At 41.9% G+C, this 72,089-nt stretch overlaps 1 protein-coding gene, 1 long non-coding RNA gene and 1 pseudogene across 2 annotated transcripts; 1 reads left to right on the forward strand and 2 right to left on the reverse strand.

Moving 5' to 3' along the window:
• Nucleotides 1-21,040: 21,040 nt before the first annotated feature.
• On the forward strand, nucleotides 21,041-27,211 carry LOC127292199 (triacylglycerol lipase SDP1-like; annotated as a pseudogene).
• A 370-nt stretch (nucleotides 27,212-27,581) lies between these two features.
• LOC127292200 (zerumbone synthase) lies at nucleotides 27,582-29,620 on the reverse strand. Its single transcript, XM_051321560.2, has 2 exons — nucleotides 29,457-29,620; nucleotides 27,582-28,559 (listed from the first exon to the last, which is right to left on the reverse strand). Exons 1-2 carry the CDS (start codon nucleotides 29,504-29,506, stop codon nucleotides 27,758-27,760), a joined length of 852 nt encoding a protein of 283 aa, XP_051177520.1. The 5' UTR covers nucleotides 29,507-29,620; the 3' UTR covers nucleotides 27,582-27,757.
• Nucleotides 29,621-51,681: 22,061 nt separating this feature from the next.
• LOC127292202 (uncharacterized) lies at nucleotides 51,682-56,088 on the reverse strand. Its single transcript, XR_007845011.1, has 2 exons — nucleotides 55,607-56,088; nucleotides 51,682-52,213 (listed from the first exon to the last, which is right to left on the reverse strand). It is a non-coding gene; the product is annotated as an uncharacterized lncRNA (long non-coding RNA).
• Between the last annotated feature and the right edge of the window lie 16,001 nt (nucleotides 56,089-72,089).

Here is a 72,089-nt window from a genome sequence, read left to right on the forward strand (position 1 = left end):
AGAGAAGGTAATGCTCATAAGTCATGTAAGATACAGTAATATACTCGAGAAACATGCTATAAGTCGGTACAAATCTAGACATGATAGATTGAAGCAAAAACTGCAGCGGCGATGAAGCTCCAGGCTGGATAATCCGGTGTCCCCTGGGGGCGGATAATCCGGCCTGGCCGGATAATCCGGCCTGCTCGGGGGGCGGATAATCCGGCCCTGCGAGATGTGCAGTTTTTCAATCAAAAACTTGTCTAAGACTAGATCGGCCTCATAGCATGCAAGAGGAGTACACTACACGTGATTTGGAACAACTAGACACCAATTCCACCAAGAAAATAGCACATATAAAACACAACATCTAGGGTTAGAGATTGTGAATCATACCCACATCCATTGTGGAAACCGCTTGGAGGAGAAGGTAGCTAGGGAGGAGATGCACCCGATCCACCCAAGAACTCCGAGAGGGGGCGGACGGAGCGTCTCCGGCGAGGAGGAGGAGATCCGGCGGTCTTGAGAGGAGAAAGAGGAGAGAGGCGCGTGGGGGGAAGGTGTGAACCGTTTGGTCCCCCGCGGCCTCGACCTCAACCCTTTCAAGACCTGCCCAGGCCAGATAATCCGGCCCTAGCTTAGGGCGGATAATCCGGCCGGGCCGGATTTTCCGGTTTCTCCTGGGGCCGGATTATCCGGGGTTCTGGAAAATTCTAGAATCACCGGGAATCCGGCCCATCTTTCGTTGGTTATTTGCATGACCCATATGTGATACAATAATGTATCACGTCACATATAAGGTGCAAATTTACCAATAAGATGGAGCAACCAAGATCATCCGACCGAAAACACCTCAAACTCCAAGTTTTTACCAAACATGACAAATGAGCAAGATGGAAATGGTTTATAGGAGAGAGTAGGCTTAGGTTTTAGAAGATACAAACTGTTAATGGTACATGGTCACTCAAGTTTGCAAGATATGAGCAAATAAGGCCAAACTAGAGTGATTTCCCATAAGAACATGGAGATGTCAATAAAATCCAATGAAAATCCAAACAACTCCAACTCTTCACGAAGAAGAGTGTGGTGGCCTAGGCCACCATATATGAGTGTTATGGTATGGCACCGCGAAGATATATCTTGGGTCCAAACCAATACTCATCATTTAAACTCACATATAAACATATGATATAACGAGAATGAAATCTTTAATGTTGGCATTATGGGGGGAGGGATAGCTCAATAATTTAAACCGCACTCCCCCTATTTCCATGCCCACATCTAAACCAAATAAAGTTTTGAGACGAAGGTGTGTTTGCAAGATGGTCAAGCTATACTCCTTGAATCGATGATATTTAGCTCATTCCTCAAATAAGTGAATCTTGCTTCATCAAGAGGCTTCATGAATATATCGGCAAGTTGATCTTTGGTAGGAACATAGATGAGCTCAATATCACCACGGGCAACATGATCCCTAATGAAATGATTCCGGATCTCAATATGCTTCGTTCTTGAATGTTGCACCGGATTATAGGCAATCTTGATAGCACTTTCATTGTCACATAATAGAGGCACTTTGTCACAAATGACACCGTATTCCTTTAAAGTTTGCCTCATCCATAACAATTGAGTGCATTCACTTGCGGCGGCAACATATTCGGCTTCGGCGGTGGAGAGAGATATACAATTTTGCTTCTTAGATGACCAACACACCAAGGACCTACCAAGAAATTGGCAAGCCCCGGAGGTTGATTTCCTATCATCCTTGTCTCCCGCCCAATCCGCATCGGTGTACCCATTGAGAATAAAACTTGAGCCTTTGGGGTACCAAATACCATATCTTGGGGTATCAACCAAATATCGAAAGATTCTCTTGAGAGCTATCATGTGGCTCTCCTTAGGAGAAGCTTGATACCTTGCACACACACCAACACTCAACACTATGTCCGGTCTAGATGCACAAAGGTAAAGCAAGGATCCAATCATGGAGCGATATACCTTTTGATCCACCTCTTTACCATTGGGATCAAGTGCAAGATGACATTTGGTAACCATAGGAGTGGCAACACCTTTCATCTCGGTCATCTTGAACCTCTTGAGCATGTCTTGGAGATATTTTGCTTGGTTGATGAAGGTTCTTCCTCTCAATTGCTTGATCTCAAAACCAAGGAAGAACTTCATCTCTCCCATCATAGACATCTCAAACCTATCGGTCATAAGCTTTGAGAATTCATCATTGAAAGCTTTGTTAGTAGAGCCAAAGATAATATCATCAACATATAATTGGCAAACGAAAAGCTCCCCATTGACCCTCTTAGTAAAAAGAGTGGGATCGATTAGCCCAACATCAAACCCACGGTCTACCAATAATTCCTTAAGGTGCTCATACCAAGCTCTAGGAGCTTGTTTGAGACCATAAAGAGCTTTATCGAGCTTGTAGACATGGTTAGGGAAGTTGAGATCCTCGAACCCCGGGGGTTGCTTAACATAAACCTCTTCATGAATAGGACCATTAAGAAATGCACTTTTCACATCCATTTGTTGTAACTTAAAGTTATGATGCGATGCATAAGCAAGAAGGATACGGATGGACTCAAGACGAGCCACGGGAGCATATGTTTCTCCAAAGTCAATTCCCTCAACTTGAGAGAACCCTTGAGCCACCAATCTTGCCTTGTTCCTCACAACATTCCCAAACTCATCTTGCTTGTTCTTGAATATCCATTTAGTGCCAATAACATCGCGGCACCCCTTTGGCTTCTCTACTAAAGTCCACACTTTGTTGCGCTTGAAGTTGTTGAGTTCTTCGTGCATAGCTTCCAACCAATCCGAATCTTCAAGGGCTTCAAATACTTTCTTGGGTTCCACTAAGGAGATATAAGCATGATGGTTGCTAAAATTAGCCAATTGCCTTCTTGTGGAAACCTTTGCCCTTACATCACCAAGAACCTTGTCGTGTGTGTGTTCAAGACGCTCAAGTTGCCTTTCTCTTCTTGCTAGACGACGGGCCTCGATCTCCTCCTTGGTTCTTCTTGGCCTTCGAGGTGTCACTTGATCAACTTGATCATTTGGGTCCCCGTCTTGACCTTCCACTTGAGCAACCACAATTTCTTGTGAGTGCTCAACATCATGTGCTTGATCTTGGACATCATTTGGTGCGGAGCAAATATCAAATGGATACTCGTCGGAACCATCATGAATTCTTGGTTGATCATGACCTTGATCTTGTCCTTGATCTTGCACACTAGAGAGAGGGTGTTGTTCTTGTTCTTGGGTTGGTGCATCATTTGCTTCACTTGATGGTGTTTGTTGATGTTGAGAAGATGAGGGATCCACCGTGGTAGAGCATAGTCCTTCCCGAGACGCCACACCGTGTCCCTCAATGGGGCGGAAAAATCCCACACCCATTCTTACTATGGCAGCTTGAGGTATTTCATCACCTGCACAAACGTCAACTTGCCCCACTTGGGAGCCATCATTTTCTTCGAACTTCACACTACAAGATTCAATGATAATCCCGGAGGATACATCAAAGATTCTATAAGTGTGAGATTCGGCACCGTAACCAACAAATATACCCTCCAAAGATTTAGGAGCAAATTTAGGCAAACGAACCCCTTTGATTTTGTAGAAACACTTACACCCGAACACCTTGAAGTATGAGATATTAGGCTTGTTTCCGGTGAGTATTTCATATGGAGTCTTGTTCAAGCCCTTGCGGAGATAGAGCCGGTTGGAGGAGTGACAAGCGGTGGAGATGGCTTCGGCCCAAAAGTTATAGCGGGATTTATACTCCGCCATCATAGACCTTGCCATATCCATAAGAGTCCGGTTCTTCCTCTCCGCAACACCATTTTGTTGAGGGGTGTAAGCAACGGAATATTGATGACGAATCCCCTCATCACTAAGAAAATCATTGAGTGTGTAGTTCTTGAACTCGGAGCCGTTGTCACTTCTTATTGCCATAATGAGGAGGTTGTGTTGGCGTTGCACCTCGGTAGCAAAGTCAATGAATATTTGTTGAGTCTCATCTTTCGTCTTGAGAAAGTAGACCCAAGTGTATCTTGAGTAGTCATCGACAATCACCAAGCAATGTTTCTTCGCACCAAGACTTGCATGAGTAACGGGACCAAAGAGATCCACATGAAGGAGCTCCAAGATCCTCTTGGAAGAGATGATGGTCTTGCTTGGATGCGGAGAGTCATGCATTTTGCCTTCAACACAAGCCCTACAAACACGATCTTTGGCAAAAGACACATTTTCCATTAGTCCCACAATATGGTTCCCCTTGTGAAGACTTTGCAAAGTTCTCATGTTGACATGGGCTAGGCGGCGATGCCACAACCAACCCACGTCCGCCTTTCCGAATAGGCACATCGCACTTGACGTGGTGGTCCCCGAAAAGTCCACCACATACAAGTTGTGTTCGCGATACCCAACGAATGCGACTTTTAGAGTCTTGCTCCACAAGAGGACCACAATATCATTATCAATAAAGACGGCGAAACCCATCTTGCCAAGGGCGGAAACGGAAAGCAAATTGTAACCAAGGGTTTTGACAAGCATGACATCCACAAGAGTAATGTTGTGTGCAACCACAACCTTGCCAAAACCCAATACCTCGGATGTAGAATTATCGCCAAAGGAGACGGTGATATCATTTATGTTAGGCCTCAACTCCTTGACGAGGTTCTTGCCGCCGGTCATATGACTTGTACATCCACTATCAAGTACCCATTTTGAACCTCCGGCGGCATAGTCCTACATGAGATCAATTCTTGGATTTAGGTACCCATTTTTGAATGGGTCCTCTTTTGTTAGCAACAAGGGTCTTTGGAACCCAAATAGACCAAGCAACATAACCATCATATGGACCAACATATTTAGCATAAACATCACCATAATAATCTTTAAAGAGAACATAGTGAGGGTTATCTATTCCCGCACCATCATCATTAATGGTGTTGCCCTTTCGGGGTTCACCATTAGCTTTCTCATGTGCGGGCTTGGTCTTTTTCTTGTTTGCCTTTTTAGCCTTGGCATTGAAACCAAGTCCCTCCTTCCCATTGTTTGACCTTTGCTTACTCAAAAGATCATCCAAGGAAAGTTTACTTTGGGGAGAGGAGGTCCTAGCAAGTTCATATTTCAACCTAGCATTTTCCTCAATTATATTTGCATGATCACATGAAGGAGTAGAGGTACTAGGTATGTCATATGAAGCAAGCCTAATTTGAAGTTGCTCATAAGACTTGGAGAGGAGAGTGTATTCACTCTTCAAGGCTTTGTGAGCCTTGTCTAGTTCATCTAGATCCTTCACAAGTTTCTCATGATCAACACCAAATTTGGCCTTTTCCTTTATAAGCACTTTAGTCTTAGCTCTAGCAAGATCTCTAGCTTTAGTGAGCTTGTTAATTTTATCTTGAGGCTCTTCAAGAGTTTCTAGCCTCTCCTCAAGAGAAGCTATAGTTTCTTGACTTTCCTCAAGAGCATTTTTAAGGGCATGGATTTCAAGAGAGTCTTCTCTCTCTATTTGACCCTTTTTCTCAGGCATCTTGAGAGCTTGCAACTCGTGCACGACTTGTTGAGAGGTGAGAGAGGAATAGCATTCCCTTCCCACAAGAGTCTTAACATCAATGGGTACAAATGGCATCATGCATTCAATGTACTTCTCCTTGATCCAAGAATCATTGATGTGGGTGGCACCAATAAGCCGGAAGGCATCGACAACGGTGAGAAGTCTTCCATACATGTCTTCATGATCTTCATCCGGTAGCCTCATGAACCCTTCGGCTTTATTCTTGAGAGCATTATACTTGTTCCTCCTTGTGCTCTCACTTCCAATGCAACTAGCGGTCAAACCATCCCAAGCTTCCTTGGCGGTGGTGTAGTTCCGGACACGATGCAATTCCTTTGTCCCCACACTAGTTTGAATCATGTGCAAGGCGGTGTTGTTGAGTTGACTATCAACCGCTTCTCTTCTAGTCAACTTGTCGGGGTTGTATGGCTTGAAGCCCTCCATGATGATTCTCCATAATTCATTGGAGGCACTACAAACATGAGAGCGGAACTCAAATCGCCAAGTATCGAAATTTTCAATAGAAAACTTAGGTGGGTCGCCCCGAATGTTCAAATGGGGATGGGGAACCGGTATATCGGGTGATTGGAAAGGTGGAGGTACTCGATTGTAGCTCTCACTTTCACTAGTTCCCTTGGGAGATCACCTTCCACGGGTTTGGTAGATGAGGGTAAGTACGAAGCCTCTCCCTCATCTAACGCACCCTTGTCTTTTACCTCTACACTAGGAGCCTTGGGAAGGGCCGGAGCCAAAAGCTCGGCAATCATCTTTTTCATGCTTTCCATTTGGGCTTCCATGGAGGACTTCAACGAATTGAAGTCTTCCACGGAGACCATCTTGGCGGCCCCTTCCGAGGACTCCTCGTCCGGCATACTCTTAGGCGGTTAAGCCCGAAATAAGAGCCGAGGCTCTGATACCAATTGAAAGGATCGTATGCCGCACCTAGAGGGGGGGGGGTGAATAGGTGCTAACCAATTTTTAGTTCTTTTTCAATTTAGGCTTGACACAAAAGGTAAATTCTCTAGATATGCAACTAAGTGAATTTACCTATATGACAAGGCTAACAACTAAGCAAGATATATCTAAGCAATATAGAGATAGAATAGGATAGAGGTAACCGAGAGTGGAGCACGCGATGACACGGAGATGATTCCCGTAGTTCCCTTCCTTTGCAAGAAGGTACGTCTACGTTTGGAGGAGTGTGGTTGGTACGAAAGCCAAACCAACAGCCACGAAGGCTTCACTCAGATCTCCGGTGAGCAACGCCACGAAGGCCTAGCCCACTTCCACTAAGGGATTTCCTCGAGGCGGAAACCGGGCCTTTACAAGGTTCTTGGGGCACACATCCACAACCAAATTGGAGGCTCCCAAATCTGTTATAACACAACAATCAACAACAATACATCAACACAAATCAACTAGGGAACCAAATAGGAACACTAGCATGAGATCCCTCAAACAAGAGAGGGGGAAATGAAGAACGCTTCGGTGAGGATGTAGATCGGTGTCTTCTCCTTCGAATCTCCAAAGATCAAGAGCTTTGGTTGGGGGAGGAAGGAGATCTTGCAAATCTTGACTTTCTTGAGGTGGCTCTAATGGAGGTGGCTTGGCAGATTTCTTGTGTAATGATTGAGCAAGCAACCAAGGTAGAAGAAGGGGGGTATTTATACCTCCCCTCAAAATTGAGCCGTTCTTTGCTTCCGGGGCCGGATATTCCGGCCTAAGTAAGGGCCGGATAATCCGCCCCCCCCGGATAATCCGGCCATTGGGACAAAAGTGTGACATTATCCGGCCAAATGTCCGGCCCTATGCCAGAGAAGCTTTTCTTCCAGTCCTTAGCCAAAAATGAGGGGGCCGAATATTTCCAAAATATTCGGCCCGGATAATCCGGCCCTGGTACAATACCGGGACATTATCCGGGCAAATGTCCGGCCCTATGCCAGAGAAGCTTTTCCTCGAAGACTTAGCCAAAAACAGGGGGGCCGGATATTTCAACAATATCCGGCCCGGATTATCCGGCCTGGCCAACTTTTTCTGATTTCTTTTGACAGACGATCAAATCCAACACACATGAATAAATAACTATGTAATCCCTGTACCACTTAAACAAACATTAGTGTATCACATACATTGACATCAAACACACAAAACATAATGTGAGAGATGTTCTTTCACCAGCCCCAATTAATAACTTTATTAATAATTCTCTTCACATGTTTTGCTCTGATTCATCAGTAAGCAACTTAATTTTGCAAATAGACACTCCTCCATGGTATGAGATTGATGGAAGGCACCCGAGGACTCGGTTAGACATGGCTTGTGTAAGCAAAGGTTGGGGGGAGTGTCACTCATAATAAAAACTAAAGTACATGTGTAAACAAAAGAGAAGAGGGATGATCTACCTTGCTGGTAGAAATAACGTCCTTCATGGGAGCCGCTCTTGAAAGTCTGGTTGGCGAGGTAGTTGGTGTACCCATTACCATTCGTTGACAACAACAAACACCTCCCAAAATAATTTTACTCCTGTTTTAAAAATGAAAAGCTCTAGCGCATGTTAATCCCTGCTTCCCTCTGCGAAGGGTCAATCTTTTACTTTTATGTTGTGTCTCCATCCTTTCTTTGAGCACTTTCTTGAGAGCATAACTTTCATTCTTAGTATAATATGCTTGTCCCGAAATATGATTGACTGTGGTATAACTTTGATGCTTTTATCTTTGACAATCTCTACTTCTAGTCTTTCTATGAACCTCAGAGGTGCCTGGGCATTTATGTTTTGCCGTTCAAATTCGGGCAAGCGAGATACTACTTTATCATACCCTTTTATGAACATTGCAATCCTGCTTATAGACATGATTCATGATGCTTATTATTAATTGTTGGTATCTTTCCATGATTAACATAGCTATTAGATGATTTTATTTGCATGTACCTTATTATGAACTGCCTAAGTGTTAGCCATATCATGAGAATATTTACATCATATGAGCAAATGTGTTCGTGAAAGTTCTTTTATCGCACTCAGTTGTTAATTGAATTGCTTGAGGACAAGCAATAAGCTAAGCTTGGGGGGAGTTGATACGTCCAAAACGTATCTACTTTCCCGAACACTTTTGCTATTGTTTTGCCCCTAATTTGTGTATTTTGGATACAACTAACACAGACTAACGCTGTTTTCAGCAGAATTGCTCTGGTGTCTTGTTTTTGTGCAGAAATTCAACTTTCGGGAAAATCCTCGGAATTTATACCAAAGGGCCTATTTTACCAGAAGACTCACGGAGCCAGAAGGCAAGCCAGGTGGAGGCCCAAGGGCCCCACACACCAGGCCGGCGCGGCCCAGGGGGGCGCGCCGCCCTAGTGTGTGACCCCCTCGGCTGGCCTCCGACGCCCTCCTCTGGACTACTTAAAGGGTTCGATCTAAAAAACGCGAGGAAGAAGTCGAAGTCGCCAGAAACCCTCCAGAACGCCGCCACATCGCGAAACTCCGTCTCGGGGACCAGAGACTCCGTTCTGGCACTCCGCCGGGACGGGGAATTGGAGGAGATCATCGCCATCATCACCACCGACGCCTCTCCATCGACCAGCAATGCTTCCCCCATCCATGTGTGAGTAATTCCCCCGCTGTAGGCTGAAGGGGATGGTAGGGATTGGATGAGATTGGTCATGTAATAGCATAAGATTGTTAGGGCATAGTGCCTAGTGTCCGTAATTTGTACTTTGATGATATTGTTGCAACTTGTTATGCTTAATGATTGTCACTAGGGCCCGAGTGCCATGATCTTAGATCTGAACATGTTATTGTTTCATCATAATATGCATTGTTTTATGATCTTACCTGCAAGTTGTATACACATGTCGCTGTCCGGAACCAAAGGCCCCGAAGTGACAGAAATCGGGACAACCGGAGGGGATGGCGGTGATGTGAGGATCACATGTGTTCACGGAGTGTTAATGCTTTGCTCCGGTACTCTATTAAAAGGAGTACCTTAATATTCAGTAGATTCCCTAGAGGCCCGGCTGCCACCGGCTGGTAGGACAAAAGATGTTGTGCAAGTTTCTCATTGCGAGCACGTACGACTATATACGGAACACATGCCTATGGATTGCTTTGTACTTGGACACCGCTTTATTATTATCTGCAAATGCCCTGCTTTGATTGTTACATGAGTTTCTCTCATCCATGCAACGCCCGTCATCCATCCCTGTGCCTACAGTATCTTAATCCTGCTGTTTACTATAATCACTACTGCTGCCTTTGTTACTCTGCTGCTGCTATCTCACCACTCTCGCTATAAATCACATTATCGATAAACTCTTGCGAGCAAGTCTGTTTCCAGGTGCAGCTGAATTGACAACTCCGCTGTTAAGGCTTTCAAGTATTCTTTGTCTCCCCTTGTGTCGAATCAATAAATTGGGTTTTACTTCCCGCGAAGACTGTTGCGATCCCCTATACTTGTGGGTCATCAGCATACAATGGGTGCAAGCCAGATTTGCACATGCGAATACTGAGGTTATACTTTACGAGCCTAGCATGTACAGACATGGTCTCGAAAAGTCGTCATGATATGATGGATAAAATTATGAGTGAAATTGTTCATCATATTAAAAAGTTACTAATAGTGAAATCCGGAACACTTGTCATATGATGATCAACTTGAAAGTAAGAACCTCAAGATTATTGGTATTTGACCAACAAACCTAGAAGTTATTGATGTTGAAGTGTTTTTCTGAATAATGAGGAAAGCTAAAAGAGAAACTACAAAAGATTATTGGCAGAAAGAAAGAAAAGACTAGAAAGTCTAGCTCAGGTGTATATAAATGATATACTTGTTATGGATGTATTCCTTGTTTGGTCACATAATGAAATTCTTGGGTATTTGTACCAGGTTGGTTGGTATGAGATGTCATACAATACAACACAATACAAGAATACGATGGCCTAAGTGACTAATAAGGAATATGGTAATAATGCACGTCTGGAACATAATAAAGTGTTATCATGTTTGTCGTTGGCATTCTACCTAGCCCTTAGAATTTATAATAAAGAACTTAATAATTGTTATTTTGCTCTGGTCAAATGAAAAACAATGAGTTGTTCAAATTATGACATTACTCCATGTACGATGGATAAGTTATTATAAATCTTAATGGTGAAACACACACACACACACATAATACTGATGCTAAAATGCCATAAGGCAAATAATTTGAATGTGGAACCGCCATTTAGGTCATGTTAGAAAGGAACGCATGAAGGAACTCCATGTAAATGGATTTTTGGAGTCATTTGATTTTTTGAATCGTTTGGCGCTTGCAAATCTTTTCTAAAGACAATGACTAAAATACCTTTCATAGGCCAAGAGTTGAACGGGCAACAAACTTAGTGAAAACATACATGATGATATATGTGGTTCACTGGGCATAGTTGTGTGCGGGAGATTCTTCTACTTCATGAAAACTTTCAACAATGAATTGAGTATATATATGTGGATATATTCGATAAGGAAGAAGTTTGAAACATTTGAATGGATTCAAATAAATTTCAGCATGAAGTGGAAATCATCGTAATAGAAAAGTCAAATATCTATGATTGGATCATGGTGAAAATATTTGAATTACGAGTTTTAGCGAACATCTAAGAGAGTTATGAAATTGTTCTACAACTCATGTTTCTTGGATTATCATAGTGATGATGAAGTATCCAAGAGATATATCCAAACCTTGTTGGGTCAATGATGAGATAATATATTAACGCCATTATATTTTCATGGATTATGCTTTAGAGACTACCGCTTTTACACTAAATAAAGCATCATCATGATTCGTTGAAATGACACCATACAAGTTATGGCATGGGTATAAACCCTAATAGTCCTTTCTTTAAATTTTGGTCTAAGAGTTTACAATCAAAATCGGATGAATGTCTTTGTTGGTTATCCCAAAGAATTGATTGGGAATTCTTTCCACTATGAAGTAAAAGACAAAAGTGTTTGTTAATGTTACTTGCTTATTTCCAAGAAATTGTTTTCTAGCGAAGTATTTGAGTGGGAGGACAATAGAACTTGATAAGGTTTATGAACCTGAGCATAATGATCAGAGTAGCGCAGCATCGGTAATTGGTTCCGGAAGCGGCCACGACGATCATGGCTCCCATGACTACAAAGTGTTTTAGCCATGGAGATCGAAGTACTTATTGAACCTTGTAGGTGTGGTTTACTTTGTGATCAAATAAATGATTTGTGGACAAAGGATTGATTTTGAACAATGATAAACCAATTACAAATAAAGAAGTTATGATGGGCCCTGACTCCGTTAAAATGGCTATACTCCATGAAATCCAAGATAGATGAATACTTTTTGAAAGTAAATGGATCTATAAAATTTATGGACTTGGAGGAAATATCCTTGAAAAAGCTCGACTTGTCGAAAAGTTGTTTACGACAAAGTTCAAAGAGTTGACTACGATAAGATTTGATCTTCCGTAGCAATGCTTATAGTCTATGTGGATTATTCTAGTAATCACTACATATTTCTTTTATGAGATATGCTAGTAGGATGGCAAAATACATTACTTATCAGAAGTGTGTATTAAAGGTGTATACAAGATACAACCAAGAGTTTTGCTGATCCGTGGAATACTAGATAGGTATACAAACTTCGATTGGATGAAGTGAGTATCGCGGAGTTGGAATCTTCACCGGATGAAATAGTCAAAAAGTTTTTGATTTCATCAGAAACGATGAAGATGCTTGCATTTGCAAGAAATTAAGTGGGAGCGCTGAGACATATTTATAATACTTATGTAGATGACATATAGTTGGTTATAAATAATATAATTATATACTTGATTAAAAGGTTTCATTGAGAAATTAACTTCAATGAAAGGATATGGACTGAAACAAATTTAGTGTCAAGATCTATGAAGATAGATTGAAACACATAATAAGTTTAAGTCAAAGTACATAGAATGGATATTGAAATAGTTCAATATAGAAATATTAAGAAAATGTTCTTGTCATGTGAAGGTTTAACAAGACTTGAGTGTATCTAACACTCAATGAGTACAAACACATGAGTGATTATAGATCACGAATAATATGTACACAATCAGATGTCCTGTGCTCTAAAAGTGTTATGAGCATGTACCAGAATGATTCATGTGATGATCATTGAAAAACAGTAAGAATATTCTTGAGTACTTAAGAAGAACCAAGGATATATATATATATAGTTTTTATATGGAGAAATGACAAACAAATCGCTGTAAGATGTTGCACCGATATTGGTTTTGTCACATGACTGAGTATGTTAAGTCAAGATGAATTCTAAATATTGTGATGGATTCTACAAATGAAGGCAGAGTATGTCATTGTTTTGACAATGACTGAGGATGTTAAGTCAAGAGGTTCTTTGAGAACTTGGTGTAGTTCCGATAGTGTCAGAACTTTGAAGCTATATTGTGTGTGACAATATTAGTGACATATTTCAGACCGCGGAATTAAGGTTCCACCAGAAGACCAAACATATTTAATGCCGACTCATTTGGAAAATGAGTGATGCATTGAGACGCAAATGAATTGCAAAATACATACGTTTCTGAGCATGTCAGATCCGTTGACTAAAACTTCTCCCATGAGCAAAACATGATAAAGCACCGGAAGGCCAAGGTGTTATATCTTTACATATGTAAACTAGATTATTGACTCTAGTGCAAGTGGGAGACTGTTGGAGATATGCCCAAGAGGCAATAATAAATGGTTATTATAATATATCTTTGTGTTTATGATAATGTTTACATAATGCTATAATTGTATTAACCGAAACATTGATACATGTGTGTTATGTAAACAACAAGGAGTCCCTAGTAAGCCTCTTGTATAACTAGCTTGTTGATTAATAGATGATCATAGTTTCATGATCATGAACATTGGATGTTATTAATAACAAGGTTATGTCATTATGTGAATGATGTAATGGACACACCCAATTAAGCGTAGCATAAAGATCACGTCATTAAGTTATTTGCTATAAGCTTTCGATACATAGTTACCTAGTCCTTTCGACCAAGAGATCATGTAAATCACTTATACCGGAAGGGTACTTTGATTACATCAAACGCCATTGCGTAAATGGGTGGTTATAAAGGTGGGATTAAGTATCCGGAAAGTATGAGTTGAGGCATATGGATCAACAGTGGGATTTGTCCATCCCGATGACAAATAGATATACTTTGGGCCCTCTCGGTGGAATGTCGTCTAATTAGCTTGCAAGCATATGAATGGTTCATAAGAGACCACATACCACGGTACGAGTAAAGAGTACTTGTCAGGAGACGAGGTTGAACAAGGTATAGAGATACCGATGATCAAACCTCGGACAAGTAAAATATCGCGTGACAAAGGGAATCGGTATCATATGTAAATGGTTCAGTCGATCACTAAAGTCATCGTTGTATATGTGGGAGCCATTATGGATCTCCAGATCCCGCTATTGGTTATTGGTCGGAGAGAGGTCTCAACCATGTCTGCATAGTTCGCGAACCGTAGGGTGACACACTTAAGGCTTGATGTCATTTAAGTAGATATGGAATATGGAATGGAGTTCGAAGTTTTGTTCGGAGTCTCAGATGGGATCCAGGACATCACGAGGAGGTCCGGAATGGTCCGGAGAATAAGATTCATATATAGGAAGTCATATTCCAAGGTTGGAAATGATCCGGTGCATTTATGGCAGGTTCTAGAAGGTTCTAGAAAAGTCCGGAAGAAATCACCATGGAAAGTGGAGTCCCGGAGGGACTCCACCTTGCATGGCTGGCCAAACCCTAAGGGGAGGAGTCCCAGGTGGGCTCCACCATAGGTGGCCGGCCAACCCACCTCAAGGAAAGGTGGGAGCCCCACCTTGAGTAGGACTCCCCCTTGAGTAGGTTTCCCACTTTTGGGAGGTTTTGTTGTTGGGGTCTTATTCGAAGACTTGGACTACAACTCTTGGGGATTTCCACCTATATAATGAGGAGCATAGGGGAGGGGCCGGCCACACCTTGCCACCCTTGGCCACAGCCCCTAGTTGGCCGGCGCCCAAGCCCCCTCTCCCCAAACCCTAGCTACCTCTCTCCACATACAACTCCTGCATACGCTTAGGCGAAGCCCTGCCGGAGTTCTCCACCACCACCGCCACCACGCCGTCGTGCTGCCGGGATTCCGAGGAGGATCTACTACTTTCGCTGCCCGCTGGAACGCGGAGGAGGACGTCGTCTTCATCAACACCGAACGTGTGACCGAGTACGGAGGTGCTGCCCGATTGTGGCACCGTCAAGATCTTCTACGCGCTTTTGAAAGCGGCAAGTGATCATCTTCTACAACAACGAGATCTAATCTCGTAGGCTTTGGAAATCTTCAAGGGTTAGTCTCATTCATCCCCTCGTTGCTACCATCTTCTAGATTGCATCTTGGCTTGGATTGCGTTCTCGCGGTAGGAATTTTTTTGTTTTCTATGCTACGAATCCCATCACTCTCCTCCTCTTTTTCATCCAGTGAGCTTTCAGGTTCATCAATTTCTTCTTCCACGGGTTCCTACAAATTGTGAGTGCATTCTTGTGCATTAATGAGTCTCTCTTTATAATCAATAATATAAGGATTATCGCTGTAACTTTCTATGCAAAAATTAAGGATAGAAGAGACATAATCTTTAAGGTCCTTAAAGCAACACAAGTTTCATAATTTTTAGTCATGAAGGATTCGATCTCAGAAGCTCCCATAAATAAGACAAATTGTTCTACTTATTCGAACCCAAGATGAATATAGTTATTTCAATGATAGTTCACAACTAAAGCCACATTTGAATTTAAGATGTTTAGTATCCTATTTAGAGCAACAGTTTATATCATGGCGTTTAAGCAAGATTTTAGCAATTGTATTCAATTTTTCTAACACGTCACTCATGACTTTACCCTTTCTTGATTCTCTATAATTCATATATAATTCTATAAGCTCCATACAAGTTGTGGGTTCTTCCATAACAACAGTTTTTAATTTTTAGGATTTTCAAATTTTTATGGATTTTTGGGTATATAAGAAAAATAAAACAAGACAAAAACAAACTAGACAAAAGTAAACTAAGCAAAATAATATTAGACAGAAATAAACTAAGCACAAATAAACTAGACAAAAGTAAACTAAGCAAAACAAAATAAAATAAAATAAAAACAGAGAGAGGTAGAGTGTACTTCCCAGGTGAACTTATGAGTAGAGCTATGCGTCCCCGGTAAAGGCGCCAGAAAATAGTCTTGATAACCCACAAGTATAGGAGATCGCAACAGTCTTCGAGGGAAGTAAAACCCAAATTTATTGATTCGACACAAGGGGAGGTAAAGAATACTTATTAGCCTTAACAACTGAGTTGTCAATTCAGCTGCACCTGGAAAAGCACTAGTAACTGGGGTGATGTGAAAGCAGGAGTAATATGAGAGCAATAGTAACAGTAACACAGCAGCAGTAGCAGTAACACAGAGACAACGGCACCAGAAAATAGTTGATAGTACTTCCAATGTCATATAGGAACGAATATATGATGATGAGAGATGGACCGGGGTTCCCAGCTATCTACACTAGTGGTAACTCTCCAATAACAAGTGACAAGTGTTGGGTGAACAAATTACAGTTGGACAATTGATAGGATTAAAATAGCATTAAGACAGAACATCAATTTATTAATCATGTAGGCATGTTTTCCATATATAGTCATACTTGCTCGCAATGAGAAACTTGCATAAGATCTTTTGTCCTACCAGCCGGTGGCAGCCGGGCCTCAAGGGAATCTACTGGTAATTAAGGTACTCCTTTTAATAGAACACCGGAGCAAAGCACTAACACTTGGTGAAAACATGTGATCCTCATACCTAAGTCTTCCCCTCCAGTTATCCCAGTTGCTATCACTCTGGGGCCTCGGGTTCCGGACATAGATAGGTGCAAACAACTTGTAGATACAATCTAAGCAATAATTATAGAGCTTAAATCTAAGATCATGCCACTCGTGCACTAGTGACAAGCATTAAACACAACAAGATTGCAGCAACAATAACTTCACAAACTTTATAGATAGACTAATCATAATGTAACAATCCATCGGATCCCAACAAACACAACACCGATTACATCAGATGGATCTCAATCATGTAAGGCAGCTCATGAGATCATTGTGTTGAAGTACATGTGAGAGAGAGTACCAACTAGCTACTGCTAGAACCCGTAGTCCATGTGGGAACTACTCACGGAGCATGATGGAGGCGGTGGAGTCGATGGAGATGGCTTCCGGGGGCGCTTCCCCGTCCCGGCGGCGTGCCGGAACAGAGATTCTATCCCCCGAATTGGAGTTTCGCGATGGCGGCGGCGCCCCTGGAGTCTTTCTGGAGTTTCGTCAATTGGTATCGGGTTTTTAGGTCTCGAGGGATTTTATAGGCGAAGAGGCGGCGCGAGGGGGTGCCTGGGGGTCCCACCCCATAGGCTGGCGCGCCCCCCTCTAGGCCGCGCCGCCCTATGGTGTAGGGGCCCTGGGCCTCCTCTCCGGCTCCCCTTCGGTGTTCTGGTCCGTCTCGGTGAAATAAGATGTTTGACTTTTGTTTCGTCGAATTCCGAGAATATTGCCCGAACAGCTTTTCTGGAACCAAAAACAACAGAAAACAGGAACTGGCACTGTGGCATCTTGTTAATAGGTTAGTTCCGGAAAATGCATAAAATCATTATAAAGTGTGAGCAAAACATGTAGGTATTGTCATAAAACTAGCATGGAACATCAGAAATTGTAGATACGTTGGAGACGTATCAGAAACCAATCAATCGTTGCTTGCCTTTAAATACCTTGCTGTATTTCGAGTGGCTCCACCCCCATCATCGTCCTCAACAGTACACACACAGATCAACATGTCGGCCTCGGTTTCTCTTCTTGACCTTCCCTAGCTTCACCATTTTCCTATTCAAGGCTTGAATACTGATACTCAAGGCCGTGATTTCTTATACTTTAGTATGTTGTTGCTTCAGGATGTGGAATTCTTCAGATGAGTCACAACCTGGCAATGATTTGGTGCTTCACCCCGTCTGCTCGAATTCATCTACAAGCTTCCAGGAAGATTTTGTAGGTATGCTAGGCATCTATTATCCAAATATAGATTTTACTTGCTATCTAGAACCGATAAAAAAAGGAACATGTTATGATCATATTATGTCCCTTCAAATATTAACTGTGGCCTTGATCCGTAATTATCATCCTATGTTATACGTGTAGCGCCTTGCAAAAGCAAGCTTCAATTCCATTTCATAAAAAGAAAGAAGTATCCATGGGACACTCGGGCTCTGTTTGGGTATGAGAGCATATTTCCATTTTTCAATTAGAGATTTAATTTTGACCAGCATATCTGTTATGAAGAACAAGAGGAAGACCTCGCTGCGAAGATACCAAACTTTCTCCTAACTCATGCTCAATTTATTACTTCATACAACACATTTGCAGTCCATTATTTAAAAAATTATCTACCATTATTTATAGACTAATTTATGTTTGAAAAGAACTTGATTGACCCTATGGTAAATTACAGGAGACAAGGTACCTCTGCCACTACATGAGTTACATGGAATGCTTACACGTAGTTTATATTAGCAATATTGATTGTATAATGTAACTACTCGTAAGCTGATTCAAGGATTACAGATTTAAATGGGAGGGCGGATCTTCCTTTTAAAGTGGAACGGTTTGAGGAAAATTTCGAACTCACCACCCTTGGGGAGATTGATCTGTAATATTAAAGAACTAATGTATGCAGAAGATAGCACTAGGGCACACCAATATCTTCTATATTATGTCTCTCCAATGATCTGTGTAGAATTTTTTTTGCATACATTTCTTTTATTTAACTTCAAGTTTATTATGCAGATGGATGCATCGATGAAGACATTGTAAATATCATAAATTTGGTTACAACTTCCTTTGGAGTAGTGCATATGTTTGGAGTTCATATTAACATGTTTACTAGATTGGGCTTTCAGAATCCCAAACAAAGTCTTTCATGTTCCTATTAAATAGGGCTCACACAACATTGTGTTTCATGCTTATTTTCTAATGTTAAGCAATCTGGCTATTTTATTTGTAATATGTTTTATGCATCCCTTTTATATCATCTATTTGAATTGTTTAAACATGATTCCCGCAGCAACGCGCGGGGCAACCTCTAGTTAAGAAAAACGGTTGCGCCCCGCCGTGTGGCCACTCGCGCCAAGATGCAGAGAGCTAATTACAATAATGGTCCTACAACTTTATTCATCATGTGAAGGTTTAGTCCTAGAACTTGCAAAGCGTGGAGTTGCAGTCATATAACTTGCAATCATGTGAAGATTTGATCCTCAATAAATCTAAAGGTGCCATGTGGCGTTACAGATTTTGCAAAAATACCCCCAGTATTATTAACTGGCACATATGAGATATGACCTTTAGTGCAGACTTACATGTGGGCCCCACCTATCAGTGCGGGTGACACAAATAAAATTTAACACACGATTCCAAGAGTTCGAACCCGCCACCTATGGCTAGCGCCAGCATGCGGTTGCTGCTAGTATACAAAGAATTTGTGTGCCATAAGTAGGACGCCTGCTTTTTATACGTAGATTAGATGGATTTTTCACGCCCGCCATGAGACATGAAACTACTCAAATTTTCCTTTGGAAGCACGCACATTTTTTGGAATAATTGTACAGAATTGTAAAAGAAGAATGATGGATATGTGTTGTCACTTCTTCTTTGGTTGTATATATAAGATAGATGTGTGTTGTCATTTTCCTTCATCTATACTAGCCAATTTATGAATATAGAAAATAAACTATTAAGGTAAATGTTTCTTGGGTCGAGTGTGGAATATAAATGCATGACCCTCTTTGTTATAAACTAGTTTATAGAGTATGCAATTTCCGTGATGACGCATTTTTTTAACCCGAGTTGTCCATAAGAAATTAAATAACGTATACCTCCATTTAGCTAGTTGTAGTTTTTAAAACTTAATAGTGCACGATCCATTATTGCAACCCTATATTTTATAAATGAAAATATTTTCTGTGGCCCTGGATTTCGTTTACAAGTTCTTTTATTCCTAGGATGACTAAGAAATAACTACTTTTAAGTCAACGCTAAGGACCATTTTTCAAAGAAGAATTATAGCTGCCATAATATACATGAGAATATGTCACTTGTAAACTTTACGGAGACACATTGATAACTAATTGGTATAACTTATTTCTAAATCAACCGAGAAATCGTCACCATCTTTGATATATTGTCTAAACGAATTATTTGTGTTTTTAGTTGTGTATTCCATTCTTAGTATAACTCATGTAGTAAATAAAATACGTGAGAACAGACATGTAAACATTCTGAAAATGTTGATAATATATTTCATTTTAGAAATATATAGCAGATTGCAAATATAGTTTGACACATATAGTATGTTATATAATAGAGTGCTTTGTCTTTAAATGCTAACACAGGGAAATTGAGATTTAATATACATGTAGTAAATATTTATAAATTTTGTCATTTTATACTGTTTTGTGCACTTATTAGTCCGTATGAAAACAAGTTTTCCTCATATTAAACATAAATAGTCAAGCGGTATAAATTATTTAAGTAATAGCATGACATCCGCTACTAGGACATGGAGGTTTGTGTGCTCCAGCGGCAACCGCATGGTAGCACTTGCCCAAGGTGGCGAGTTTGAACCCCTAGTAACGCGTGTTAATTTTTTATTTGTTGCACACAGTGATAGGTGGGGCTCACATGTAAGTCTGCTCTAAAGGTTAAAAGTGACAGTTAATAATATTAGGGGTATTTTTGCAAAATCTGTAATGCCACATGTCACCTTTTGATTGATTGGGGACCAAATCTTCACATGATTGCAAGTTATAGGACTGCAACTCCACGCTTTGCAAGTTCTAGGACTAAATTTTCACATGATGAACAAGTTATAGGACCTTTAATATAATTAGCTCGGTTGCAGATCATCTCTCGCTGCTCTCGAACTGCACGGCCGCGGTACCTGGCTGGCTAACTAACTGTGCGTGGCTGTGTCGTAAACTACTCCCGATCGATTGGTGAATCCAGAGTTGGTTTGGTCATTTACCAGTTCAGGTATAATACCCGGGTGTTTTTTTTTTTTTTTTTGCCAAAAACAATAGGTGTACATATGTACACCCATGTACTCATGTAGCTCCATCTATGGACATCACTAACAATAAACTCCCAAAGTTAATTGAAAATATTCCTGAAAGGTAATTATGGTTTATTGGACGGATCCATAAAGAAATTGAGAAAGGACAGCCAAAGGATATATCATATCTGATATTTGTCAAGGAAAACATATTGGATTCTCTTTTCCGTAGCGCCCGAATACAGTAGAGCTTGAAATTTGCATGATAAAAAAATATTATCGCATCTCCACATTGTATGCATATCGAGATTTTCTTCTCGCTGCGGCTCCCGACGTCTTACCGTCTCCCCACTTCGCTGCTTCCCTCACAAGCAACGAACCAGCGAATTCCTCCCGGGCAAGCGATCCGTCCGTCATTCTGCTCGCGCCATTAAAATTCCTCCCATGCTCCTTCCGTAAGCTCTAGCTGGCTGCACGCGCCAGTTTGCTTTCCCCTCCCTAGTTCTTGCGTCCACGCGTGCTCCACTCCTCGCCCAGTCCCCTTCACTGCGCTCCCACGCGATACGATTTTTTATAGTATCCCGCGTGATCTCGCCGCCGACGGCCCTGGATATTCTTTCCATTTTCAATTGGATTTTACCACCAAATACAGTACTTCTTCTTCTTCTTTCCCCCACGTTTCCTTCTCCTTGATGATCGGAATTGATTGCGCGACCCTGCTCGCGCTTACTTAGCTTCGCGGGGTCGCCGATCCGGCAGCCGGCTCTGCTCGAAAGTTGAAACCCGATCCTTTTAGTTCGGTTTCGCGTGGCCGCGGCGAGGCAGCCTCCGTTCATTGGCTTGTCTTCTTCGCGTAAAAGATCAGTTTTGGCTTTGCTGTCCTGCCGGGAGTGCGTGCGCCGGTCAACACGAATTGGGGATTTTTACCGTACTAAAGGTTCTTCATTTGCGGCTGCTTCCGCTCGTAATCGAAGCTCAAATTCGAGACTGAAATCCAGCTGAAGATTTTCAGTTCCCGACCACGATTGCGGAGCGAGCTCATTCGATCGCCAATGGAGGACTCCGGGGAGGCCAGCATCGGGCCCTTCAGGATCGGCCCCTCGACGCTCCTGGGCCGCGGCGCCGCGCTGCGCGTGCTCCTGCTCAGCTCCCTCCGGCGCCTGCGCGCGCGGGCGCGCGCCGCGCTCTCTCGCGCCCGCGTGCCGGTGGCGGCCTCCTGGCTCCACCTCAGGAACACCCACGGCGTGCTCCTCCTGGCCGTGCTCCTCGCGCTGCTCCTCAGGAAGCTCTCCGGCGCCCGCTCGCGGCTGGCGCTGGCGCGCCGGCGAAGGCTGTGCAAGGGCGTGATGCGGTACGCCGGGACCTACGAGGAGTGGGTGCGCGCCGCCAAGGTGCTCGACAGATTGTCTGGACAGGTCAACGAGGCCGACTTGTACGACGAGGAGCTCATCAGGAGCAGGCTCCAGGAGCTCCGGAGGCGGAGGGAGGAGGGCTCGCTCCGGGATGTGGTGTTCTGCATGCGCGGCGATCTCGTCAGGAACCTGGGGAACATGTGCAATCCGGAGTTGCATAAGGGCAGGCTCCAGGTATTTGACACCATAGGCACTACTATATCGTTCTTGTTTGTTTGTTTCTGCTGTTTCAAGAATATTTACATCAAGTAGAGGTAAATTACTAAATGTAGAGAATCTATGGATCAATGATCTCAACCTTTTCACTGTCCATTATCTAACTATGCATATGTTAAATCATTGCATAAGCCAGCTCATTACCATACGGAAATTGTTTATCCCTCTTAATTAGATTTTTTTTTTCATTGAGGACGTGTTCAATGGCTAAAATTAGAAATTCTATGAATCGGTAATCCCAACCATTTGATTCTCCATTATCTAGTAAATATGCATTGTTTGATTCTCCATTTGAGCCGCTGAGGTCTGGGCAGAGGAAAGGCGTAGTCTTCTTGGCGGTAATCAAGTTTAACACGGTACCTCTCTCGGAGGAACAATTGTCAGAGGAACTCATGAACCTGGTTGATGAGCTCTGGGATTGGCAAGTCAAGAGGGTCTTGGAGACAGAGTTCTCGGTGGTGTTCCCAACTAGGCAGACCCTCAGGTTGTGCACGGGCAGCGGCAAGCTCTACCTGCCGTTGTGCAAGATCGAGACAGAGATCCGGGAGGCCTTCTGTGCTCCGAAGCCGTATCTGGTGCTGCCGTCGGCGTGGGTCCAGCTGTCCGGGGTCCCAGAAGACCTACTCGAGTGAGAGAGGCTCATGGCTGCCTTCGCGATGGTGGGGCGAGCCATTGATGTCGATGACCTTTCGTTGCAGAAGTGGGAGACGGAGCCGGTCCGGGTGCGTTTCCAGTGTCGGTACCCTGAGAGGATAAAGGGTTCGGTACACGTCTTCGTCAATGGTCAGGGTTTCACCGTTGGTGTGCAGGCTGAGAGTGGCCCGAGGGGTGGGTTTGGTGGAGGGTCGGGTGCGCCGCCTCCCCCACCGCCGAGGCAGGACAAGGACGATGAGGATGAGGAATTCTCGGACAAGGGATCCACAGACAATGAGTGGAACAAACACAGGAGAAGGAAGAAGGGGGACCAACAGGACAATGGGCACGTGGGGACGATCGTGGTTGAGGGAGCCAAGTCCACCGGGAAGCAGGCGGCAAGGACGAAGTGCGCTTTGGTAGCGGGGCGAGTCTGGGAGGGACCCAACCTGCCGATTTCCTTCAACCAGTTCGGCTCTAACCCGGAGTTGCAGCTGTGTCTATCCAAGACCATGGCGATGCCAGCGGCGGTCGGGCTTGGGGCGGAGCAGGAGGGGGCGGAGTCCCTTATCTCGATGGAGGATGGCTCCCAGGTGACAGACCCGCTGGCGACATGGGTGGCAGACAGCCAGCCGCCGGTGGGGCCACCTGCCAAGGTTGCGAGGGTGGGTGTGAGTCTGACGGGGCCGGAGGGACAGCCTCAGGAAGTGATGGCGGAGGTGCAGTCGGCGGTGTGTTAGGGGGAGAGGTCGGTTGCGTTCCCGGACCTGCGGAAGGTGGTCACCCAGGAGGCCCCGACTCCGCAGGCTAAGCGCACGCCGACGATCCCGTATGCAAGAAAGAAGAAGGCGGTCGGGGTCGTGGCGACACGCAAGAGCGCGAGATGCAAGGGTACGACGCCGGTCATGGAGAAGGCGCAGAGGAGGGCGAGCGAGAAGAACCTCGAGTCCGTCATCATCAACGACAAACCGTAGGCGCTGGCGAGCACTGGCCAGACAGGCGTAGAGCGACTTGCTGGACGCGGCTCTGGACGAGCCTAGAAGGCTACACGCGAGGAAGGGGACCTGGAGGGCACATCCATCCATTCTAGTCTTCTAGCTTGTATCGGTGTTTGTTTGGCGGTGGGTTGCCCCGTTGTGGTGTGATCTTTGTGGTGTGATCTGGGTAATGGTGTAGTAGGTCTCAGTCTTGTAGCGAGCGGTGGGTGGTGCTGCTTATGTGTGTTAGGTCTCAGACTCGGATGTATGGTTATCTGCCGTTGTGGCTTTATTAATTTAAAGCTGGGCTTAGGCCTTATGTTTAAAAAAGTAAATATGCATATGTTGGGTCATGACAGTAAGCCGTTATGATCTTCCAGAAGTTGGTTGTCCCTCTTATTTGATCAGATGCTAGAATTGATATAGCTCATTTATTCCTAGTGTGTGCGGCAAAGGTGTTAAAAGAAACCACAGCTCATTCCTATATAGAAATTTGGTTAAATTTTTGTATGTTCCACACACCTGTAATAAGGTTTACTGCTTTGAACTGGGAATTATGCATTCTCAAATGTTTTCAGAGACTGAATTAACTACCCTCTCTTCCATTCTGGTTACAGAGTTGATCTATTGTAATGCAGGTCCCTAGGCTTATAAAGGATTTCATTGATGAGGTTTCGACTCAGTTGAAAATGGTGTGTGAATCGGATACGGACGATTTACTTTTGGAAGAGAAGCTTGCCTTTGTTCAGGAAACTAGACATGCCTTTGGAAGGACTGCACTACTCTTAAGTGGGGGTGCTTCACTGGGTTCTTTCCATGTAGGTGTGGTGAAAACTTTAGTTGAGCATAAGCTTCTGCCTCGAATAGTAGCAGGATCTAGTGTTGGTTCCATTATATGCTCAATTGTCGCTACCCGAACATGGCCTGAGATTGAGAGCTTCTTCATAGACTCATTGCAGCTCTTAGACTTCTTTGGTCGGATAGGTGGTATTTTTGCTGTGACCAAAAGGGTTATGACTCATGGTGCACTTCATGACATTAGCCAGATGCAAAGGCTTTTGAGGGATCTCACGAGTAACTTAACATTTCAAGAGGCTTATGACATGACTGGCCGTGTTCTTGGGGTCACTGTTTGCTCTCCTAGAAAAAACGAGCCACCGCGCTGCCTCAACTACCTCACATCACCACATGTTGTTATTTGGAGTGCTGTAACTGCCTCCTGTGCATTCCCTGGCCTCTTTGAAGCTCAGGAATTGATGGCAAAGGATAGATTTGGCCACATAGTTCCCTTCCACGCGCCCTTTGCCACAGATCCAGAACAAGGTCCTGGAGCATCAAAGCGCCGGTGGAGGGATGGAAGTTTGGAGATGGATTTACCAATGATGCAACTGAAGGAGTTGTTCAATGTAAATCATTTCATTGTGAGCCAAACCAATCCTCACATCTCTCCACTCCTCCGAATGAAGGAGATAGTCAGAGCCTATGGAGGTCGCTTTGCAGGAAAGGTTTGTTTCTTACCTTTAATTATGTTAGGTTCATAGTTTGTGTGATGTGCTATATCTTAGCATCCAGACCTGTAACTCTTTTTGCAAGTAATTTAGAAACTCTTGAATGTAGTTCATGATTTTCCCACACGACCATTTACCCAGGTTTTGTTATACAATGAAAATTGTCTACTCCTAGGCAATATCAGTGAATGGGCTTATGGTAGGGCTGATCAAACAGGAATCTGATGAAAATACATCTGCACCTATTTTATATAAGAACTTTGTTATTGCTGATTCCTTGTCTTCACTGAACATTAGACATTGCAATCCCCGCCATATTTCAATTCCTATCTGTGCTTTACCAGGTCTAATTCTGTACTAATTTCTATAGCTCGCTCGTCTTGCTGAAATGGAGGTGAAGTATCGATGTAACCAAGTTCTAGAAATTGGCCTCCCACTGGGAGGACTTGCAAAGTTGTTTGCTCAGGATTGGGAGGGTGATGTCACCATGGTTATGCCAGCAACAGTAGCTCAGGTACTTTTCTTGATAAAATCTTCAGAGCGTAATGCTAGTTCTTTGGGTTCAAAATGTTTGCCTTATTACATCATTGGAATTTGCAGTACTTGAAGATTATACAGAACCCAACGTATGCGGAACTCCAAATGGCTGCCAACCAGGGTCGGAGGTGCACATGGGAGAAGCTCTCTGCGATCAGAGCAAATTGTGCTATTGAACTTGCATTGGATGAATCCATAGCAGTTATCAACCACAAACGAAGGCTAAGAAGAAGCACTGAAAGGGCAGCAGCTTCTTCACAGGGATATAGCGACAATGTTCGTCTCAAAACACCAAGGAGGGTACCATCATGGAGTTGCATCAGTCGAGAAGATTCGTCAGGATCTCTCTCAGAAGATCACTTTGGGGCCGCTCTTTCATCCAATCACCAAGGTACAATTCGAGTTGATGGTGCACCAAACACGTCTCACCATGTTCGTCAGAGTTAATATGATGGAAGTGAGAGCGAATCAGAAACCATCGACTTAAATTCCTGGACCAGGAACGGTGGGCCTCTGATGAGGACTGCATCAGCTGACAAATTCATCAATTTTATCCAAAACCTCGAAATCGATTCTGAGTTTGACAGGGTTCTTCCTGTAGAGGATGACACCACAGGTATTTTATCAGGATCTACATTTCCTAGAGATCCACATCCAACCAATAGTTCTAGAGTTACTACACCAGATAGACGCACAGAAGTTTCTGAAACGGAGTCATGCAACACAGGCATCGCTGTGCCTGAAGGAGATTTGCTGCAACCTGAGGGGACTACCAGCGGAATTCTACTTAATTTTGTCAGAAGAGAAGATATGTTTGCTCAGCGTAACAGGGATGCTGATGTGGCCGAAAGCTCCTTACCCGAAGCTTATGTGGACAGAATGCATTTGGAACCTGGTGATGCTGTCTCAGCTTCTGACAGTGACAGTTCTGAAGATAACAAAGATGTTGCTGACTCAAACAATCCATTGGTTTCTAATTAATACAGATTATGTAACTTCGCTCCAGTCATCAGTTGATGATAACAAAGAGGATAGATTCTGAATAATTCCTAGTGGTTTATTGCAGCGATGCTGTATAGGGAAATTGTAGTGCCTCCACTAAGAGAGCACCGGTAGTGGCAGCATTTGTGCTGTGTGATATCATATATTGATACTGATTTTATTTTTTTGAGGAATATATAGTGATACTGATGATACATGCATTTGCTGGAATCTAATATCTGCAATGAAATTAGTGTCTGTTTGTAATACCCCAGATTCTACCTGGTCAAGATTCTGTTAAAGCTGATACATGCCTCTTTTGGCATCTACTTCTGCAATGAAGTTAGTTTTTGTTTGTACCCTAGATTGTACCAGGTCAAGATTCTGTTGAACCTGTAACACTCTGGATATCCATCACTGTACACGTTTTCTTTATCATACGTACACAAAATGCTTTCTGAACAATTACATATTACCAACACTAGAAGAATTTTAGCTCAAATGATTGGAGTCCCTGATTTTCTACTTTGCAGGCACAGAAGTTTTGATAAAACTCGAATGGACGTTATACACACTCCTATGCCATCTCATAAGTTTAACAGAATAGTACTGATAATAATCAAAGCAGTCCTTCTGCACTAGTATATGATGAATATCCAATTTTACACATGACTACCCTCCTTATTGACATAATGCAGGCAAGTCAGAATGATATAGCACATCTGCAAATATCATGTGACAAATGCAGCTAAAAACTTCAACTAGTCCTCAAATGCTTTCAGATTGCGGTTTACAGAAGTAAAGCCACCATCAACCACAAGGTTGAGCGCGCTGATGTACCTTGCTTCGTCGCTCGCCAAGTAGAGCACCGCCTCAGCAACATCCTTGGGTAGCAGATCGACGCCTTTCAGGTTCGCCTCACTTCCAACAAATGCAAGAAAATCTCTCACTGCATCGCCCTTCTGCTCTCCCTGGGGCAAATGTGGCATGGAGAGGGCCGTGGGCACAGCGTAGGGAGACACGCAGTTCACCCGTATCCCATGCCTCCCTAGCTCCAGGGCTACACTCTTGGTGAGACCCACCACCGCGTGCTTCGAAGCGGTGTACGCGTGAGGCCCCAACCCTCCAAGGACGCTGGCGACGCTCGCCAGCGACACGATGGACCCCTTGCTGTTCGGGATCATGACGCGCGCCGCGTGCTTCATCCCGAGCAGCATGCCGTGCACGTTGATGTCGAACACCTTCTTCACCTCGGCGAAGTCGAGGTTCCGGATGTCCGTGACCTTGTCGCCTGTAATGCCGGCATTGTTCACCATGATGTCGAGGGTGCCAAACTTCTCGGCCACCGCATCCACGGCCCGGCTTATGTCCTCCTCGACCGTGACGTCGCAGTGGACAAACAGGGCGTCAGTGTCGCCTCCGAGGGAGTCGCGGACCTGCTGGCCGGCTTCGTCGTTGACATCTGCTATGCAAACCTTGGCGCCGTGCTGCCTAAAGAGGCGAACAATGGCTTCGCCGATACCGGAAGCGCCACCGGTGACAAGTGCTACCTTGCCTTCCAACCTTTTGAATCAGAAAAGGAAAACGATTAGATTCATTGCACATTCAGCAAACCAACATTTGACTTCATTGTAGATTGTTACTGTTGTTCAAAATAAGAAGCCAGCCAAGGACTTGTCATCAAGCGAACATGAAGCTAAACGCGCTCAGCTCAACATTCAGTTAAAATCATACTAGCACATTCAGCGTACCATCATTTGATCTGCTAGTTAATTTCTACTGTTGCGCAATACTATAAGAAATCAACCAAGGAATAAAAGCACTCTGTCGTGAGCCCCTTGTGCTGATACAGTCATACAGGTACCCAACTACAGTGATACTGTCTCATCATGGTCAACGCATCAAATTCCACGATGTTAGACAAGTTGCGTTGGAGGCTTTGGAGCCCAACGATCCAACAAGCAAAGTCAACTGTTTCGCTCTTCCCAGAGGCTCAGGTGCATCATGTGTTACAAGGGAGTTGCTACATAAAATAGCTGGCAGGGTGTGGTTGTCAGATAACCCGAGATTATTGTTCATTAGTGCTCAATGATTGTAAACACTGCAGTCATCCCCATCCCTACAAAATTGAATGTGAACTAAGGATCCGTCACGAAACTGAAAGCTTTGATTTTCCTCCCAAAACCAACACAAGAAATAAAACATGCTCACTATCCTAGTAAAGCTTCATAATAGAAACATCAATGGACCCTGCTTTCCCCTGGAGTGAGCAACTCTCCAACTACAGCAGCTAGGCGGATCCTTGGATTCTCGCTAGGAGCTAGTGAGGAAGAGTGCGGAAGCTTCCCCGTTCCTAGCGGCATCGAGATCGATCGCCGCAGCGGATGGATCATCGGAATGCGCGACGGGATCGTTGAGGGGAGGAGGGGGAAAGAGCTAGCGGGGGAGACGGGGACGTACCGCGGCGCGGAGGAGGATGAAGGAGCGGCGGCAGCGGCGGAGGCCGACATGGTCTCGTCTCGTCCGTCTCTGCTCCTCCGGCTCGGTCGCCGGCTGGCCGGGTGGTGCGGTGCGTCGAGCAGAGTGGGCGAGGGAGAGTGCGCTGGGACTGCTGGCTGGCTACTCTTGTTGACTTAACAAGGAAAATTCCACGTGTCCCCGCCGGATTCCGCGGTGCTGATGCTGCTATAGCATGGAAGACCTCACATTTTGGGTTTATTACACATCAAGATCTGTACTTTGGCCTATTTGTTTGGCCAAAAGCCAGAGGATATTAAGTTTGAACAAAAATATACATAAAAAACAACAATATTTATAATACTTCTAGGTGAAGCGCAATTTGACGCTAGCTGCAAAATAGTTATTCTACGCTCACCCTCTATTTTTGCAACCGTATGTAATGTTATGTCACGTTATTTGTGTCTTAGCACTGCGGTAGTTGAGTAGAACATAATAAAAATATGACGCAAATTACATACTTTTTTTTGTATATTTTACACTGTAATAACTCATACGTTTTTATGTCAACTTTGTTGTGAGTCAATATAAACCGTACATAAATTTATGAATGTAACAATGTAAAAAATGTTGGATGCAAAATAACTTTTTTATACTTTGGAGGTCAAATAGCGTTTCTAATACTCCTAGTTGATAAGTATACTAAAAAAGTATTCCCTCTACTTTCTTATCTAAGCTCAAAGATAAATTTTTGATAGTAAGACCACTAACACTAATCGAGTAAAATTGATTACATTTCTACCTTGTAAGATGGTGCTAATTAATGCAACAGCCATAGAGAAAGAGGCACCACATGCAATGTGCTTAATCATCCCAATATAAAAGAGCATTTCCACATAAATAAATAATTCCAACATATATTACTTGTTTATGTGTTCTTGATATCTATAATGTAAGTTTGTGGCGTTATATATAAAAACATTGAGAGTACATCCTATGATGGATCTGTTATATAGATTTGGTAACATAGATATTCATATGTTTTTGTCTAATAAATTAGTGGACCAGACGTGGCTCGTCATGCCTCATATTGGCCACCTGAGTGCTCGATGGATCAAGAATGGGGGCTCAACCTGTTTTTTTAAATAGAATATTGACTTTTGACTGAATTTATATGCAGTGACGAACTTGCCAAGGTTACCAGGGACAAACCACAAAAATTCATGGTTTGGGGGCAAAAGGTAAAAAAAAAAACCTACTTTAAACATTGTAACAAAAATCTTCACAATTTAGTTGGTGTGTGTGTGGTGGTGGTGGGGGGGCGGTACCCCCTTGGCTTGTATATAGCTACGCCTCTAGTAGTTGTTAAAGAAAAATTACATAGTTGTATGTATGTAGGTTCATGTAATGTAAAGAATCAAAGAAGAGAAAGAAAGAATGGATGTATAAATGTATCTTGGTGATGCCGGTATCTCAGGTGCGCTTACCATAGTGGCCAAGCCAGCAGAGAACATCATTTGCCAATCCTTGCATTGGCGACATATATACCACCGCCAGCGGTGAAGCATGAACAGAAACACAAGAGGGCGCCAATTCCATAGAAACACAAAATATGCATGAAAACACACCTAATCATAGTATTGGGCAATTAGATGGCAGTATCAAAATGAGACAAATTTTCTGCTCACACAAAAAGAAGAGATGTATATCTTTGTTGCTACAAAAAAAAAGAACATTCCTATAATGACCAAAAGAAACCGAATATGACCAATAACGAGATAGAGAAATGGTCTTAGGTCCTTAGCTTTGAAACCAACGATTATATAACTAGTTTATTTGGCTATTGCCCTCTTCTTCATTAAAAATAGCATCAATACATCTAAATTCTAAATTACCTAACCTGGACAGGGGCATCAACTATACATCCTAATCCTTATGAAAATAATCAGAACCTAACATGGGTAGGGCCAAGGGTTGCAGCCTGGGGGACTAGGGCGTTGGCCAGTAGCATGTAGCGGTGCAAGGTCAGATCAACATCACGCGGGATTGCGGATAGTGACACCGAGAAGAAGGGGATTGGGGAGGGTAGAGAGGCCAGCGGTGAAACACAACGAAACGGTCATGCAGGAATAGCTACTAGCGATCATGTTGCCATGGAGGCTGGACGAGGAGTCGAGAAGGCTTGTGGTGAGATCGGCTTCGTTCGTTTTATCGCTTCTCTGGTCAATTTGGAAAACTAGGATCTGCTCATGGACTGGGCGATCGATGGTGAGTATACCTAGTAATTAGAAATGTGCATTTTGGAAGGAGGTTGTGGCCTAGTTCGCATCCACTATGCTCCGCCCATCTTCATATGCTTTGTCTTATAGAACAACAATGCTACACCTACGAAATTATCCTACGGACTAACCTTACACGGATAAGACGTGGGCTCGTGCAATTGGAGAGAAAAGGTGTGACAATTTCAACAAAATCACCCCAAGCAAATCTACATTTTCCACATTATCCCGTAGGAAATTTTCCGTAGAAGTTGCATTATTGCTTATGGAATTGGGCCAGCAGTTCTCTACAGTTCTTGTCCCGAGTCGCGGTTGTGTTCTTTTCTTATGTCTCAACGATCTAATAATGGCGATCTAGGAGGTTTGATTTGCAAAATACCATCTGCAGCATGCAGCCAGGCAGAACATGGACGCCGCCGCCCACGGGGTTGGAGCCATCAGCCATGAATCACTCTTCACATGCCCACATGTCATGCACGATGGCAAGTATACGTTCCCAAGGGCACATGGCAGTGCCGACTAATCATCTCGGAATCATACAAGAAACCATTTGGAGGCTACTCGACGCCATCTATTCTCAAGGACAGGTCGGCTATTTGCATCGCACAAAAAATGTCTGGTCGCGATCAACAGGCAACTTGTACTACTCAGGACCAGCGAGGTTATCTCGCTCAAGATATTGGTCGGTGAAAGCTACGGCTGGTGGGGCGCCGGAGCAGAGCATGGCCTTGCCTCGACACGAGGCAAGCAATAGCACGATGTTGACAAGGGTGCAAACTGCAGACAATCATAATACTACTATCTCACAGATGGTCAGATTCAGAGACGATGAAGCGAACATAGCAGAAATGCTCGGAAGCTGCTCGAATCCATGGAAGGTTTCAGAAGCAATTACGTTTTGTTCACTCTTTATCGTGGAAGAAATGGAGGTGGGAAATTCCCTTACAAGTTACAAGAGGGCATCACACAGCCATCCTTGTTTTAGACGTGTCAGGTTTTTCTTGTTTTGGGGACTCAAACAGGAGACCTGATGATTCCTCAGAAACTTATACAACACAGTCAACACTGAGGAAAACCAGGAACGCAGTAAATTTAAAGGCAACGGTACCTACTGGTGTCATATCTACCATCTACTCTCTGCTTTGAGATTAGTGCGGTTCTTAACATTTGTATAATATAAAACTAATAATTAAAACACAAGTGAAATTTTTGTGAAACTAAAGTGATACATAAAAAATATTGTAAAACATTCTAATAAAAAGTGAAACTGATGACGTTGCTGCTGGCATCACTGGGGTTTGTTTCACAAAAATATTTGTGTTTTAGTTTATTTCAGATTTATTTCATAATTTTGTGTAAGGGTTAGTCAGCATATGGCTGATGCCACAGCTAATGTCACTCCTGTAGGTATAGTTGCCTTTAAAACGAGACTTTCGCGAAAACCAGTCTCAGCGGCGGCAATCCCAGGACAAGGAGCCAAGCTCTTCTACAGTTCTACTGCAGAAAAACAACACATACCCAAGGACTAAAACCATGCAAAGATCAGCTTCTTCACTCTTAATCTGGGCCTTAATAAAGAATAGAATGATAAAGAACAGAAAACCGATACGTATCGGTGAATTGTACTACAACATAAGATTCAGATGCTTGCAAACTGAATCCTTGTGATGGAGAAGCGCTTAGCTATATATACCTCAGCTTATTTCTGCATACCAAACCGATACATGTATGATTATATCAATAGACTATTTGCAGAATTTCTCAGTTCAACGAAAAGTTCATCCCAGTACTACAGACCAGCGACCATAAACTAGATTGATGACTGTCTACACAGAACAAACTTGCAATTAACGAAAAGAAGAAAGCGTCATATTAGGGTGACTTCTTTTGTGCTTCTGCTTATGCATAAGCCGGCTTCTCCGTTTCGGTGGGAAGAAACTGTGGTGGCTAGAAGCTCCTAGAAGCTAGTTACTTATGAAATTATAGCGGTGAGTTGTAAAATGTATATAGAGTCCCAAGATTTGTTGTGTGCTTTAAATAAGTGATGATATGATATATATACCTTACTTTTTAGTACATAATGAAGTAGAACTGAATCAAGAAAATTATGAAAATTCGAACACCAATAAAAACATGGTATCATAGTATAATTTGGTACATGCCAAATAAAATAAATGTCTTAGTGGATCCGAAACTACAATAATAACAACTCAAGCAACCAAACTTTCAGCAATATAGCGATAAGAAAACTTCGAGATCTAAAGAAGTGAAAACTTCGAGAGCCTATGTTCACATGCAAGCATCTGTTCATATGCTCGGGAGCTACTCTTATCAAAAGTATTGTCTATACTTCTGATAAGATGATGAGTGATACGTCTCCGACGTATCGATAATTTCTTATGTTCCATGCCACATTATTGATGTTATCTACATGTTTTATGCACACTTTATGTCATATTCGTGCATTTTCTGGAACTAACCTATTAACAAGATGCCGAAGTGCCGATTCTTTGTTTTCTGCTGTTTTTGGTTTCGTAAATCCTAGTAAGGAAATATTCTCGGAATTGGACGAAATCAACGCCCGGGGGCCTATTTTTCCACGAAGCTTCCGGAAGTCCGAAGACGAAACGAAGTGGGGCCACAGGGAGCCCAAACCCTAGGCGGCGCGGCCCCCCCTTGGCCGCGCCGCCTGTCATCCTGGGGCCCCGTGCCCCTCTTGACTTGCCCTTCCGCCTACTTAAAGCCTCCGTGACGAAACCCCCAGGACCGAGAGCCACGATACGGAAAACCTTCCAGAGACGCCGCCAACGCCGATCCCATCTCGGGGGATCCAGGAGATCGCCTCCGGCACCCTGCCGGAGAGGGGAATCATCTCCCTGAGGACTCTACGCCGCCATGGTCGCCTCCGGTGTGATGTGTGAGTAGTCTACCCCTGGACTATGGGTCCATAGCAGTAGCTAGATGGTTGTCTTCTCCCCATTGTGCTATCATTGTCGGATCTTGTGAGCTGCCTAACATGATCAAGATCATCTATCTGTAATTCTATATGTTGCGTTTGTTGGGATCCGATGAATAGAGAATACTTGTTATGTTGATTATCAAAGTTATATCTACGTGTTGTTTATGATCTTGCATGCTTTCCGTTACTAGTAGATGCTCTGGCCAAGTAGATGCTTGTAACTCCAAGAGGGAGTACTTATGCTCGATAGTGGGTTCATGCCTGCATTGACACCGGGACAAAGTGATGAAAGTTCTAAGGTTGTGTTGTGCTGTTGCCACTAGGGATAAAACATTGATGCTATGTCTAAGGATGTAGTTGTTGATTACATTACGCACCATACTTAATGCAATTGTCTGCATTGCTTTGCAACTTAATGCGGAAGGGTTCGGATGATAACACGAAGGTGGACTTTTTAGGCATAGATGCAGTTGGATGGCGGTCTATGTACTTTGTCGTAATGCCCAATTAAATCTCACTATACTCATCATGATATGTATGTGCATGGTCATGCCCTCTTTATTTGTCAATTGCCCAACTGTAATTTGTTCACCCAACATGCTGTTCGTCTTATGGGAGAGACACCTCTAGTGAACTGTGGACCCCGGTCCAATTCTCTTTACTGAAATACAATCTACTGCAATACTTGTTCTCTTGTTTTTCAAACAATCATCATCCACACTATACATCTAATCCTTTGTTACAGCAAGCCGGTGAGATTGACAACCTCACTGTTTCGTTGGGGCAAAGTACTTTGGTTGTGTTGTGCAGGTTCCACGTTGGCGCCGGAATCCCTGGTGTTGCGCCGCACTACATCCCGCCGCCATCAACCTTCAACGTGCTTCTTGGCTCCTCCTGGTTCGATAAACCTTGGTTTCTTTCGAGGAAAACTTGCTGCGTGCGCATCATACCTTCCTCTTGGGGTTCCCAACGAACGTGTGAGTTACACGCCATCAAGCATATTTTCTGGCGCCGTTGCCGGGGAGATCAAGACACGCTGCAAGGGGAGTCTCCACTTCTCAATCTCTTTACTTTGTTTTTGTCTTGCTTATTTTTATTTACTACTTTGTTTGCTGCACTAAATCAAAATACAAAAAAATTAGTTGCTAGTTTTAGTTTATTTGCTATCTTGTTTGCTATATCAAAAACACAAAAAAAAAATTAGTTTACTTGCATTTACTTTATCTAGTTTGCTTTATTTACTACTACTAAAATGAGTAATCCTGAAGTTGAAGTTCGTACGTTTAAACAACGAGGGGGAGAATGTTTGAGAGATGCTTGGTATAGAATTAGCGATGCCCATAATAGGTGCACTAAGAAACACTCCACCATTATTTTACTCAGGAATTTTTATGTTGGTATCTCTAGCTGGAATAGATATGTTCTTGATAGTCTCGCAAAAGGTGACTTCCTAAGTACTCCTGCATTAGAAGCTAGTTGCATTATTGAGAGTTTATTTGGAATACCCCCTGTTGATAAAATTAAAACTGAAATCTCTCTTGAAGATGTTATGAAAAAGTTGGAAACCATAGAGAAAAATTTTCCAAGTATTGAAGCTGAATTGGAAATGTTACTTGATAAAACCGATAAACTTGATAAATCCTTAGGAGGAATTGATGAAAGAATTAGTGTCCTAGGAACTTGTGATGTCCATGATGATCAAATCAATAGGATTGATGAACTTGAAAAGGCTATGGGAACCTTGGGTTCAACATTTTCTTCTCTTAAATATAAGGAGAAAGCTTATGTGGGTAAGGAGCAAAAGTTTATGTATGTCTCTAAAGTGCCTAAACCAAAGAAGTATTATTATAGGCCTAAAATTGACAAAGCCCTTGGTACCACTGCGGATGGGAGAGCTCATAATAACGATACATCACTCTCCGATAATACTTGATACACACTTTTTGCGCCTAGCTGAAAGGCGTTAAAGAAAAGCGCTTATGGGAGACAACCCATGTTTTTACCTACAGTACTTTGTTTTTATTTTGTGTCTTGGAAGTTGTTTACTACTGTAGCAACCTCTCCTTATCTTAGTTTTGTGTTTTGTTGTGCCAAGTTAAGCCGTTGATAGAAAAGTAAGTACTAGATTTGGATTACTGCGCAGTTCCAGATTTCTTTGCTGTCACAAATCTGGGTCCACCTCCCTGTAGGTAGCTCAGAAAATTAAGCCAACTTATGTGCATGATCCTCAGATATGTACGCAACTTTCATTCAATTTGAGCATTTTCATTTGAGCAAGTCTGGTGCCATTTTAAAATTCATCAATACGAACTGTTCTGTTTTGACAGATTCTGCCTTTTATTTCGCATTGCCTCTTTTGCTATGTTGGATGAATTTCTTTGATCCACTAATGTCCAGTAGCATTATGTAATATCCAGAAGTGTTAAAAATGATTGTGTCACCTCTGAATATGTTAATTTTTATTGTGCACTAACCCTCTAATGAGTTGTTTTGAGTTTGGTGTGGAGGAAGTTTTCAAGGATCAAGAGAGGAGTATGATGCAACATGATCAAGGAGAGTGAAAGCTCTAAGCTTGGGGATGCCCCGGTGGTTCACCCCTGCATATATCAAGAAGACTCAAGCGTCTAAGCTTGGGGATGCCCAAGGCATCCCCTTCTTCATCGACAACATTATCAGGTTCCTCCCCTGAAACTATATTTTTATTCCATCACATCTTATGTGCTTTTTCTTGGAGCGTCGGTTTGTTTTTGTTTTTGTTTTGTTTGAATAAAATGGATCCTAGCATTCACTTTATGGGAGAGAGACACGCTCCGCTGTAGCATATGGACAAGTATGTCCTTGGTTTCTACTCATAGTATTCATGGCGAAGTTTCTCCTTCGTTAAATTGTTATATGGTTGGAATTGGAAAATGATACATGTAGTAATTGCTATTAATGTCTTGGGTAATGTGATACTTGGCAATTGTTGTGCTCATGATTAAGCTCTTGCATCATATACTTTGCACCCATTAATGAAGAAATACATAGAGCATGCTAAAATTTGGTTTGCATATTTGGTTTCTCTAAGGTCTAGATAATTTCTAGTATTGAGTTTGAACAACAAGGAAGACGGTGTAGAGTCTTATAATGTTTTCAATATGTCTTTTATGTGAGTTTTGCTGCACCGGTTCATCCTTGTGTTTGTTTCAAATAAGCCTTGCTAGCCTAAACCTTGTATCGAGAGGGAATACTTCTCATGCATCCAAAATACTTGAGCCAACCACTATGCCATTTGTGTCCACTATACCTACCTACTACATGGTATTTTCCGCCATTCCAAAGTAAATTGCTTGAGTGCTACCTTTAAAATTCCATCATTCACCTTTGCAATATATAGCTCATGGGACAAATAGCTTAAAAACTATTGTGGTATTGAATATGTAATTATGCACTTTATCTCTTATTAAGTTGCTTGTTGTGCGATAACCATGTTCACTGGGGACGCCATCAACTACTCTTTGTTGAATTTCATGTGAGTTGCTATGCATGTCCGTCTTGTCTGAAGTAAGAGAGATCTACCACCCTATGGTTAAGCATGCATATGTTAGAGAAGAACATTTGGCCGCTAACTAAAGCCATGATCCATGGTGGAAGTTTCAGTTTTGGACATATATCCTCAATCTCAAATGAGAAAATTATTAATTGTTGTTATATGCTTATGCATAAAAGAGGAGTCCATTATCTGTTGTCTATGTTGTCCCGGTATGGATGTCTAAGTTGAAGAATAATCAATAGCGAGAAATCCAATGCGAGCTTTCTCCTTAGACCTTTGTACAGGCGGCATAGAGGTACCCCTTTGTGACACTTGGTTAAAACAGTGCATTGTGATGATCCGGTAGTCCAAGCTAATTAGGACAAGGTGCGGGCACTATTAGTACACTATGCATGAGGCTTGCAACTTGTAAGATATAATTTACATGATACATATGCTTTATTACTACCGTTGACAAAATTGTTTCATGTTTTCAAAATCAAAGCTCTAGCACAAATATAGCAATCGATGCTTTTCCTCTATGGAGGACCATTCTTTTACTTTCAATGTTGAGTCAGTTCACCTATTTCTCTCCATCTCAAGAAGCAAACACTTGTGTGAACTGTGCATTGATTCCTACATACTTGCTTATTGCACTTATTATATTACTCTATGTTGACAATATCCATGAGATATACATGTTACAAGTTGAAAGCAACCGCTGAAACTTAATCTTCTTTTGTGTTGCTTCAATGCCTTTACTTTGAATTGTTGCTTTATGAGTTAACTCTTATGCAAGACTTAATTGATGCTTGTCTTGAAGTGCTATTCATGAAAAGTCTTTGCTTTATGATTCACTTGTTTACTCATGACATATACATTGTTTTGATCGCTGCATTCACTACATATGCTTTACAAATAGTATGATCAAGGTTATGATGGCATGTCACTCCAGAAATTATACGTGTTATCGTTTTACTGCTCGGGACGAGCAGAACTAAGCTTGGGGATGCTGATACGTCTCCGACGTATCGATAATTTCTTATGTTCCATGCCACATTATTGATGTTATCTACATGTTTTATGCACACTTTATGTCATATTCGTGCATTTTCTGAACTAACCTATTAACAAGATGCCGAAGTGCCGATTCTTTGTTTCTGCTGTTTTTGGTTTCAGAAATCCTAGTAAGGAAATATTCTCGGAATTGGACGAAATCAACGCCCAGGGGCCTATTTTTCCACGAAGCTTCCAGAAGTCCGAAGACGAAACGAAGTGGGGCCACAGGGAGCCCAAACCCTAGGGCGGCGCGGCCCCCCCCTTTGGCCGCGCCGCCCTATCATCTGGGGCCCCTGTGCCCCCTCTTGACTTGCCCTTCCGCCTACTTAAAGCCTCCGTGACGAAACCCCCAGGACCGAGAGCCACGATACGGAAAACCTTCCAGAGACGCCGCCAACGCCGATCCCATCTCGGGGGATCCAGGAGATCGCCTCCGGCACCTGCCGGAGAGGGGAATCATCTCCCGGAGGACTCTACGCCGCCATGGTCGCCTCCGGTGTGATGTGTGAGTAGTCTACCCCTGGACTATGGGTCCATAGCAGTAGCTAGATGGTTGTCTTCTCCCCATTGTGCTATCATTGTCAGATCTTGTGAGCTGCCTAACATGATCAAGATCATCTATCTGTAATTCTATATGTTGCGTTTGTTGGGATCCGATGAATAGAGAATACTTGTTATGTTGATTATCAAAGTTATATCTACGTGTTGTTTATGATCTTGCATGCTTTCCGTTACTAGTAGATGCTCTGGCCAAGTAGATGCTTGTAACTCCAAGAGGGAGTACTTATGCTCGATAGTGGGTTCATGCACGCATTGACACACAGGACGATGACAGAAAGTTCTAAGGTTGTGTTGTGCTGTTGCCACTAGGGATAAAACATTGATGCTATGTCTAAGGATGTAGTTGTTGATTACATTACGCACCATACTTAATGCAATTGTCTGTTGCTTTGCAACTTAATACTGGAAGGGGTTCGGATGATAACCTGAAGGTGGACTTTTTAGGCATAGATGCAGTTGGATGGCGGTCTATGTACTTTGTCGTAATGCCCAATTAAATCTCACTATACTCATCATGATATGTATGTGCATGGTCATGCCCTCTTTATTTGTCAATTGCCCAACTGTAATTTGTTCACCCAACATGCTGTTCGTCTTATGGGAGAGACACCTCTAGTGAACTGTGGACCCCGGTCCAATTCTCTTTACTGAAATACAATCTCGCAATACTTGTTCTCTTTGTTTTCTGCAAACAATCATCATCCACACTATACATCTAATCCTTTGTTACAGCAAGCCGGTGAGATTGACAACCTCACTGTTTCGTTGGGGCAAAGTACTTTGGTTGTGTTGTGCAGGTTCCACGTTGGCGCCGGAATCCCTGGTGTTGCGCCGCACTACATCCCGCCGCCATCAACCTTCAACGTGCTTCTTGGCTCCTCCTGGTTCGATAAACCTTGGTTTCTTTCTGAGGGAAAACTTGCTGCTGTGCGCATCATACCTTCCTCTTGGGGTTCCCAACGAACGTGTGAGTTACACGCCATCAATGAGGCGAAAGAAAAAATACAGAGTTGATCAAAGTAACAAAGTTGAGCCTACAATCAAGTGTAAACACTCGGCTGTAGCCTCGGGGGCTACTCCCATCGGGAGCGCTGGTTGCGCACCCGATGAAATATGAGGAAGAAGAAAGAAGAGAATGACAAGACAATATAGAATTGCAGATGAAGAATTTTCATCGTACATCTTTGAGTTACACATAACTCGTCATGTAGTCCCATCGGGAGATCAAGATATTGTCATTAGATAACTCGAAAAATTCACAATTCCAGCAGCCGACGAAGTCACTCGACAATATATTCTCAGAGCGCGTCCGCCGCGTAAAAACTCTGAATGTCGTAACTCAAAAGATTTTACGAAGATAATGTAGGGATTCGTTGCATAGAAAACAAAAAATTTCCTACCGCGAGAACGCAATCCAAGCCAAGATGCAATCTAGAAGACGGGAGCAACGAGGGGATGATCAAGACTAACCCTTGAAGATTTCCAAAGCCTATAAGAGTAGGCTCTTATTGCTGCGGTAGACGATCACTTGCCGCTTGCAAAAGCGCGTAGAAGATCTTGATCACGGTGTCACGATCGGGCAGCACCTCCGTACTCGGTCACACGTTCGGTGTTGATGAAGACGACGTCCTTCTCCCCGTTCCAGCGGGCAGCGGAAGTAGTAGCTCCTCCTTGAATCCGGCAGCACGACGGCGTGGTAGCGGTGGCGGTGGAGATCTCCGGCGGAGCTTCGCTAAGCGTGCGGGAGAAGAGGAGGAGAGAGGGGCGGCTAGGGTTTGGGAGAGGGGGTGGCCGGCCACCTAGGGGTGCGGCCAAGCTATGGGCTTGTGGTGGTCAGCCCCCTCTCCTATGCCCCTCATTATATAGGTGGAAGCCCCAAGTGTTGGACTACAAGTCTTCGAATAAGACCCGAACCAAAAACCTTCCATGTGTAGGGAAACCTACCCAAGGTGGGAATCCCACTTGGGGTGGGATTCCCCCCTTCCATGAGGGGGGTTGGCCGGCCACCCTTGGGGAGTCCACCTTGGACTCCTCCCCTTTAGGGTTGGCTGGCCATGCAAGGTGGAGTCCCTCCGGGACTCTACTTTCCATGGTGATTTCTTCCGGACTTTTCTAGAACCTTCTAGAACCTGCCATAAATACACCGGATCATTTCCAAACTTGGAATATGACTTCCTATATATGAATCTTATTCTCCGGACCATTCCGGAACTCCTCGTGATGTCCGGGATCTCATCCGGGACTCCGAACAAATATTCGAACTCCATTCCATATTCAAGTTCTACCATTTCAACATCAAACCTTAAGTGTGTCACCCTACGGTTCGCGAACGATGCGGACATGGTTGAGTACTCACTCCGACCAATAACCAATAGCGGGATCTGGAGATCCATAATGGCTCCCACACATTCAACGATGACTTCAGTGATCGAATGAACCATTCACATACGATACCAATTCCCTTTGTCACGCGATATTTTACTTGTCCGAGGTTTGATCATCGGTATCACTCTATACCTTGTTCAACCTCGTCTCCTGACAAGTACTCTTTACTCGTACCGTGGTATGTGGTCTCTTATGAACTTATTCATATGCTTGCAAGACATTAGACGACATTCCACCGAGAGGGCCCGTAGTATATCTATCCGTCATCGGGATGGACAAATCCCACTGTTGATCCATATGCCTCAACTCATACTTTCCGGATACTTAATCCCACCTTTATAACCACCCATTTATGCAGTGGCGTTTGATGTAATCAAAGTACCTTTCCGGTATAAGTGATTTACATGATCTCATGGTCATAAGGACTAGGTAACTATGTATCGAAAGCTTATAGCAAATAACTTAATGACATGATCTTATGCTACGCTTAATTGGGTGTGTCCATTACATCATTCATACAATGATATAACCTTGTTATTAATAACATCCAATGTTCATGATTATGAAACTAATCATCCATTAATCAACAAGCTAGTTAAGAGGCATACTAGGGACTCTTTGTTGTTTACATATCACACATGTACTAATGTTTCAGTTAATACAATTATAGCATGACATATAAACATTTATCATAAACATAAAGATATAAATAATAACCACTTTATTATTGCCTCTAGGGCATATCTCCTTCAGTCTCCCACTTGCACTAGAGTCAATAATCTAGATTACATTGTAATATACCTAACACCCATGGCATTCTGGTGTTGGTCATGCTTTGCCCTAGGGAGAGCTTTAGTCAACGGATCTGACATGCTCAGAACCGTATGTATTTTGTAATTCATTTGCGTCTCAACGCATCACTCATTTCCAAATGAGTCGGCATTAAATATGTTTGGTCTTCTGGTGGAACCTTAATTCCGCGGTCTGAAATATGTCACTAATATTGTCACACACAATATAGCTTCAAAGTTCTGACACTATCGGAACTACACCAAGTTCTCAAAGAACTTCTTGACTTAACATCCTTAGTCATTGTCAAAACAATAACATACTCTGCCTTTCGTTTGTAGAATCCGTCACAATATTTAGAACTCTTCTAAATCTAACATAGACAACTTCTAACTCATTGTGCTACCTTTTAAACAACACTTAGTCAAATTTGAGATTGAAATTATATTTTATATGTGACAAAACCAATATCGGTGCAACACCTTACAGCGATTTGTTTTGTCATTTCTCCATACAAAACTATATATATATATCCTTGGTTCTTCTTAAGTACTCAAGAATATTCTTACTGTTTTTCAATGATCATCACATGAATCATTCTGGTACATGCTCATAACAGTTTTTAGAGCACAGGACATCTGATTGTGTACATATTATCCGTGATCTATAATCACTCATGTGTTTTTACTCATTGAGTGTCAGATACACTCAAGTCTTGTTAAAACTTCACATGACAAGAACATTTTCTTAATATTTCTATATTGAACTATTTCAATATCCATTCTATGTACTTTGACTTAAACTTATTATGTGTTTCAGTCTATCTTCATAGATCTTGACACTAAATTTGTTTCAGTCCATATCTTTTCATTGAAGTTAATTTCTCAATGAAACCTTTTAATCAAGTATATAATTACATCATTTATAACCAACTATATGTCACCTACATAAAGTATTATAAATATGTCTTAGCGCTCCCACTTAATTTCTTGTAAATGCAAGCCTTTTCATCGTCTCTAATGAAATCAAAAACTCTTTGACTATTTCATCTGGTGAAGATTCCAACTCCGCGATACTTACTTCATCCAATTGAAGTTCGTATACCTATCTAGTATTCCATGGACCAGCAAAACTCTTGATTGTATCTTGTATACACCTTTAATACATACTTCTGATAAGTAATGTATTTTGCCATCCTACTAGCATATCTTATAAAAGAAATATGTAGTGATTACTAGAATAATCCACATAGACTATAAGCATTGCTACGGAAGATCTAATCTTATCGTAGTCAACTCTTTGAACTTTGTCGTAAACAATTTTTCTACAAGTCGAGATTCTTCAAGGATATTTCATCCAAGTCTATAGATCCATTTACTTTCAAAAAGTATTCATCTATTATGGATTTCATGGCGCATGGCCATTTTAATAGAGTCAGGGCCCATCATAACTTCTTTGTTTGTAGTTGGTTTATCATTGTTCAAAATCAATCCTTTGTCCACAAATCATTTATTTGATCACAAAGTAAACCATACCTACAAGGTTCAATATGTACTTCGATCTCCATGGCTAAAACACTTTGTAGTCATAGGAGCCATGATCGTTGTGGCCGCTTCCGAAACCAATTCCGATGCTGCGCTACTCTGATCATTATGCTCAGGTTCATAAACCTTATCAAGTTCTTTTGTCCTCTCACTCAAAAACTTCGCTAGAAACAATTTCTTGGAAATAAGAAACATTGACAAACACTTTTGTCTCTGTCTACATAGTGGGAAGAATTCCCAATCAATTCTCTGGGATAACCAACAAAGACATTCATCCGATTTTGGTTGTAAACTTATTTACTTATGCTATGCATACCAAAATTTTAAGAAAAGACTATTAGGATTCATACCCATATCATAACTCGTATGGTGTCATTTCAACGGATCATGATGATGCTCTATTAAGTGTAAAAGCGGTAGTCACTAAAGCATAATCCACAAAATATAATGGCATCAATATTTTATCTCATCATTGATCCAACAAGGTTTGGATACGTCTTTTGGATACTTCATCATCACTATGATACTCCAAGAAACGTGAGTTGTAGAACAACTTCATAACTCTCTTAGATGTTCGCTAAAACTCGTAATTCAAATATTTCCACCATGATCCAATCATAGATATTTGACTTTTCTATTACGATGATTTCCACTTCATGCTGAATTTATTTGAATCTATTCAAATGTTTCAAACTTCTTCCTTATCGAATATATCTACATATATATACTCAATTCATTGTTTGAAGTTTTCATGAAGTAGAAGAATCTCCCGCACACAACTATGCCTAGTGAACCACATACATCATCATGTATTTTTCCACTAAGTTTGTTGCCCATTCAACTCTTGGCCTATGAACGGTATTTTAATCATTCTCTTTAGAAAAGATTTGCAAGCGCCAAATGATTCAAAAATCAAATGACTCCAAAAATCCATTTGCATGGAGTTCCTTCATGCGTTCCTTTCTAACATGACCTAAATGGCGGTTCCACAAATAAGTGGAATTCAAATCATTTGCCTTATGTCATTTTAGCGTCAGTGTTATGTATGTGTGTTTCACCATTAAGATTTATAATAACTTATCCATCGTACATGGAGTAATGTCATAATTTGAACAACTCATTGTTTTTATTTGACCAGAGCAAAATAACAATTTATTAAGCTCTTTATTATAAATTCTAAGGGCTAGATAGAATGCCAACGATGAACATAATAACACTTTATTTTTGTTCCTGACGTGCATTCCTATCATATTTCTTGTCAGTCACTTAGGCCATTGTATTCTTGTATTGCATTGTTTTGTATGACACTTCATACCAACCAATATGGTACTAATACCCAAGAATTTCATTGTGTGACCTAACTAGGAATATAACCATAACATGTATATCATTTATATACACCTGAGCTAGACATTCTAGTCTTTTCTTTCTTTCTGCCAATAATCTTTTGTAGTTTCTCTTTTAGCTTTCCTCATTATTCAGAAAAACACATCAACTTCAATAACTTCTCGGTTTGTTGGTCAAATACCAATAACCTTGAGGTTCTTACTTTGAAGTTGATCATCATATGACAAGTGTTCCGGATTTCACTATTAGTAATCTTGTAATATGATGAACAATTTCACTCATAATTTTATCCATTGTATCATGATGACTTTCTGAGACCATGTCTGTACATGCTAGGCTCATAAAGCTTTAACCTTGGTATTCGCATGTGCAAATCTGGCTTGCACCCGTTGTATGCACACGTAGAATCTATAACATCCGATCATCACGTGATGCTTCTAAACGACGAGTCATAGCAACGGTGCATACTAAGGACGATCACTTCATAGATATGCGAATATCGTTAGTGCCCCAATAGTTGGAGGATTGAGACGCCATGCGTCTTCAACCTTCGTACATTCCCATAAATCTTATGAGTTTATGTAGTCTCACCAAATTATATTCTATCATCTTGCAATAAGGTCTTAGATATCACATATATCTCATACCTTGATTATTTCTGAAAACTAAATTTTCAGCTCCTTACTTTTCAAACAGATTTGAACTTTAAGTTTCACGGAGACAAGATAACTTTAGGTACTAATTGAAACCATAGCTCTTTGAATCAACAATGTGAGGTTTACTAAAAGTTTGCAATAGGACTTAATCAATTCTTGATTCTTTAACAATACGGCACCAGTCCGTAAAGTTATTTGTCAGATTTAACAATATTTCTATCTCAATTTACAAGACTAACGCATAGTAGTAAACGGATGCCAATTCTACAAATTAATTCAAAATACTACTAAGACTATGTTTATGATAATTAGTTCATGTTTTAATCTAATTACTAATGAACTCCCACTTAATACAACATCCCTCATAGTTGTTAAGTGGTACACGATCCAAATCCACTACCCCAAAACCGATCATCACGTGAGATGATGTAGCTTCAATGGTGAACATCAACATGTTGATCATATCATCCATATGACTCGTGTTCAACCTTTCGGTTTCCGTTGTCCCGAGGCCATGTCTGTACATGCTAGGCTCGTCAAGCAAACCCAAGTATTCCGCGTGTGCAACATGGCTTACACCCGTTGTATGTTGAGTTTATCACATCCGATCATCACGAGATGCTTCAAAACGTCAAACTATATCAACGGTGCATACGAGGGGAGAACACTTTATTATCTTGATATTAAAGTGAGGGATCATCTTATAATGCTACCGTCGCGTTCTAAGCAAAATAAGATGCATAAAGGATTAAGATCACATGCAGTTCATATGTGATATGATATGGCCCTTTTGTCTTTGCGCCTTTGATCTTTATCTCCAAAGCACGGACATGATCTCCATCATCAACGGGCATGATCTCCATCATCGTCGGCGTAGCGTCAAGGTTCATGGCGCCGTCTTCATGGTTGTTCACCTCATGTAGCAACTATTACAACTACTTTGAAATACTACTCAACATGAAATTTAAAGACAACCATAAGGCTCCTGCCGGTTGCCACAATACAATAATGATCATCTCATACATATTCATCATCACATTATGGCCATATCATATCACCAAACCCTGCAAAAATAAGTTAGACGTCTCTAATTTGGTTTGCATATTTTACGTGGTTTAGGGTTTTCGAGAGAGATCTAATCTACCTACGAACATGAACCACAACGGTGATACTAATGTTGTCAATAGAAGAGTAAATTGAATCTTCACTATAGTAGGAGAGACAGACACCCGCAAAGCCTCTTATGCAATACAAGTTGCATGTCGAACGAGGAACAAGTCTCATGAACGCGGTCATGTAAAGTTAGTCCGGGCCGCTTCATCCCACTATGCCACAAAGATGCATAGTACTCAAACTAAAGACAACAAGAGCATCAACACCCACAAAACCATTGTGTTCTACTCGTGCAACCATCTATGCATAGACACGGCTCTGATACCACTATAGGAATTCGTTGCATAGAAAACAAAAAATTCCTACCGCGAGAACGCAATCCAAGCCAAGATGCAATCTAGAAGACGGGAGCAACGAGGGGATGATCAAGACTAACCCTTGAAGATTTCCAAAGCCTATAAGAGTAGGCTCTTATTGCTGCGGTAGACGATCACTTGCCGCTTGCAAAAGCGCGTAGAAGATCTTGATCACGGTGCCACGATCGGGCAGCACCTCCGTACTCGGTCACATGTTCGGTGTTGATGAAGACGACGTCCTTCTCCCCGTTCCAGCGGGCAGCGGAAGTAGTAGCTCCTCCTTGAATCCGGCAGCACGACGGTGTGGTAGCGGTGGCGGTGGAGATCTCCGGCGGAGCTTCGCTAAGCGTGCGGGAGAAGAGGAGGAGAGAGGGGGCGGCTAGGGTTTGGGAGAGGGGGTGGCCGGCCACCTAGGGGTGCGGCCAAGATATGGGCTTGTGGTGGTCAGCCCCCTCTCCTATGCCCCTCATTATATAGGTGGAAGCCCCAAGTGTTGGACTACAAGTCTTCGAATAAGACCCGAACCAAAAACCTTCCATGTGTAGGGAAACCTACCCAAGGTGGGAATCCCACTTGGGGTGGGATTCCCCCCTTCCATGAGGGGGGTTGGCCGGCCACCCTTGGGGAGTCCACCTTGGACTCCTCCCCTTTAGGGTTGGCTGGCCATGCAAGGTGGAGTCCCTCCGGGACTCTACTTTCCATGGTGATTTCTTCCGGACTTTTCTAGAACCTTCTAGAACCTGCCATAAATGCACCGGATCATTTCCAAACTTGGAATATGACTTCCTATATATGAATCTTATTCTCCGGACCATTCCGGAACTCCTCGTCATGTCCGGGATCTCATCCGGGACTCCGAACAAATATTCGAACTCCATTCCATATTCAAGTTCTACCATTTCAACATCAAACCTTAAGTGTGTCACCCTACGGTTCACGAACTATGCGGACATGGTTGAGTACTCACTCCGACCAATAACCAATAGCGGGATCTGGAGATCCATAATGGCTCCCACACATTCAACGATGACTTCAGTGATCGAATGAACCATTCACATACGATACCAATTCCCTTTGTCACGCGATATTTTACTTGTCCGAGGTTTGATCATCGGTATCACTCTATACCTTGTTCAACCTCGTCTCCTGACAAGTACTCTTTACTCGTACCGTGGTATGTGGTCTCTTATGAACTTATTCATATGCTTGCAAGACATTAGACGACATTCCACCGAGAGGGCCCAGAGTATATCTATCCGTCATCGGGATGGACAAATCCCACTGTTGATCCATATGCCTCAACTCATACTTTCCGGATACTTAATCTCGCCTTTATAACCACCCATTTACGCAGCCGCGTTTGATGTAATCAAAGTACCTTTCCGGTATAAGTGATTTACATGATCTCATGGTCATAAGGACTAGGTAACTATGTATCGAAAGCTTATAGCAAATAACTTAATGACATGATCTTATGCTACGTTTAATTGGGTGTGTCCATTACATCATTCATACAATAATATAACCTTGTTATTAATAACATCCAATGTTCATGATTATGAAACTAATCATCCATTAATCAACAAGCTAGTTAAGAGGCATACTAGGGACTCTTTGTTGTTTACATATCACACATGTACTAATGTTTCAGTTAATACAATTATAGCATGACATATAAACATTTATCATAAACATAAAGATATAAATAATAACCACTTTATTATTGCCTCTAGGGCATATCTCCTTCAAATAAGTCCCCAATGATCTGTCATGTGTGGCGTGGTATCGCTCCCGAATGCGCTCTCCCACTTTATCCATATCAACAGATGCGAAGAAAAATCCTAGCGGACGCGTTAAGTATTCGATGAAATATAGATGTGATTCGGTTCACGATAAGTTCTTAAGCAGCGCGTGTCGAATTACGCCAGTATTCCGAGTTCAAGTCCAGGGACTTGAGCTTGAAGTACGTTTATGCGGGTTTGCCACAAGAGCAGTTAACTGGTACATGATCCGTTTGATGAACCAGCCTCATCTACCAGTATTCCTGTACAAAATAGTTGTTAAGCAAATTATTCGACTCTACGATGTATACATATATGACACAATTCTACGATGGAGATTTTACTTGATTCTACGATTCAAGTAAAATCTCGGGGCTACTGACATATGCATGCCAAATGGGCCCGCCGAATAAAGTATCTGAGGTTATCTGGAGGCCAACGACCCGAAGGATTGAAGGCCCAGAAGCCTAGAGGATCTCAGATAAGGAACATAGATCTGTATTAGGAAACGTGTAACAATACGGGAAAGGCCCGATAAACCTTCTCGCAGTTGTAACTTGTACACCACGAAATCCCTCGGCTCTGCCTCCTATATAAAGGAGAGCCAAGGGAAGAGAAAAGGATCGATTCATTGCTAGCAAAACCACCCCGCAGCTTTAGTCGAAACACCTTTGTCGGTTGAAACCTTCGAGATCTACTTGCTCTCTACTTCTTACGAAACCCAAGTCTACAATCTGTAGGTATTGACAAGTTGATACCTTGTCATAGGATTATAAAACAAATAAAGGGGATCATTGGTAAATCCCCATAAATCAATGTAAAACATAGCATTATCATCATATGTGTTGCAAATATGTGGGAATTCAATATGATAAAGAACAAAGTTCATGTATGTATTTTACATGCATTAACATCCCCAAGCTTAACCTATGCTCGTCCTGAGCATGAAGGTGATAAAACTAACATGAACTTTGGAGTTTATAATATATAACTTCTAAATAATCATGCAAAGTATCACAAGGTTCTGTCAATAAAGAATGACAATAAGTAATATGAACTCATCAAGTGATAACTCTTACATTCTACATAGCATGCATAAAAATAAATAGCATTGTAAGTAACATGAATGATAAGTATGAATCATAAAGCATGCTTGAGAAGATCCTATGGAATTGTTGGAATACTTTGTCTTCTCTTTTCAGTAATATTTCTTTTGACTCTTGAACACAAGAAAGTAAGCAGGTAATGTATGTGCTAAACCTCCAACAAAATAAAAAGTATAGAGCATAAAACATGGTTTTGAGCTATGCAATTCATGTCAACAATAATATAATAAGGATGGGGTACCAAGTATCTCATGTATGAAGATATCTATGTGTCGTGAGTTTGATCTCTTATGAGTAAGTGTTGCCTCATTTTCTTGAATGCTAAGGACTACACCTCTCGTTTCACAGCTTTGGGTTACCAAGACCTTTCAACATACATGTGTTAACCAAGTGTCGCAATGGGGTACCTTCATGCCGCCTGTACAAAGGATCAAGGGAGATGTGCATCTCAACTATAGGCCATCCATACCAGGACAACATGAACAATAGACGTTGAGCATCCTCTCTAACTCTCTCTTTCACTTTTTTTCATAGTCTTTTTTGTTTCTTTTCTCATACTCTTTTTTCACAACTTTTTTTCACACAACTCTTTTTTTTACTCTTCCTCATCAGGATGCTCGTTGCAGAAACTTGCACCATGATTAAACATGGCTTCGGTTAGATGCCCATTACTTTTCTCCAACAATGCATTCCTATTTGCTTAAAATAACCGTCATTCATTCTAGAAGAGATAGCCATCAATAAAACAAAATAAGTGATGATCAACGCATGGTGCAATACTCTAAAAGTGCAATGTTGAAATACTTTCTCACTAAGGCCTTGTTTGGATACACCGTATTGGGAGAACTAGTTTTCCGTAACCCTGTACAACTGTCTAACAAACTAAATCCGTGTTTGGCTGCGGCAACAAAAACGGGAATTACTAAAAATTAGTTTCCACAAAGCCAGGAAGATGCGTTTTGGCCAAAACGACTAATAGTCGTTTTTGTAGAAACACGATTACAGAAAACTCAATCTCAACAAACTTTTTTTGGCCGCTCCTTCCTCAACAACTTTTTTTGCGCCAAGTCTGTTGTTCCCGCCACACCCTGCGCGCCCTTTTTTATCCCTTCTATATATACGTGATGCTTGTAGAGGACGAGGAAACAAAATAACACCAGATCTATAAACGAACATCTGTAGTCAATCCATGGCTGGCGGCTGACGCAACCTTGGATCAACAATTCGCTGGCCGGCGGACACCGGCTGGGAAGACAAGGCCGCTCTTCCTCCACTTCTTTTCATCGCCAACAATCAGACCACGAGTTCATCATCCTACAGGTAATATCCGCAGTCAGATTTTCGGCTACGTAGGAGAAATAATTGTAATGCAGTGTATGAAATCTCAGTTAGATAAGAACATAGTGAGTTTTGGCTAGGTGTCAGGCATGAACTGTGTAAGGAACTGATTTGAACGTATACAAAACCGGTTCTTGTTTTTTTAGATGAGTCCTGTTGTGCAAAACAAATTAACACTAGCAAGTTGATATCTTAGATTGTCCCTCCCTGCATGTCTACATACACATTAAAACAGAGTTGTAGAATATGCAATCTGGTGTTTTCATATATTCTATGATAGTTAAACCAGAAGACATGCTCTCTATGTCTTTGTTTACAGAGTTTAACTGTAAAGTGTCAAATACCAGTTTGCAATACAAACAGACAGTAGTAATCATTTTGTTGCTTTATTTCCTGTAGAAAAATGGGTGATAAGGTTTAAAAAATTAAGAAGGAGAACCCTGATAAGCAGGCCATAAAGCGTCACATATGGAAATCCTCCGAGGACAAAATATTGCTCAATATACTAAAAGATCAAACCTTAAATGGAGGAAAAGAAGGAACAAGTTACACAAAGAAAGCATGGCGTGAAATTCAAGAACAGTTCAATGACTCAAAGGTGGACAAACTTGAGTTGCAACAAATAAAAAATCGTCACAAGTACTACAGGAGTTGTTATGCTACCATGGATAGACTTCTAAGACTCACTGGGTTTGGCTGGGATGATGAAGACAAAATGATCAAAGCTTCTGATGAAACTTGGGAGGATCTCATTTCAGTGAGTTTAAGTACATACAATTTTTAAATAATTTTCAACATATGTTTAACCAATAGACTAACAATATACTAATAAATTGCAGAAGGATAAGGATCTTCAAGAATATCGGGACAAAGTGTGGCCTAGTTGGACAGACCTTGAAGAGATATGTGCTAGCTCCACCGCATCTGGAGTTGGTGCTATATCTAGCAAAGGAAACGGTGAAACGAGCAAAGTAGATATTGATCTGAATGAGATAGTAGATCTTGAATCAAATGAAGCAGATGACCCAGCTGTTGCTTGTCCTAAGAAATCCAATACCACAAAGCCATAAAAAAATAAGAAGTGCAATGCAAGTGTATCACAAGATACTTCAAAAGGTCGAAAACGCACAGCTGATGATGCTATTACCGCATTAGATCGCCTTGCTGATGCATCACTCAGCATTGTTGAGTCAAAGAAAAATGCAGCACAACAGACAGAAGCATACTCCGTGAAGTCATGTATGCAGATATTAAATGGCATGCCCCACCTTGAGGCGAAGAAAAAACTTAAAGCTGCACAAGCATTTACAGATTGCAACCAAAGGGCAGTTTTCATTGAGATGGATGAAGAGACTCGGTCTCTTTGGATTCAAGATGCTTAGTTATTTTCTTTATTGTTTCACTGAAATTTTTAGATTATGTAATTTAATTTTCCATTATTTTCTTCTTCCAGTTTTGTTTGAACGATCAATATCACTTAATATTTTTTCTATTGGTTTGCTTGGTGCTATTTGTTGAGTATATAATCCCAATTATAGATTCCCATGCTAGTTAATATACTGGCAGAAGTTAATGGTTACTGTTCGAAATTTTGCAGAAACATGGAAAATAAGGCCGATGAAGAATTTTCTGATTCCGAGCAAATCGTAATTAATAACATTTCTGCAGTGTCAGTGTTTCGAGATGTGTTGTCCACTAGACTATTCAAAACATGCCGTAACACCTCTAAATTGACTGGTGCTCAAAAAACTAGAGAGTGGTTGGAAGGACATCCAGTTCGATTTTATGAACTACTTTGTGTTGAAAAGCACACATTCTTCTTACTACGTGATGCATTGTGTGAGAGGAATTTACTTCAGGATACTGAACGGATGGATGTCAATGAAAAACTAGTGATCTTTTTGCATACAATTGGTCATAATCTTAGGAATCGTGTTCTCCAGGATAAATTCCAACATTCTGGAGAAACAATAAGTCGTCACTTCAATAAAGTCTTAAAAGCTATAAATGGTTTGCGTGATGTTTGCATAAAAGATCCACCCGATGCAGTTCCATCAAAAATATTGGGAGACTCAAGATACTACCCATACTTCAAGGTATATTTCACTCTCAAGCACAAGTTTATTTTCCATATGACTTGTAACAGCTGTAATCCTTACTTTGCTGTTATCAACTTTTGTTTTGGAATAGAACTGTCTAGGAGCAATTGACGGGACACATATTGATGCAAAAATCAAGCTGGATAGACAAACTCCTTACAGAAATAGGCATGGTTATCCCTCTCAGAATGTAATGGCAGTAGTGTCATTTGACATGACATTTTCATATGTGGCTGCTGGATGGGAAGGTTCTGCATCAGATCAAGCTGTTCTACGGTGGGCTGTTACTAGTGGTGGGTTTGTTGTTCCAGAAGGTAACGTTATTGAAATACATGAACTTTAGAGGCATGCAAGTAAAGTTTATATTCATTGTCTCAAACATATACTATAGAAAATGAGTGTGCTATTAAACTTTGCATGCAGGTAAATTTTATCTCGTCGACTCGGGCTACGGAAATACTCCAAAATTTATCGCCCCTTATCGTGGAGATCGCTATCATATTGGTTCTTTTCGTGGAAGTAATGGACGATATAATAGTGCGAAAGATTTGTTCAATCATCTGCATGCACAACTACGGAATGTTGTTGAACGAACTTTTGGTGTTTTGAAAGCTTGTTTTCCAATTTTAAGCAGAAAAGGAGGAATTCCTTATCCATATAAAACTCAAGTCAAAATTGTCATGGCTTGTTGCATTATTCATAACTTCATAAGGAAGGTTAATCAGCCTGATGAGTTGTTCGAGCTATATGAGCATGGTGAAACACCAACTACTGTGGACAATGGTGATCAAGAAGTTAGAGGCCAGGCAAATCTACGAGAAGATGACCGAGTTGCTGGTGAGCGAATTCGTGGAGGGATCGCTCAGCAGTTGTGGACTGATCATCAACAACGTACCAATCAACATCAAGAAGATGATTAAGCACTACTATTTATTTTCAACATATACATTGGATAATTACCATTCGAATTTTTCATTTCATTCCTTTATAATTTTCTATTCTTTTATGTGTTAACGATGATAGCAATACTGAAATGTCATTTTCTATCAATAGTTTCAGCAAGTGATATAGACAGTACATTTTCTTCAAACGAGTACATTGTTAGAATGTAAAACCAGCGATCGAGCTAGCTAGTAATGCTGTATGTGGAGAAGCATGGAGTACAATCAACCGTGATAATATGAGAATAATGTACTTTTGAAACAAAATTTACATACACCTTCAGTCTAAATGAATTTTACAGAGATAGAGATATAGAGGATAAGTTCACCTGAACTTTTCAGAAGGAGGCGACACCAGTCTCACAGAGCATCCCGTGAGCAACGAAGCTCAAGATCATGCTGCCGGAAGTGTTGGGGGCTAGTGCCAGGGCCCTCGTGGCATGTCGAGAACGCTCGCGAATCCGAGCTCTGCTGTCTGGTGGTGATGGCATTGCCACGGCCCTCGCGGCGGACGGCGTAGATATTTGGCTGTGTGCCAGCGACTACCACGGGCATCGATGCCGTCTGCAACACATCCAAGCTCTCCTGTGTGGGGGACGACTGCCATGGGGCACGGGCGTCGCGGCCGGTGGCGCTACGGGCTTCGGAGCGGTCGGCGTTGGGCACCTTGCAAGCTCGCGAATCTCGGCCGTGCTGGATTGGAGGCAGTTCTGGTGTGAAGTGGAGAGAATCAGGAAAGGGGATGGAGAGTGCGGTAGCTTGAGGAAGACGAGAGGATAAAACCAGCTCCGCAACGGGTAGGCCAAACAGAGCACGTCTTAAACCAGTTTAAGGTTTTCTAGCCCAAACATGTTTTTCCATGGGCCTGTTCCTAACAGAATTTTTAGTAAACCCGGTTTTCCAGAAAATCTATATCTATATCTATATCTATATCTATATCTATACCTACTAATAAAGGAAGTAAGGTTTCTCCCCTTAATTTTCGTCCGTTTTTAAACTGTCCATATTTTTCTGATGAAATTACAAGGTTAAAAACCTATTCGTCTCGTCCGTGCAGGAATGAGCTCGCTCGCGCATGCCTTTCGTCGTTTACGCCGCGATGCGTAGATTGGGCCGGGAGTCCGGGATGCACAAACGTGCTGAAGCCTGATTTATACATGGGAAGTATAAGGAATATATCAAATTGGTAACCAACGCGAGGCGAGATTAAAGAACGGAGAAACGCACCAACAACTCCGTCTCGATTGCTTTTCCCTACCAGAGAAAGCCCTAGCCGCCGCTGTCTCGGCCGCCGTCGGTGCCGTACCTAGAGCCGGCAACGACCTCCACCACCTCACCGAACACATCCGCGCCGACGTGCTGATTGCCTCCGCCGAAGAAATCTACGGATGTACCATGAGCCGAGCCAATCGACACCTTTTTCCCGGACTCCGGTGGCCGTCCTTTGCATCGTCTCCGTATCCTCCAAAGAGGGTGTGAGCTACCGCATCTTCCGCTTCTGGCAACGATCGGACAAGGGGTGAAGAAGCCGTAGTGATTCAACCTGCTGGTTACACCGTTCGACAGCAAGTGTGCTGATGTGCTCGGTTCATGAGAGTGAATATAGGGGGATTTGTGGCTGCCGCATGCCCAGATTTGAGGATTGGAATTTGTCCTGCTGATTGAATTTTGTCATGACGGTATCGATCAGAATTTGTCCAGAAGATTAGCCAGCACCAGCCAGCCTCGCCTCAATTGCGTCCAAGCAGATAGGCCAAGGAGCTATCAAGAACCTCTAGAATCCCCACCCCGGCCCGCCACTGCTGTAATGCACATACGTACCTGCCCTGCCTTTCATTCCATCCATGCGTTTGGGAAAGCGTACTGGAGTATCATGGCGATGGGAATACTCCGGCGAGGAGCATGGGACTATGTGAGTGGCCGGACGTACTGGATCACTTCATGATATTTTTCCCGACTTTTTCATGGGCAAGTTTCTATTCATGGTTCGATCAGTGCAGAGAAATATATGTAGTAAGTTTGGTCACGAGATTTCCATGGTAATTGATTGTTATGTTGTTGTCCATCAAATGCAAAAACTGCAGAAGCTGCAGGTGCGGCTGAGTTCCAGCATCTCGCCGAGGATGAAGGCTGTCCGGATGACCTGCTGGTGAGGATGGTCGCGTAGCAGATGTGGCAGAGGTACCCAAGTGCACCATCTAAGACAGGTTGGATGGTGCAAGTTAACGCAGAAAATTATACCTGTTTCTGCTCACAAGCCAATTAATTTGACGTGCACAAAGTGCAAACTACGACGAGCCCGGATCCTGTTTCAACTGATTTGCAGGTGCCCAAAGGTCAACCTTCTTTTATTTGCTTTTCTTAACTTGCTCTTCCTTCCTTTTCTTGTTATTCTCCTTTTTCTGCATGACAAATACATGTTGATTACTTCATGCATTACCATTTGTAAGGTAGCACCGATCCACTGCGCATACAACAAAAGGAACTGTGTGAGAAAAAAAATCCACCGAGAATTACTATTTCTTGATGGTGATCCACAAATATTTACTCATGGTATTCTTTGAGTAGAACAACATGCTTCAATATTTGAACCTCAGCTATACCTACTCCGATCATAATCCTTTTTGAAAATAATGCCAATTTTTTTATTTCTTGCTCTTACACATTAATAAAAAAAATATACCACAAGGAAAATGGATTTTTTCGTGTAACTAAAAAACTAGAAAAATAGGAACCAAAGCATGCCTATATTCACAATCACATAATCGCTCTTTAGGAACAAAGATGTGTATGAACCATAATTGTTCCTCAAAGATACTTGAAGATCACTGGTGATCGCCATGTAGTAGAAGCAAGTATCTTTGTGGCAACACAACCGTATGTTGCATGTGATGTGTTCTTGTGGATTATGTGATAATACAAAATATGTCGCATTGCTCCGTAGCAACGCATTTTTAGTAATGTATTTCCGTTGCAACGCACGGGCAATTTTCCTAGTATACCTAAAACGTGTATTGCTAAAACGTAGGGCTAATCCTCCGCATCCAAACAACCACTAAACATGGTTACGGTCTAGCTAGCTCATTACTCATAATCAGTCAAATTAACAACATGCATAGTGATATTTCCTACCAAGTCTTACTTTCTTATGAGATTTAAATTACACAAAAAAGAAATTTTAAAAAGGTTGGAGGCAAAATACACGTTATACTTGGAAGAGCAAGTGCTATGTAAGTAGATATGATAGACATTGGATTTAAGTTGAGTTTGGAAATAAGTCTATGCTTGTGTAAGAATTCAAATCTTTTGACTAGCAAGAGGTCTGAAAACATGCAATAATATCCATAGACTATTTATTCATCATCAAAAAATAATACTTAAAATTAAACATCTAGGTATTCTAGCAAGAAGTAGCACTGAATAAGCCACATAATAAATCACCACTCAATAGAGCATGAAACTAGAAATACAACACACAAAATAATTTTTCAGCTTTTAGGCATTCCTCCTTTTGTTTTGAAAGCATGCAACTTATTTTACTTTGAACATTCGGAGATAAAGAGTTTGGTCCAGTAGTTCTTGCATATGCACTATAAACACTCAATATGACGATCCTCTCACAAAATAAAACAAAACTAGACACAAATAAAACAAGAACGCTTCAAGTTTTTACGAAAATGCTATGTTGCTAAAAAAAACAGAGTTTAGAGGTGCTCAAACTAGGAAATTTTAAATGAGTCCAGTGGGGTTGCATGGGAATCCCAAGCTTATGATTTTCATCTTACTTGAATCATATCAGTGTGATATTCCTCTATTCCCTGTGAAAAAACTTCAACACTAATTTTGAAGGAGATATGCCCTAGAGCAATAATAAAGTGGTTATTATTTATATCTTTATGTTTATGATAAATGTTTACATACCATGCTATAATTGTATTAACCGAAACATTGATACATGTGTGTTATGTGAACAACAAAGAGTCCCTAGTATGCCTCTTAACTAGCTTGTTGATTAATGGATGTTTAGTTTCATAGTCATGAGCATTGGATGTTATTAATAACAAGGTTATATCATTATATGAATGACGTAATGGACACACCCAATTAAGCGTAGCATAAGATCACGTCATTAAGTTATTTGCTATAAGCTTTCGATACATAGTTACCTGGTCCTTATGACCATGAGATCATATAAATCACTTATACCGGAAAGGTACTTTGATTACATCAAACGCCACTGCGTAAATGGGTGGTTATAAAGGTGGGATTAAGTATCCGGAAAGTATGAGTTGAGACATATGGATCAACAGTGGGATTTGTCCATCCCGATGACGGATATATATACTCTGGGCCCTCTCGGTGGAATGTCGTCTAATGTCTTGCAAGCATATGAATAAGTTCATAAGAGACCACATACCACGGTACGAGTAAAGAGTACTTGTCAGAAGACGAGGTTGAACAAGGTATAGAGTGATACCAATGATCAAACCTCGGACAAGTAAAATATCGCGTGACAAAGGGAATTGGTATCGTATGTGAATGGTTCATTCGATCACTGAAGTCATCGTTGAATATGTGGGAGCCATTATGGATCTCCAGATCCCGCTATTGGTTATTGGTCGGAGTGAGTACTCAACCATGTCCGCATAGTTCGCGAACCGTAGGGTGACACACTTAAGGTTTGATCTGAAATGGTAGAACTTGAATATGGAATGGAGTTCGAATATTTGTTCGGAGTCCCGGATGAGATCCCGGACATCACGAGGAGTTCCGGAATGGTCCGGAGAATAAGATTCATATATAGGAAGTCATATTCCAAGTTTGGAAATGATCCGGTGCATTTATGGCAGGTTCTAGAAGGTTCTAGAAAAGTCCGGAAGAAATCACCATGGAAAGTAGAGTCCCGGAGGGACTCCACCTTGCATGGCCAGCCAACCCTAAAGGGGAGGAGTCCAAGGTGGACTCCCCAAGGGTGGCCGGCCAACCCCCCTCATGGAAGGGGGGAATCCCACCCCAAGTGGGATTCCCACCTTGGGTAGGTTTCCCTACACATGGAAGGTTTTTGGTTCGGGTCTTATTCGAAGACTTGTAGTCCAACACTTGGGGCTTCCACCTATATAATGAGGGGCATAGGAGAGGGGGCTGACCACCACAAGCCCATAGCTTGGCCGCACCCCTAGGTGGCCGGCCACCCCCTCTCCCAAACCCTAGCCGCCCCCTCTCTCCTCCTCTTCTCCCGCTGATGCGCGTGGTTGACGTATTGTCTTTCCGTTCGACACGCGTCCGTTGGGAACCCCAAGAGGAAGGTGTGATGCGCACAGCGGCAAGTTTCCCTCAGTAGAAACCAAGGTTTATCGAACCAGTAGGAGTCAAGAAGCACGTTGAAGGTTGATGGCGGCGAGATGTAGTGCGGCGCAACACCAGGGATTCCGGCGCCAACGTGGAACCTGCACAACACAAACCAAGTACTTTGCCCCAACGAAACAGCGAGGTTGTCAATCTCACTGGCTTGCTGTAACAAAGGATTAGATGTATAGTGTGGAAGATGATTGTTTGCAGAAAACAGTAGAACGAGTATTGCAGTAGATTGTATTTCAGTATAGAGAATTGGACCGGGGTCCACAGTTCACTAGAGGTGTCTCTCCCATAAGATAAACAGCATGTTGGGTGAACAAATTACAGTTGGGCAATTGACAAATAAAGAGGGCATGACCATGCACATACATATTATGATGAGTATAGTGAGATTTAATTGGGCATTACGACAAAGTACATAGACCGCTATCCAGCATGCATCTATGCCTAAAAAGTCCACCTTCAGGTTATCATCCGAACCCTCCAAAGTATTAAGTTGCTAACAACAGACAATTGCATTAAGTATTGCGCGTAATGTAATCAATAACTACATCCTCGGACATAGCATCAATGTTTTATCCCTAGTGGCAACAGCACATCCATAATCTTAGAGGTTTCTCTCACTCCCCCAGATTCACGAAGACATGAACCCACTATCGAGCATAAATACTCCCTCTTGGAGTTACTAGCATCAACTTGGCCAGAGCATCTACTAATAACGGAGAGCATGCAAGATCATAAACAACACATAGATATAAATTGATAATCAACATAACACGGTATTCTCTATTCATCGGATCCCAACAAACACAACATATAGAATTACAGATAGATGATCTTGATCGTGTTCGGCAGCTCACAAGACCCGACAAGTAAGCACAATGAGGAGAAGACAACCATCTAGCTACTGCTATGGACCCATAGTCCAGGGGTAGACTACTCACACATCACTCCGGAGGCGACCATGGCGGCGTAGAGTCCTCCGGGAGATGATTCCCCTCTCCGGCAGGGTGCTGGAGGCGATCTCCTGAATCCCCCGAGATGGGATTGGCGGCGGCGGCGTCTCTGGAAGGTTTTCCGTATCGTGGCTCTCGGTACTGGGGGTTTCGTGACAAAGGCTATTTGTAGACGGAAGGGTAGGTCAGGGGGCGTCGCGAGGGGCCCAGGAGACAGGTCGGTGCGGCCAGGGCTTGGGCCGCGCCGGCCACCCTCCTGGCCACCTCGTGGCCCCACTTCGTTGACTCTTCGGTCTTCTGGAAGCTTCATGGCAAAATAGGACCCTGGGCGTTGATTTCATCCAATTCCGAGAATATTTCCTTACTAGGATTTCTGAAACCAAAAACAGCAGAAAATAGCAACTGGCACTTCGGCATCTTGTTAATAGGTTAGTTCCATAAAATGCACGAATATGACATAAAGTGTGCATAAAACATGTAGATATCATCAATAATGTGGCATGGAACATAAGAAATTATCGATACGTCGGAGACGTATCAGCATCCCCAAGCTTAGTTCTCGTCGTCCCGAGCAGGTAAACGATAAACAAAGATAATTTCTGGAGTGACATGCCATCATAACCTTGATCATACTATTGTAAGCATATGTAATGAATGCAGCGATCCAAACAATGTAAATGACATGAGTAAACAAATGAATCATATTGCAAAGACTTTTCATGAATAGTACTTCAAGACAAGCATCAATAAGTCTTGCATAAGATTTAACTCATAAAGCAATAATTCAAAGTAGAGGTATTGAAGCAACACAAAGGAAGATGAAGTTTCAGCGGTTGCTTTCAACTTATAATATGTATATCTCATGGATATTGTCAACATAGAGTAATATAACAAGTGCAATATGCAAATATGTAGGAATCAATGCACAGTTCACACAAGTGTTTGCTTCTTGAGGTGGAGAGAAATAGGTGAACTGACTCAACAATAAAAGTAAAAGAAAGGTCCTTCAAAGAGGAAAGCATCGATTGCTATATTTGTGCTAGAGCTTTGATTTTGAAAACAAGAAACAATTTTGTCAACGGTAGTAATAAAGCATATGTGTTATGTAAATTATATCTTACAAGTTGCAAGCCTCATGCATAGTATACTAATAGTGCCCGCACCTTGTCCTAATTAGCTTGGATTACCGGGATTATCGCAATGCACATGTTTTAACCAAGTGTCACAAAGGGGTACCTCTATGCCGCCTGTACAAAGGTCTAAGGAGAAAGCTCGCATTGGATTTCTCGCTATTGATTATTCTCAACTTAGACATCCATACCGGGACAACATAGACAACAGATAATGGACTCCTCTTTAATGCATAAGCATGTAGCAACAATTAATTTTCTCATATGAGATTGAGGATATATGTCCAAAACTGAAACTTCCACCATGGATCATGGCTTTAGTTAGCGGCCCAATGTTCTTCTCTAACAATATGCATGCTCTAACCATAAAGGTGGTAAATCTCCCTTACTTCAGACAAGATGGACATGCATAGCAACTCACATGATATTCAACAAAGAGTAGTTGATGGCGTCCCCAGGAACATGGTTATCGCACAGCAAGCAACTTAATAAGAGATAAAGTGCATAAGTACATATTCAATACCACAATAGTTTTTAGGCTATTTGTCCCATGAGCTATATATTGTAAAGGTAGAGGATAGAAATTTAAAGGTAGCACTCAAGCAATTTACTTTGGAATGGCGGAGAAATACCATGTAGTAGGTAGGTATGGTGGACACAAATGGCATAGTGGTTGGCTCAAGTATTTTGGATGCATGAGAAGTATTCCCTCTCGATACAAGGTTTAGGCTAGGAAGGCTATTTGAAACAAACACAAGGATGAAGTGGTGCAGCAAAACTTACATAAAAGACATATTGAAAACATTATAAGACTCTACACCGTCTTCCTTGTTGTTCAAACTCAATACTAGAAATTATCTAGACTTTAGAGATACCAAATATGCAAACCAAATTTTAGCATGCTCTATGTATTTCTTCATTAATAAGTGCAAAGCATATGATGCAAGCGCTTAAACATGAGCACAACAATTGCCAAGTATCACATTATCCAAGACATTTTAGCAATTTACTACATGTATCATTTTCCAATTCCAACCATATAACAATTTAACGAAGAAGAAACTTCGCCATGAATATTATGAGTAAAGCGTAAGGACATACTTGTCCATATGCTACAGCGGAGCGTGTCTCTCTCCCACACAAAGAATGCTAGGATCCATTTTATTCAAACAAAACAAAAACAAAACAAACCGACGCTCCAAGCAAAGCACATAAGATGTGATGGAATAAAAATATAGTTTCAGGGGAGGAACCTGATAATGTTGTCGATGAAGAAGGGGATGCCTTGGGCATCCCCAAGATTAGACGCTTGAGTCTTCTTGATATATGCAGGGGTGAACCACCGGGGCATCCCCAAGCTTAGAGCTTTCACTCTCCTTGATCATGTTGTATCATCTCCCTCTCTTGATCCTTGAAAACTTCCTCCACACCAAACTCAAAACAACTCATTAGAGAGTTAGTGCACAATCAAAATATACATGTTCAGAAGTGACATAATCATTCTTAACACTTCTGGACATTGCACAAAGCTACTGAAAGTCAATGGAATCGAAATATCCATCGAACATAATAAAACAGGCAATGCGAAATAAAAGGCAGAATCTGTCAAAACAGAACAGTTCGTAATGACGAATTTTATTGAGGCACCAGACTTGCTCAAATGAAAATGCTCAAATTGAATGAAAGTTGCGTACATATCTGAGGATCACTCACGTAAATTGGCATAATTTTATGAGTTAACTACAGAGAATTTTTCCCAGATTCGTGACAGCAAAGAAATCTGTTTCTGCGCAGTAATCCAAATCTAGTATGAACCTTACTATCAACGACTTTACTTGGCACAACAATGCACAAAACTAAGATAAGGAGAGGTTGCTACAGTAGTAAATAACTTCCAAGACTCAAAATAAAAACAAAGTACTGTAGTAAAAAACATGGGTTGTCTCCCATAAGCGCTTTTCTTTAACGCCTTTCAGCTAGGCGCAGAAAGTGTGCATCAAGTATTATCAAGAGACGGAGCATCGTTATCACAAGCTCCCCCATCTGTAGTGGTACTAAGGGCTTTGTCAATTTTAGTCCTATAATAATATTTTTTTGGTTTAGGCACTTTAGAGACATACATAAACTTTTGCTCCTTACCCACATAAGCTTTCTCCTTATATTTAAGAGAAGAAAAGGTTGATCCCATAGCCTTTTCAAGTTCGCCAATCCTATCGGTTTGATTATCATGGACAACACAAGTTCCTAGGACACCAATTCTTTCATCAATTCCTCCTAAGGATTTATCAAGTTCATCAGTTTTATCAAGTAACATTTCTAATTTAGTTTCAACACTTGGAAAAATTTTCTCTATGGTTTCCAATTTTTTCATAACATCTTCAAGAGAGATTTCAATTTTAACTTCATCAACAGGGGGTATTCCAAATAGACTCTCAATAATGCAGCTAGCTTCTAATGCAGGAGTACTTAGGAAGTTACCTTTCGCGAGACAATCAAGAACATACCTATTCCAGCTAGAGACACCAACATAAAAATTCCTGAGTAGGATAGTGGTGGAATGTTTCTTAGTGCACCTATTATGGGCATCACTAATTCTATACCAAGCATCTCTTAAACATTCTCCCCCTCGTTGCTTAAACGAACGAACTTCAACTTCAGGATTACTCATTTTACCAGTAGTAAATAAAACAAACTAGATAAAGTAAATGCAAGTAACTAATTTTTTTGTGTTTTCGATATAGCAAACAAGATAGCAAATAAAGTAAAACTAGCAACTAATTTTTTTTGTATTTTGTTTTAGTGCAGCAAACAAAGTAGTAAATAAAACTAAGCAAGACAAAAACAAAGTAAAGAGATTGGGATGTGGAGACTCCCCTTGCAGCGTGTCTTGATCTCCCCGGCAACGGCGCCAGAAATTTATTTGCTGGCGTGTAGTTGACGTGGGAGTTAGAAATCTTTGTGGTGTAACTTTTCTTCAGTTCCCCGGCAACGGCGCCAGAAATTTTGCTTGATGCGCGTGGTTGACGTATTGTCTTTCCGTTCGACACGCGTCCGTTGGGAACCCCAAGAGGAAGGTGTGATGCGCACAGCGGCAAGTTTCCCTCAGTAGAAACCAAGGTTTATCGAACCAGTAGGAGTCAAGAAGCACGTTGAAGGTTGATGGCGGCGAGATGTAGTGCGGCGCAACACCAGGGATTCCGGCGCCAACGTGGAACCTGCACAACACAAACCAAGTACTTTGCCCCAACGAAACAGCGAGGTTGTCAATCTCACTGGCTTGCTGTAACAAAGGATTAGATGTATAGTGTGGAAGATGATTGTTTGCGAAACAAAGAGAACGAGTATTGCAGTAGATTGTATTTCAGTATAGAGAATTGGACCGGGGTCCACAGTTCACTAGAGGTGTCTCTCCCATAAGATAAACAGCATGTTGGGTGAACAAATTACAGTTAGGCAATTGACAAATAAAGAGGGCATGACCATGCACATACATATTATGATGAGTATAGTGAGATTTAATTGGGCATTACGACAAAGTACATAGACCGCTATGCAGCATGCATCTATGCCTAAAAAGTCCACCTTCAGGTCATCATCCGAACCCCCTCCAGTATTAAGTTGCTAACAACAGACAATTGCATTAAGTATTGCGCGTAATGTAATCAATAACTACATCCTCGGACATAGCATCAATGTTTTATCCCTAGTGGCAACAGCACATCCATAATCTTAGAGGTTTCTCTCACTCCCCCAGATTCACGGAGACATGAACCCACTATCGAGCATAAATACTCCCTCTTGGAGTTACTAGCATCAACTTGGCCAGAGCATCTACTAATAACGGAGAGCATGCAAGATCATAAACAACACATAGATATAAATTGATAATAAACATAACATGGTATTCTCTATTCATCGGATCCCAACAAACACAACATATAGAATTACAGATAGATGATCTTGATCATGTTCGGCAGCTCACAAGACCCGACAATTAAGCACAATGAGGAGAAGACAACAATCTAGCTACTAGCTACTGCTATGGACCCATAGTCCAGGGGTAGATGATGACCCACAAGTATAGGGGGTGTATCGTAGTATCTTCGATAAGTAAGAATGTCGATCCCAACGAGGAGCAGAAGGTGTTGACAAGCAGTTTCGATGAAGGATTCACTGTAAATGCTCACAGACAAGTATTCAGGGGGTTTTGATGTAACAGATGAATAAAGTACGAGTAAATAAAGTGCGAGAGTAACAATTGCAGCGAGTGGCCCAATCCTTTTTAGCACAAAGGACAAGCCGGGTTGTTTACTTATAATGACCAAACGTTCTCGAGGACACACGGGATTTTAGTCTAGTGCTTTCGCTACATACGGCTAATTAATCTTCATTGTTTTGATAAGTGTTGTGTGGGTGAACCTATGCTAATGTACCGCCCTTCCTAGGACTAATACATACTTGTGATTATACCCCTTGCAAGCATCCGCAACTACAATAAAGTAATTAAGAATAAATCTAACCACAGCCTTAAACTCTGAGATCCTGCTATCCCTCCTGCATCGATATACCAATGGGGGTTTAGGTTTCTGTCACTCCGGCAACCCCGCAATTGGCAAACGAGTACAAGATGCATTCCCCTAGGCCCATAAAGGTGAAGTGTCGTGTAGTCGACGTTCACACGACACCACTAGAAGAATAACATCACAACTTAAATATCATAACATTGAATATTACTCAACCATAATTCACTACTAACATTTAGACTTCACCCATGTCCTCAAGAACTAAACGAACTACTCACGAGACATCATATGAAACATGATCAGAGGTGATATGATGATGAATAACAATCTGAACATAAACCTTGGTCCAACGGTTTCACTCAATAGCATCAACAACAAGTAGAAATTGATACCGGGAGAGTTTCCCCTATCAAACAATCAAGATCAAACCCAAATTGCTACGGCGGTGACGATGTCCAGCGGTGGAGACGGCGGTGATGATGGTGGAGATGATGATGATGGTGATGGAGATGATGTCCAGCTCGATGACGGTGACGATGGCATCGATTTCCCCCTCCGGGAGGGAATTTCCCCGGCGGAACTCAGCCGCCGGAGAACTCTTTTCTCTCTGGTGTTCTCCGCCCCGCAGAGGCGGCTGTAACTCTTCGCGAGGTACCCTCTGTGGCTTAGGTCTTCGGGACGAAGGATTTCGCGAAGAAAAGGAGGCGAGAGGGGCTGTGGGGCCCTCTCCTCACCAGGTGGCGCGGCCAGGCCATGGGCCGCGCCGGCCTGTGGTCTGGCCCCACCTTGGGTCCAGTTGGCTCCCCCTTCTGGCTTCCTTCGTCATCTGGAAAAATAGGATTTTTGGTATAATTTCCTTCCACAGTTGATCTTCCGAAATATTGCGTTCTGACGATGCTTTTTCCAGCAGAATCCTGGCTCTGGTGCTTGATCCTCCAATAATGATGAAACATGCAAAATAGGTGAAATAACATAAGTATTATGTCCAAATATGAAATATATCAATGAATAACAGCAAATTATGATACAAAATAGTGATGCAAATTGGACGTATCAACTCCCCCCAAGCTTAGACTTCGCTTGTCCCCAAGCGAAACTGAACTTGGTAAACAGGACCACATGTTTATGGAGTGAAGAGTCGATAAATAAAATACGGACAAGAAGCATCATATTCATTCACACAAGACATTCTAGTAAACAACTTCCTCATATAACTCAACTTGAAATAAGTATAAGGTAATCACAAATAAAGGTGCATAAGAAATCATAATTGGTGATGGCAAACTTCGTTCTTGGTCAGAGAACAATTAACAGGTTATATTTATTTATTGAGCAGCGCTCTCATGTTAAAGTTTATATGGCACAACTTGCATACTCAATCATAATAGTCTCCTCATGATTATTGATAACTTGCAAAGCTATATTCATTCAGACAAAACTTGTACTAAACAAGGAAAAGTAAAAGACATGATGAAGCAAATCACAATATAATGGTTTGATCACAACTACTCAAATGCTTGCTTGAGATGGAGGGAAATAGGTTTACTGACTCAACATAAAGTAAAAGACAGGCCCTTCGCAGAGGGAAGCAGGGATTAAATCATGTGCTAGAGCTTTTCAGTTTTGAAATCATATAAAGAGAATAAAAGTAATATTTTGAGAGGTGTTTGTTGTTGTCAACGACTGGTAGCGGGTACTCTAACCCCCTTGCCAGACAACCTTCAAAGAGCGGCTCCCATTTTATTTTTATTTTGTGTGGCACTCCTTCCAACCTTTCTTTCACAAACCATGGCTAACCGAATCCTCGGGTGCCTGCCAACAATCTCATACCATGAAGGAGTGCCTTTTTATTTTAGTTTTATTATGATGACACTCCCCCCAACCTTTGCTTACACAAGCCATGGCTAACCGAATCCTTCGGGTGCCATCCATCAATCACATACCATGGAGGAGTGTCTATTTAGTTTAATTAATTCGGGACTGGGAATCCCATTGCCAGCTCTTTTTGCAAAATTATTGGATAAGCAGATGAAGCCACTAGTCCATTGGTGAAAGTTGCCCAACAAGATTGAAAGATAAAACACCACATACTTCCTCATGAGCTATAAAACATTGACACAAATAAGAGATAGTAAATTTGAATTGTTTAAAGGTAGCACACGAAGTATTTACTTGGAATGGCAGAAAATACCATGTAGTAGGTAGGTATGGTGGACACAAAGGGCAAAGGTTTGGGTTAAGGTTTGGATGCACGAGAAGTATTCCCTCTCAGTACAGGTCTTTGGCTAGCAAGGTTAATTAGCAAGCATAAGAGTTGAAGGAAACAAACAAATATACATGCGATAGAGATAATCATGCATCTTCCTTGTAAGCACAAACTGTTTTAACTTCAGAATAATAACCTATGAGCTAACAAGAAAGAAAGACAATGAAACAACTACATGTATTTCTCTTTTCTATTTAAACCTCAAAGTGTTGTTGCTATTGACCAATGCTAAGTTTGCCAAAACCAAATAGATTTATTCAATGCTCCCAAAGTGATACCAATACTAAAATCAAGATCAATCATATAATAGAGATTGCAAACTAAAATAAGATGTGCAACATGTAAATGATAAGACTTCTCATTAATATTCCATAACGATAACTCACACCAAGGGATACATAGACAACCAACTAAACGAGAGATACTTCCAAACTGCAACCCATCTTATATGATAACTTCCCTACTCATGATATGACTCTACTTGACAATAAAAAGTAAAAGGTAGTGATGATGTGATACCGCGGCACTCCCCCAAGCTTAAAACAAACCAAGGGGATGCCAATACCGATGATGAATTACTCCTTTGGCGATGGTGGTGATGAACTCCTGACAAGCTTCTCAGCAAGCTCCTGAAGCTCATCAATCTTGTACGTGAGGTTGCGAATCATCTTTGAATTATGCTCGACGCGGTTAAGAAGTATGTCCGACGGCGAGTCCCAACTCTTGGAGTTATTTCCCCACTCTTCACCCTCAGGCTCCATCCTTCCTGCAGTGTTAGAACGATCTATATCCCAATTGCTAGGCAATGCTGCCCTGGGAGTCCTTTCAATTTGATTATTGAAAATTAGATTGCGGAAGGGATGGTGAGTGCCTGATAAAGATGTCTTCGGAGCTAGGTAATGACGTGGAACCCCTCATCCGGTGCGGATTCTTGCGCTCTTGTTTGCACTGAAAGGGTTGTCCACCACCTTGACGCTTGCGATGGTAGCACGCGGGTGTGCTCGCGAGTCTTCCTCCACCTCTTCTTCATCTTCTTCCTTGACGCTAGCTCTTGTCCTCCTCTTTCCACTCAAGATCTTGATTATCTTCATCCGAAAGCTCCTTGCCCTTGTTCTTGGAGACCATGGTGCTTCTGGACCGAAAACAGATCCTGGCAGAAACAGCTCGAAAGAAAACACGTCGAGAAAAACGATATACGGACCTCCAGGGGTCCGGGGGGTTATATAGCAAAAAAATTCACGACAAAAGGAAAGTACCAGGTCGAACCAGAGTCGGAAGGGGGCGACGAGGCGGCCAGCACATAGGGCGGCGCGGCCTAGCTGGGGCCTGCGCCGGCCTATGGCGACACGCCCTCGTGCGTCTCCTCCACTCCGTTCCGATCTCGTAATTTTTCATATTTTCCAAAAACAGCAAAAATATTGTTCGGAAAGTAAATTGCGAACTTTTTATTACCAGTATTGTTACCTATTCAAAGTCGAGTTCTGGCGGACTGTCGATTTTTCCTTTGATGAAGGCCTCCGGTGTTTCCACTCGAATAATATCAACATCAACATTATAAGAATCACCTGAGATATAATGCTTGAGTCTTTGTCCATTCACCACTTGCGTGGCATTGCCTTGGAGAGAGCTAATTCTAATTGCTCCTGAACGATACACCTCCTCGAGAACATATGGTCCTTCCCATTTCGAGAGTAATTTCCCTGCAAAGAATCTGAGACGAGACCGATACAATAGGACTTTATCCCCAATATTAAATTCTCTTTTGATAATCCTTCTATCATGCCATTTCTTAACTTTCTCTTTAAAGAGTTTAGCATTTTCATAAGCTTCACTTCTCCATTCATCTAGAGAACTCAATTGCAGCAATCTCTTATTACCGGCAAGTTTAGGATCTTTATTTAATTCTCTAACTGCCCAATAAGCTTTGTGCTCTAGTTCTAAAGGTAAATGACAAGCTTTTCCATAAACCATTTTATAAGGTGACATTCCCATGGGATTTTTATAAGCAGTTCTATAAGCCCATAGTGCATCCTTCAATTTACTAGCCCAATTCTTTCTAGTTTTATTAACAGTCTTTTGCAAGATAGATTTAATCTCTCTATTTGATAATTCTACTTGCCCACTAGTTTGAGGATGATAAGCGGAAGCAATTCTATGATTAATACCATATTTAGCAAGAGTTTTTCTAAAACCAGCATGAATAAAATGAGAACCTCCATCAGTCATAATATATCTAGGAACTCCAAATCTAGGAAAAATAATATCTAAAAGCATTCTTAAAGAGGTCTCACCATCAGCACTTTTTGTAGGTATGGCCTCCACCCATTTAGTAACATAATCAATAGCAACAAGTATATGAGTGTTACCTTCTGAAGAGGGAAAAGGTCCCATGAAGTCAAATCCCCAACAATCGAACGGTTCAATAACAAGAGTATAATTCATAGGCATTTCATTGCGTCTGGAGATATTACCAACCCTTTGGCATTCATCACAAGATAAAATAAACTTTCTTGCATCTTTGAAGAGAGTCGGCCAATAAAAACCTGATTGCAGAACCTTTTGCGCGGTTCTTTCTCCGGCGT

The sequence above is a fragment of the Lolium perenne genome, chromosome 4 (assembly GCF_019359855.2).
Source record: "Lolium perenne isolate Kyuss_39 chromosome 4, Kyuss_2.0, whole genome shotgun sequence".
Classification (NCBI taxonomy): Eukaryota; Viridiplantae; Streptophyta; class Magnoliopsida; order Poales; family Poaceae; genus Lolium; species Lolium perenne.

What these genes read in the sequence shown, in the direction of transcription:
- LOC127292200 (XM_051321560.2), bottom strand. Translation starts at nt 29,506, where the DNA reads ATGTCGGCCTCCGCCGCTGCCGCCGCTCCTTCATCCTCCTCCGCGCCG. An exon ending in TCATCCTCCTCCGCGCCGCG is followed by an intron (nt 28,560 to 29,456) that starts GTACGTCCCCGT and finishes CTGATTCAAAAG; the next exon opens with GTTGGAAGGCAAGGTAGCAC.